General features: G+C 41.0%; 1 protein-coding gene and 1 non-coding gene across 2 annotated transcripts; both read left to right on the forward strand.

Moving 5' to 3' along the window:
- Window positions 1-45,820: 45,820 nt before the first annotated feature.
- TRNAS-AGA (transfer RNA serine (anticodon AGA)) lies at window positions 45,821-45,902 on the forward strand. The gene has a single exon. It is a non-coding gene; the product is annotated as a tRNA-Ser (tRNA).
- Window positions 45,903-46,078: 176 nt separating this feature from the next.
- Window positions 46,079-57,412, forward strand: CFAP418 (cilia and flagella associated protein 418). The gene is made up of 7 exons (XM_040085634.1): window positions 46,079-46,195; window positions 48,062-48,161; window positions 50,508-50,578; window positions 50,945-51,010; window positions 51,819-51,914; window positions 53,904-54,035; window positions 55,453-57,412. The coding sequence occupies exons 1-7, from the start codon at window positions 46,095-46,097 to the stop codon at window positions 55,589-55,591; spliced, it is 705 nt and encodes a 234-aa protein (XP_039941568.1). The 5' UTR covers window positions 46,079-46,094; the 3' UTR covers window positions 55,592-57,412.
- The last annotated feature ends 14,677 nt before the right edge of the window (window positions 57,413-72,089 follow it).

Consider the following 72,089-nt stretch of genomic DNA (forward strand, 5'->3'; position numbering starts at 1 on the left):
CTATGCAAAGTTTTCACACTAGTGGTACCTAGTGTTACTTGTCTGATACCTTCAAATACCTCAAATACCTCACACCTTCAAACCCCGTGACAGAAATATGCAAAGCTTGTGAAGACCTATGGAGGGTATGAGAAATATCTCCATTCATAGCTCGTGAACAGAAGGAAGTGATTTTCATGAAGACCTGTTAATTTCGCCTGGCTGCCAGAATAGGGAATTACACAAAAGAAGACCTGAAATCCTTCTTGACATGGTGAAGTTTGTTCACTGAAAGACAGGGAAGGGATTTCTCACACTGAAGATAGCACCTGCAAGGGCTGCTTGGAATAGGTTACTAACAGTGAATTCATAACTGCTAGTTAAAAACAAAACAAAACAAAACAAATAAAAAACCCAACCAAACAAAACACACCAAACAAACAAACAAACAAAACTCAAAACTGAGCAACCAAACATCCCAAACAAATAACAATGAATAAACAAACAACAAAACCAAATCAAACCAACAAAAAACCCTATAAAAATAAAATTATTCTGAGTGCTTAGAAGGCATCAGGATGGGTTATGAACAACTGGGGTCTTCCAGGGCCTTCAAAAGAAAGAAGCTTACAATGGAAGGACTGAGATTTGTTAGGTCAGAAGGTAGTGTTGGAGATACCAGGCATGGTTTGTAAGACATAAATCCTCAGCACTCATCTACAGAGCAACACAGGGTAATTAAGACAAGCAGATGTCATGGACTCTTCATTCATCTAAAGTGGGGTGGAGGGGCTTCCTCTCCTTTCAACACCAACAAAATCCTGCCATTCCTAAAAAAAATGTCTTTGAGAGGAAATTATCATTAAGACAAAATTCAATAGATTGGTCTCACCTTGTCATGTAAGAATTCTGGAGTTTTGAAAAGAAAAACTAGACCCCTGCATTGCAAAATGCAAGTTTCCTCCCCTGCACCAGGATGTCCCAGACTGCATGATGCAGGAGACTCAAAAGTCAGCATGAAGACATTTTGTTCCCATCTTGTTAGCCTGGGGACAGACCAGTCTAACACAGCCTCTACTGAAGACACAGATATGAGAGCCCTGAGAAAAATCATTCTGCCCTGTTAATTTCCTAGTCCTACAGAGTTTCATTTTTCAAATAATTACACAGCAGAAGCATTCTCTGGAATACTGGTTCATCTGTTAGGGCTTCCTTCACCACTATGATATATAAGTTATATGGAGAGCTATTACAGCTTTCTTTCTGTGAGAGAACAAGGTTTGAGATGTTTAACAGCATGTCCTAAATCTTTAACTCATGACCTCTATTGCTTGTTTGGTTTTTATTCCAAATTGAAAGTATTTGACAGCTATTCTGATCTCAGGCTACTGATAATGTGCTTGCAGTTGAAATGTCACCCATTTTAAGGGGGTTTGGTATAGATATCAAAAGCAAAACAATCACTGTTCTCTTTGACTTGATCTCTGGGGCATCCAACCCAGATTGAACATTATCTGAAATATTCAGTGAGTGCTTTCACAGATGTGCAGCTCCTTTTGAAGAACTGTCTCAAGCATCTTTTAAACCGTGAGTATAAAATAAACTTCAAATCTGTTACAGCTTGAACAAAAAGCAAAGCTGGCAGTCCATCTTTCCTCTGAAGTCTTCTGTTTATTGTACAGAGTTTTAACCATGTTTTAATTTAAGAATTTTTAAAATATGTATTTCTGAGAAATAAACTTAGATGACTTAACTGTAAATCAAACCTGAGTTGCCTGGCTGCTACCCTAGGCATCTACCAAGAAGGCTGACTGTCCTACAAATTCAGCTGCATCTCCCTGGCTGCCCTATAACCAGGACAAACACTGTTTATGTTTCTTTTAAAATATATTTGCTGGCACAGGGATCAGCAAGCCAGAGCTTGCACTGCTGGACTTTCTGCTCCCAAGGAGTCTCACATGACTGCTGTCCAGTGTGGTTACATCCACACAGGTACAGCATAGAAAAACACTTCTGTCAGCGTAGAAAACCTCCTGCATCTGCACTGAGCAAGAGAACTGATGCAGACAGTTAGATGCTGTGCAGTAAACTGCATCCTGGAAAGGCAAAAGAAGAATCCAAAATGCAATCAGGCAGTAAATCTGTGGGAGCGGCTGTAAAGGAAGTGGTGAGGGCGGCATGGGTGACAGGAGAGCAAGTGTGTCAATACTACATTGGATTTGCAGGTAGATTCCACCCTAAAGCATTCTTCCTAGACAGAAACAAACACAATAGCACATTTGTAATTTTAAAGACTTTTTTTGGACAAGAAATAGATGTGGTAGATGAACAACATAAATTTCAGCAGCACATAAAGTAGCCAGGTGAGTCAGCAGAAATTATGCTACTTGTTTAAAATTACATGTCATTCAGAGTATGGCAAATGGGAAGTATCTGAGTGTATTCCCACCTGATCCAGACCTGGCAGAAGTTTTAACCATCACTGATGAGACTAAGTTGGACATAATAAACACGTAAATGATAACCCAGAGTACACTAAGTCAGCAATGGCTTTGTGTGTAATAATGATTAATGGGTAATTACAGTAACACTAGCACACATCTGTAAACTCTTTGGATTACCAACTAGCAGAGGAAAAGACGCAGCCCTCACAAATCCACTGGCACACTGCAAATGATTTGGCTGCTCCAATGAAGAAAGCTCCCTGTGAACCACTACAGAAAAATGGGGCATATGACTAAATTTCAGCAGAAGCTTCTGCCTCCACAACAGGCATCAAAGGTTACTGATCCAACAGAAGTGTTTTGAATGAGCATAGATGCAGCAGCAAGCACATGATGTGGTGCGGTACACAGCTTTGTGGATGCTTCTCTTGTGTCAGGAGGGCTGTCACAGGCAACTGAAAAGAAGCTGGACCATTATCTACAATGTCTATACCATCCCAGTCACTTTATTTGCAATGTGTGGAGCCACCTGAAGAACCAAGTTTGCCTATCACAGATTTGTTTCGGCCTTAGGCAGCCCATTTAAGTGATCCTGAATGCACATTTTCCCAGTGATCTGAAATGTAACAAAGGTGTATTCTCTCTTTGATGCTTTTATGTCCAGTGGCAAATGAACATTCTCTGTGGCAAACCCCAGCCAGGTCAGGAACAATGAGATAGCTAAAGCTATCAAGATATCGTATGTTACACACAGGACTGAGGGTTTACATCACAGCTTGATAAGAAAGGCAATATACAGCAACTCCAAGAGGTCTCTGGAGACCTGAACTCTCAGTGCTGATGAGAAGCCAGAAAGATCTTGAGATGGTTCCAATCTTTTGTATCCGTGTCTATGTGAGCAGGGACTTCCTGAGAATGTGCCACAACAGAGGCCACAATCCTGGACTTGCTAGAGCAGGGGAACCACGTATGTCTTTGTCACTAATAAGTGAAAATCAAATTCCAGACAGAAGAAATTTAAAAACAATGCCAACAAAATCAAGTGTATTTTCTTTTAGCAATAGCACTTTTTCAATCCAGGAGACTATACAGACGCTTTCACCATCAGTGCAGATGGTGAAAAGGGCCTGGTGTTCAGTGGGGCAGTGTGCCAGGAATCTCATTCCTGGCAGCAGGAAGCAGCAGGTGCCCTGGACCCATGGGTAGCTGCAACCTGCAGTGATGGGACTGGCGATATTTTTAGGTGTGCAAGATGTAGGTAAGAGAAGCTGAGGTTGTGGCTAATGCTGTGGGATCGAAGAGATGTGTTCAGCTCTCAGCACTGCCCCTCTCTGTCTTGCATATTGCAATCTTTTTCCTATTCAGCCGCCTCATCTATTTAGTCTAAGCATGGAATTGCCATTGCTAGTCCCATGCCCAGAATTTCACTGTTGCCTAGGGCCTGTAATAACAGAAAATAATAATCATAATCGTAGAAACCAGAACCTTACACACAAATTGATTTCCAGAGTTGTTTTGGTCAGTTTTTTTACTTTCTCTGTGTGTGCAGCTCCCTCAGTGTCAGCATAAATTCTAAATATGCCCTGCTTGGTAGAAGACAAAACTTTGTGTATAGAAAAAGGAGGTTTTTTCCCATAACACTCCATTTTTGCATAAGTGAAGTATAAAAGACTTTTAGAAACATTGGAGGGGGGAAAAAAAATAAGGAAGAACTTAGTCACCAGGATATGAAAAAATTGCTTTTTCTAGACATTCTGGTTGACTTCCAAGCTGCATCTGACAGCTAGAGAAGCACAGTCCATCATGGCTGTTTTTCCATTTCCAGTCCTTTCCCTGAAGCCCTTCATTCTGTAAAACATTCCCTCTCAGTTTCCCCCACACTTCATCCTACTCATGACTGACTTACGTGATGCATCTGAACAATCTGAGCTGTGTAAAACACAGCTTTGTACGAGCCTGACACTAGTGATGGATAGAGGGACTCAACACTTTTTTTTCCTGCAGATGTGGTGATTTGGGAAATGCATAGATGCTGAATATGTGCCACTAGATCCATTAGTCTTTGCAAAGGGTACTGAGTGTGCACATGGTCATTTAGAAACATGCACAAGCAGAAAAAAATCAGGAAAAATTGTAGAGCTTTCCTTTCCATTAACCTGATCTTTCAGCTATACCTTACCAACTGGAGAGGAATGGATATCCTAGAGCTTGGAGAAGGGGGATTACTTTTTAAAAACAACTGACATATTTTTTTATGTATTCAACCTGTATGTCCTAGCTTTAGCAATAACCTGTATCATGTCAGACTTTATTGAAGACCTCCAGCTTATGTTAAAAATTACTATACTCCATGAAGTCACAAACTTTTTCGTCTAATATCTTGCTTTTAAGACTTACCAAGATGTTTCAAAGAAAATTCATGAAAATCCCAGTGGTAATCAAATTATGTAATAATCTGTTTCCAAGATGCCACATCCTTTTTACCTGTTGGCTTATGTCCTCATTATTCCTGCTTTCCATTTTCAGTATTTATGCCAATAATCAAGGTCAGATCTGCACTTATTATCTAAGAGAGCATTGCTCACCTATTTCAGCCAAGATACATAATTTCAGATGAAGATGTGTTATTGTGCCCATTATTGTGCCCATCATTCCTGTGGTATCAAAGCATTTGCTTTTGAAACAGGAAGATTTTTTCAGTTGGTTGGGTTTGGACACTGCTGGTTTACTGAAGGACTTCATAGATCTTTCTGCTGGGCTCATTTGTTAATTATAAAAGTTCAGTTTAAATGCACCATAATTCCTGTAAGTGGTTCATGTACCTTTCCCAAGAGTTGCACGGCATCCAGTGAGCAGTGTAACCCTGCTTGCACCCAAGAACTCCCCTCACTGTTCACCTCTTTCCCAGTGATGATATTCTGCAGCATGGATTGCGCCTGTTTTTCTTTCAGCCTGTCTAAACCTAGTCATTTTTCCCTTTTTCTTATGTTTTCTCTTGTTCCATTTCTAATCACTGACAGCACTTTCTTCTTGTTCTGTGATTGCATAGTTCCTTTAACAGCCTCTTTTGAGGGATTTTGTAAGAGACTTTTAGAAAAGTTTGGTGATCTCCTGAGCAGAGGGTAGGACATAATTTTATGGCTGGCACAGCCTTCTCCATCTGATGGTACTTTCCATGGAAATTGTGGCCGCACTAATTTTGGCTGAATTTTGAGGGCTATTTTTGGAGGGTTTAAAAACCTCAAGGAACGTACTTTTATACATGTAAATGGTCTTGACTTAAATTTATTAGAGAAATAAAAACCTGTCCCCCCTCTGCTTAACTTCAGTGAGCTTTCAGAGTAAAAAGAAGTGGGATGATTGGAGCAGAAGCCAGGATCCCTGATTTGTTGAGTTGGCTTCTCTGAACCAAGACAGGATCAAACAGGCTGACACGAGATGAGTGGGGGATTGTCAGACAACGATGATGGCTTGGGGCAGCGAATAAAAGTCCTTTAGATTTTCCATAATACTTTCTTCCACATTAGGGAAGAGGTCAGGGGAAGAGGTAGGTTTGGGGGAGGGGCAGAGAAAGGACCAACAAAGAGATTTGTGGAGTATTTCCAAGCACACATATGCTGTAATCAGTCACTACAGGGAAGGAAAGTCTCAGGAACCTTTGGACATAGAGTGACTACAATCTGTCAGTACTCTGTAGTACAGACCATAGACTACTGAGCTGCTACTCAGTAACTCTGGGTGGATGGAGTGTCCGGAGTTTTAAGTCTTCTCTACTCAGGTGTACTGGGCTATGTGGACACATGAACAGAGAGAGAAGTACCAGTACAGTAGCGGGGCTGACCCGCAAGAGAGCAGCTCTGCAGAGAACGATCTGGGAGTTTTGGGGGATGACAAGCTGACCATGAGATGGCAGCGCCCTCACAGCCTGGGTGGGCAATGGTATCCTGGGATGCACTGGGAAGAGCGCAGGCAGCAGATTGAGGGAGGTGATCCTGCCCCTCTACTCAGCCCTAGTGAGGCCCCATCTGGAGAGCTGTGTGCAGTTCTGGGCTCCTCAGCACAAGAAAGACAAGGAGCTACTGGAGAGGGTCAGCACAGGGGCACAGAGGTGTTCAGGGGTCTGGAGAACCTGTTACAAGAAGAGACTGGGGGCCTGAGAAGACTGAGAGGGCACCTCATCAATACCTATAAATACCTCATCAATACCTATAAATACCTCAAAGGCAGCTGCCAAGAGTATGGTGCCTTTTCACCATGTCTTTTCAGTGGTGCCCAGTAACAGGACAAGGGCAATGGCCATAAGCTAAAACACAAGAAGTAGAACCTCAACATAAGGAAGAACTTCTTTACACTGAGGGTGGCAAAGCAGTGGCACAGGCTTCCCAGGAGGTTGTGGAATCTCCCTCCTAGGAGACATTCAAAACCCTTATGAATAAGATCCTGCGTAAACTGATCTAAGTGACCCTGCCTGGGTGGGGGGAATTGGACTGGGTGATCTCCAGAGGTGCCTTCCAACCCTAAGAATTCTGTGATTCTGTGAAAGATGTAATTTTGGAGAAAACTAAGCCTTGTTGGCTTTTTGCAAGTGAGCAACCTGGATGTTGAAATAACAGTCATTTGAGATCATGTCAACTTTGATTTGATTCTCTAAAGAGTAAATTCGCCACTGTTTGGATGAGAAGAAATTAATTGTAGTAGTTGCATAAGGTTTTTTACTTTTTTAATGTGGGGCTACCCAAAAATTAACAAATGGCCTTAGAATTTGAAATATTGTAGTATTTAAATAATAAATAGTGAACAGTTTCCAAAACCAGGCACATCTTCTCCAAATCATCCTCTCCTTATCTTATTATGTGAAAATTCACCCACAATCGGAGGTATTTTTTGTGGAGATCCAGGAACTTTCATCTACTGCTCTGTTTTCTGGCAGCAGGAGCCTCTGGTCACAGCTGCTGCTATATCTTTTTCAATAAACTCAAGTGTTGGCATGTAGGAACTGATGCTGCCTTAGGGGGCTTGGGGAGCTTTTGAGGAATTAAAACTAAGTATCCTTTGGCCTTAGGTGAGAAAGCAGTATGCTGTAATTTTCTAGCTAGACAAAGTGGGATTGCCTGATTGTTTTCCAAGGTACACATCTGACCACAGTATTAATAAGACAGTCAAGAATTGCTAATGCCACTGTTTTCCAAATTAACTGGTGGGAGTGGAGAGAAAAACATTAGAAATAAATTAGATCAATGAAACTGAGGAATTAAACTGTCATTTTACGTCTGTAGGTGGTCTTCCTTTAGTAAATCTCAGACATACTAGCAGTGAAGTCATTTTTCATCTGTCCTTGGAATAGCAGATTTCATCCCCATCATTATCAATCAGGTACTTTTCATGAATCATAAAATATTTTGTTTACTTGTTTGTTTGTTGGCTTGTTTTCAACCATACAAGAAAGAGAAATGTTCATTTCAGGAACAACAACTCCGATTTTGTCTCAGAAAATGGATGGTATCTCCCATAATAAATCTTAACTGACACTGTGTTACCAAAACAGATACAGCAAGTCCAAAGTGTTTCCCTTTCCACCTAAATAGCATTTTTTTCTGTGTTGTGGTATTCCCTGACTGCATCCCTTGGCTCAGTTGGCAACTGAAGGGTTTGCCAGACAGATAAACTGCAGACTGTACTTTTATCTGAGGGTATCAACACATACACCAGCCCAAGTATCAGCAAACTTTAAAATTAAGGTAGGAAAAAAAAAATTGAAATGTAAATAGATAGAAGTTTCAAAGAAAATTATTCATTTATTGAATGCAACTTTTTTTTTTTTTTTTTTTTTTTTTTTTTTTTTTTTTTTTTTTTTTTTTCCTTTTGACAGCTGGTAATTTACAACAACCTGCACTAATTTACTCCCCTTTCAAATTCTTATTTCCCTCCTTCTCTCTCCCTTTCTATCCAACAAATTATGCTATCCACAAAATTTCCGGCATTATGACAGAAACTCCCATCACGGAGGTGCAGACCCCACCTCTACTAATGGCTGTAATGCAGACCTGAGAAATATCAGTGTGAGGAATGCAGGAAGTCACTATGAGAATACAGCTATGCCAGCAACTTAAGCACACCTAGGTTTAGAACCTACACTTTTGTTACTGACAGGAACAGCACTCCCTGGCTCATGACACCTTCTGTCCAGGAGCTGTCTGGCAGAATGGTCAAAAGTGTGCACAAAAGCATGCAACAGCATAGGTAAGCACTCAGCACTTGTGCAGGGCAGTGCCATTTCCTTGGATACAGGGAGCCACCAGGCACAGACAAGGCCAGTGCACACCCAAGCAAGGGATGGCTGCAGGGGACTGATAGGGAGAAAAATGGGGGATAAAGGCAGATATGTCAATATTACTTTATCTTTAGAGATAGTAAATGCTGGGGAATACACAAGATGATGAAAAGGTAGAACTAATACAACAATTAATTTTTAGAAAATTAGCCTCAAATACACAGATGAGGGTAATTAAAAGGCTTTAGCTGTCAGATGGTACTGAGGTTCTGGCATGCACTTCTAAAGAGTGAAAACTGCTTTAAAATGGAGCTGATTCAGTTTGAGAAGGTGATTTTTTAATGTGACTGACAACACAAGAGTTGCTGCATTATCTGGGGCTGCAGGTCCAGGAATGGCCCCATCTAAATGCAAGGATATGTGCAGTGGTGTACCTGAGCAAGACCACCTGAAGCCCCTTTGCCAAAGAAGCTGACAGGCATACTTTTCTTACAGGCCAGTTTCTCCTGGCTCAGGAGATCGGCAAACAACATCCATCCGATTCACCCTCTAATGGACTTAAACTATCAGACTGTATTCCGTACATCTACGTATAAGATCAATAAATCTGTGCTTAAGTACAAATGGAAAAAAAAAAAAAAAAAAAGGTATATTTTTAATGTACAAAAATACATTTTGATGTTTTGATTTTATTTGATTGGTCCTTAGCTAAAGACAATGGACTGCCTTGCTCTGTTTGTGTGCAGATGCTATTCCCATGTGTACAACCATGACCTGCTTTGAGCCAGCCAGCTTCATTAAGCCACTCCTCAGTAACTCTAATCCTGGCGTTATATACTCCCTCTGGGACCAGCAGGCAGAACATGTTCTTCTCCCAGAAGACCAGTATTTTCTCTCAACTGTTTTCATTTCCATTTTTTAAAGCCCACATAGGAAAAGGTGAGATTAATGTGGCCTAACTCTGTGGCACTCAACCATTTAGCTTTGCTAAAGCTAATGGGAATTGCTTGGGGCTGCAAATGAAGCAGTGCATGAGCAAACAGGATTGTGGGCTGAAAAACAAGTATCCTATGTCTTCTGCATTTATCTGTTCACAGAAGTTCCACCTGGTCTTAAGGCCTTATCTTCAGGTCAGAATTACACCCAATTAAATCACAGAAGTGAATTCATGAAGTATCTAAAAACCTGCATTAGTATAATTCTGCCATTAATGTCACTGATACTTTTCCCACCCATTAGGCACCTGGTTTACCTCTGCTGTGCCACACTGCAAGTTTATGTGTGCAATGCAGATACAGGACTGGGAAAAAGAATTCTAGAGCTTCTAACAACCAACAACAGAAGACCAAGAGACCTTTGGTGTAACCGAAGCATGCACCAATATTTCAACTCCTGTCATCAGGATACAGGATTCCCTTTTACAAGCTGCTGCTGGATCACCCACTCTCTGGATCCTCAGCACCCACTTTGCCTTAGCAAAATCTCCATTACTATTCTGGAAATTATTCATGCCACACAAGCAGTAATGTTTTTTAATGACTTGGAAATTCTGATGCCCTAACAAAAAGACTTGGTCAATTGGTATGGCATTCTCTGGAGTGAAGGAAAGCTGTGCTTTGCAGTCTCTAATAAACTGCAAACCAAATCAGAAAATTCAACTTTGGCAATGCATTTTGTTAATTTCTTTTCAGATTATTGTCTTGAAAACATCCAAATGAGACTCTTCACTTGACTTTGATTTAGGTAAACAAAGAGATAATCACTTCAAAAATCTTGGAAGCCTGTCAGTATTTTTGACCAAGTCATCAACAACTGGAGAACTCTTTCCAGAAAGTCAAGCCTGAGTGTGTGCTGTGGACAGTAAAAAACCAAAGCATCCTCTTGAGAGTGTAGCGAATAGAGTAAATTCATGCTGTATTAAAGCCCCAAATTCGACTTTGCACTGTCTACAAAAATGACTGAGTATAGCTGTTGAAAGGGAAACCCGGAGAGGAGGAAGTGCTGCAGAAACAGGCAGCAGGAACATGGATGCCTCAGCATTATCTTTCCAGACTGATCCAAAACTCACCCCTTGGGTGTACTGCTGTCTTCCAAAATCTCCCATCCAGCTGCGGAAAGGATGTGAATAGGTCCCAGAAAAATACAGCACAGGGACAAACTCCCAGATGACCAAGAATGTCAGAAAGGGGAGGAGGCAGTTGCAGTGTCCTGCAGATTTTTCCTTCAAACCATTGCAAAATTAGTATTAGTCCACATGAGATACATGTCTTGGTATGTTTTTGTTTTCTTAACATGTCCCAGATAGCTGTAGTGCTCTGTGAACATGAGGCGTATGGTTGTCAAGGCAAATGCTGAGGTTTTGGGATTGAAAATGGTTAAATTAGTGCCAAATGTGCCTTTCACTTTCTTCATGGCAATGCTACACTGTACCCCCATCTCTTGAGCCACTTTCAACTGTGCATTAAGGAACAACTTACATTCCTTCAGCACAACAAGCCATTATTGAGGCCAGACTGAGCATATACAGCACTTCTAGCCTTTTCTGACGGGAGGTTAGGCTTTGCAACAACAAAGTAGAGCTTACCTTTTTAAAAAATTTACCTTTCAGCAAAGATTCCTGAGAAGGAGGCTTCCTAAAGGTGCCATACTTGCTGCAAATTATGCAAAATGTTTAATTTCCTCCAAATATTCTGCAGTGCTTTTGTCTCTGTAATTAAGTTCTCCACAGCAGGTAGATGCTTGATCTTGCTGCTTTTAACCGCAATTTTATTCTGGTTGAATAAAATATTTGAGCAGCCATCAGAAATCTGGATTTCAGCGAATTGGTAATTCCATGCAAAACCCAGCCTTGTTGTTTGACCTGCTCCACATTGCACCCACTGATGGTCTGGCCCATTTTTTGTGCAAGAAAGTTGAAGTTGCAAAAGAAGAGACTAAACCATTTCCTTCAAGTACCACGTTCACATACTCCATTTTAGAGACAAGGAAATGGAGCACAAAAAAGAAAAAAATATTTGTCCCAATACAAGAAGACAGGCTCAGACGGAAATTTTTTAAACATTATTTTGTTTGTTTTTCACAAGGGGTTGCTTTGTCAGCTTGACACTCATATGGTAAAGACTTCTATAGCCAAGATTTCGGGGAGCTGGAAGATGGAAATATTGAAGATGGAAGGTGTAGGTGAAAGATTTGAGGACATATTTCCTCCAAAAATACAAAGACAGACATCCTCTAACTGCTAAAGTCAGGCCTGTAATTCCTGAGACTGTAGGTGCTCATAAATTCCCTGATCATATTTCAGAACTTTTGAGAAGACATACACAATAATTTCAAGTTTAAATTACCTTTCTCATATCAAGTGGAATTAATTGAGACATGTAATGACAGTGGTTTTTTTTCTCAGAAAATTCCAGTTTGCCAGAAGTAAAGCGTTATACAGGAAAACATATATTCCAAGACCTTATTTTCAAGAGCATTTTATAAAGTCCTGAAATTAGCAAAACAAAATGTCTCAGGACTTTTGATAGTCAAAATTCTGTTTCTCCAGCTGAGTGCTACTTTATTTAAAAATATAACAAAATTAAATTCAAAAACTTTACTCGGGGTGGAAAAAAATGCAGCCATATCTGAAAACCCATTCTACATAATTTTTGTGAGCAACAATTACACCATGAAGCAAAGAAAAAAAAAAAAAAAAACAAAACCAGATCCTGTAAGCAAAATTCATCACTTCTCTGTGTCTTGGGTAGTCAGTTAAAATAATGCAAAATGCGTCTGAGCATTATTACTTGTTTATGAGTACCACTGTTCAGCAAAACACCATTACTTAAGTAAAAATATGTTTTAAGGAACAGCTGTAGAAAGCTGGTTTTCTGCCATCTGGAAAAAATGAAGCAGGTGGATTCTAAGACGTTTGTGACATTTGTAATGTAGATATGATGTTGTAAGCATGCAGAAAATGTGCAGGTAATGGTTTTTCCTTGTAAGCGTATGAGGCATTTCTTGGTGATTTATTAAATTCCTTTTCTGCAAAGGTAAGGAAAAAAAATTATGAGGGTCTAAGTAGGGGAATAAATCTCCCAAAGGTGCTCTCTGCCCCTCAATGCAGCACAGCCTCAGTGTCCCACCAAGGTGACTTTTAGTGCTGGAGTGCATTCAGACACCATTAATCCCCTACTCGTGGCAGTCTCACTGCGCTGGACATCCCACCCTTGTTTTCTGGCCATGCTGCTATGAGTCAAAATGGAAGATGGTTAGTAAAATAAAGATAAGCATACCACGGGATATGTAAAGTCACGGTGCATGACAAGCTGGGGTAAGATGTGAGCAAGTCTGGGAAACATGATTTTGTCCTGAATAACCCCATATTCTTCCCATCCACCCTGCTGGTATATTCACCTATTTACAGAAGTAAACTCTGACAGAATGGAGGCTGCTGACTAAAGTGATGGCCCTGCCCTCCCTGACCCTCCTTCTTCTCACGGATGTGTCTGCAGTGAAACAACCAGCTGCAAGCAGGGCACCCGGGGTATGTGTGTGTGCATGCATGCACACACAAGTGCATGCTTTCAGAAGTGCAGGTCACCGTGATGTTTGCCCAGCATCTCCACCCAGTGCAAGCAAAGCTTCAAGAACAGGCAGCCTGCGATGGAGGCTGTGTCCAAAACTGACCAATTCTTATATTTTCTCTGGCTTCACTTAGGGTAAAGAATCAAGCCAGAGTCTCTCTCTCCTTTTCCCCTCTGCAGACTAAACCTGAAGCAGAGAGATGAGGGAAACTTATGTGCTGTGCTTATCAGAGGCAGTGTGCACCCAGAGGTGAGGAGGGACTAGTGGGAATGGGACGTGCTGTGATTCCTACCATTTCTTCTACCCATCCATGTTCTTTGCCTGTGGCACTTGCCTGACCTCTGCCAGGCTGCAGACACTAGAGGTGCTCACAGCATCTCTAAAGCACCATGCTGGTCATCTTAGTGTCTGGCTGCCAGGATAGATGCAGACACCCTTGGCTAATGCATTACCTGACATGTCGAGCATGTTTAGTGTAAAAACTCATTTCTACTCCTCATCAGCAATAAATTTTGCCAGAAGTATGTTCAAGTCAAGGGTCTATCACCCACCCTAAGGGCTGAACATGGGCTTCATCATCCCTATACATCTGTGGGAATATTTTCAAGTGCTTACAGACATACATGCGATACAGCATTGTAAAATGACACTAAAACATTGACACGTTCTGTGAGTGTAGGCAGACATGGGCATTATCAAATAATCCGCCTGCAGTTACAAATATATAATAATATTTAAATTTACAAATCTGTCTGCTTATATCTAAAAGCCATTATTTACTTCGTACATAAAAGCACTTTACATCATACACACATAATAAAGAAATGGAAAGTCTGAAATACTCTACAAGCATGGGACCTCATCACCTTCTAAGATTTAAGAAAAGAAAAAGTTCGTATGAAAAATTTAAACTTGGGCTATCAGGATGGATTAGAAGATCTAAAACATATCAGAAAACTGAGCGCTTTTTTACACAGTACTCTTTGTGTAATATGCTGTAATTCAACAGAGTTATACTTATCACAGTACTTTTTCTAGTGTAATTTTGAAGCATTTTGCAATGGCTATTCTCAGAGTGAACAGATTTCATCTGGTTTACCACGGTATTTATGTTTCAGAGATACAACATAGAAATGATACAATTCAAAATGTGATGCACAATCCACTTCTACACATCCTGATTAGTACTTTTGAACCTCAAGCTTCATTAGTTATTTTTGAAGTGAATTATTTAGTATTTTTAGTATTTGCTGTAATGTTTTTCTCATCTTCAAGGTGGATTTTATTAAGTTAATTTTTTTTAAATGAGCAGCTATTAAGAACACACCCTCATGTAACAGTAATCAGTTAAGTGACACGGTGAGCAAAAGAAAGGTCAGAGAAAAAATTATTTCTGTATCCATTGACAATTTGGCCTCCTGTGGATTCCTTCCTCATGGTCACCTGAGTTTGTGAAATATACATGGGCATTCCTAGCTTGAAGATTTCATTTCTGTCCTATTTGATTGCTCTGCATTCCTGAGGGCTCACAGATAAAGCACTGAATTCCACTCAATGCTTAAAGAAACTAGATTAAAACTGAGATGAATGGGGGAGGGTGGAGAAACCGAACAAGCAAATCCTGTTCATCACTGTTTCTGTACATTTTGTCTCCTGTGTTTAATAATTACTTCTTCTTCTCTGCAGGAAAAGCTAGTCTTTTAGTTAAAGTACACAACAAGCAAATTAGGGCACTTAGCTTCTGGTTTCAGCTTTGGCAGACTGCTTTTTTGGCTGTGGGGAAATTACTTCTGTGCTGGTTTTGGCTGAGGTAATTTTCTTCACAGTGGCTATTATGGGGCTATGTTTTGGATTTGTGCTGAGGACAGTGTTGATAATACTGGGATGTTTTTGTTATTGCTGAGCAAGGCTTGCATGGCAAGCCTTTTCTGCTTTTCATACTGCCATGCTGCTGAGGAAACTGGGAGTCCATGGGACCCAAATGACCAAAGGTTTATTCCATACCATGTGACATCATGCTCAGTATATAAAGTGGTGGAAAGAAGGAGGAAGAGGGGACATTTGGAGTGATGGCATTTGTCTTCCCAGGTAGTCATTACACATGATGCAACCCTGCTCTTCTGGGAATGGGTAAGCACAATTGCCTACCCAGGGGAAGTAATTCAGTAATTCCTTGCTTTGCTTTGCTTTGCTTTGGTTGCATGTGTGGCTTTTGCTTGCCCTATTAAACTTCCTTATGTCAACCCATAAGTTTTCTACCTTTTGCCCTTCTGATTTTCTCACCCATCCCACTGGTGGGGGAGTGAGTGAGGAATCGTGGGGCTTGGTTGATGGGTGGAATTAAACTACAACAATGCCCTTCCTACTTTCCCTGATTTTCACAAATGTCAGGGGAGTTAATAACCTTGGCAGGGAGCATGAATATTCACCTCCCCACTCCAGGTGAGCAGCACAGGTCCCCTACAGCTTGTCAATCAGAGGGATGATCCATCCTCCTTACAAGTAAACTGTGAGCAGAAGCTCATCTTCAGAGTCACTTATTACCCTCACTTCTCTCTCTCGCATGACCCCAGAGAAACTGCAGGCCCTTTCATAGGTACATTGCTTTAGATGCCCAAGGAGAAGAGTGTGCCCATCCTCCCATGTCCACGGGCAGAAAAATGTGTTTTCATATGTAACTGGGAAGATGTTTTTACCTTGAGATTAATCACAGATACTTATTTTGACATTTTTCATTTATATAAGCTAATATTCTTGTGGTGGTGCAAGAATTGTTTTATTAAGTTATTAAGTTATTTTTGTATGTTTTATAAGTTTTTTGTAATGGTTTATTCCACTGTGCCCCGCCCCCCCCCGCCCCCCCGTGTTCTGTAATGGTTTCCCCCCTGTGAGTTAGTTATATAACCAGACATTTTGTGTCAATCACCCCCTTACTGCACTCATCCCTGTCAATCCCCCCTCTCTCTTTTTGGTCGCCCTGTCTGTCACTTCAAGACCCTTCCCTGGCTTCTGGAAAGATCCAGGAGAGGTGTTGAGTGATAGGCTGGTGCCTGGGGAATCCCCTCCTCCCTTCTTGTGATGCGTTCCTTGTTCAGAAGTTGACACCCCCTGTTACAGCCCCGTGTTCCCTGGTTGGCTGACCCATTGTCACCACTCCTGGATCCTCCCCCGTTTATAAGTTGCCGCAGGGCTTTGATCTGGGCTCTCTCTGGGCAGCAGTGGTCTGAGGCGGAGCTCCTTGCCGGACTCCCCATAATAAACTACCTTTCACCCTGCTCAAAGAGAGTCTACCCTTTTTCCGTCACTGCAGTCGTGACGCCATCAGGTCCAGCCACCAGTGTGGGGAACCAAAAACCCACCGGGAGGAGGTTACTTGGCTCTGTCTGTAACCCCGACCGATCCACGCTGTGGCAGTGCAGAACTGAGCTAGCCTGTGGTCAACGCCTGCTAGGTGTGAGGGACACTGCGACATATTCTAGCAAGTAATTGTAATCACACCAACAATAACTGCTTTTTCCTCATCAATAAATCAATTTTACATTTTTATTTGCTTTAGTGCCAAGCTGTGAATAATTTAAGTGCATCTTGGAAGTATTATGTAAGGATATGGTTTGATTTCCATAGTTCACTTTTGTTGCAGTTTTGTACTCGGGTGTATACAGTGCCCAGTCCCTTTACGGAACTTTCACCCAGAAGTGAAAATCAGCACTTAGAAAATCCACTGAATTTGGTCTTTTTACTTCTAAAAATTGACCTTAAGCTTACCACTTGCTTAGAAAGTCCTGTATGTCTCAACAGCAATCTTCTGGTGTCTCAAATGTTAGGTGAAAGATCCATTGTATTACACACTGTTAGCCAAGGGCAAAGGAATGAGATATCACTCCTTTGGACACAATGAAGACTGTCAGTCTCGTTATTTCCACTTTGCAAGCTTGTATGCTCTGTGGTTGCTGGTGGATTGACCTGGTCTTCAACAAGTCATATGTTTATACATTTTTTGAAAGAGATGAGAAGACTAAATCATGAAAAATTGTGGGGACAAGTGCAACAACATGGATTTCAACTTGTAATTGCATTGTTTAACTTTTCACAGTCCTGCAACTTGTCTCTGATACTCAAAAACATGATGCATTTTCTCCTATCTATTATTTGCAGTAGGCTCCTGAAGAAAAAATCCAGTGAGGTATGCCTCTGAGTCAAAATGGTCTTTGCCAGGAATAACAGCAGAGCTCTTGCACCAGTGCCTCATTAGTTTATGGAAAAGAGGTCCCTAAGGAAACGATGGGGTGTAAATAAATTTTAAACAGTTTAGTCTTACTACTAAAGGGGATGCCAGATTTTTAAAACAGTGGAGGCTCAATGATGCCTTAACACTGTGTTTCATGTATCATAAATTTTAGCTAGGTTCTCCAAAACATTTGTAAGTACCATAGAATGACACAATTATAGACATGTGCTTTTAACCTGCAAAGTGCATGTATGTTCTTTGTCATCTCTAAGGGGTATTTTTACTAGTGACAGAAATCCCTGTTAGGTATATTTAATAGAGACACAGAAGGATTGCTCTGCCCCTTGACACTCAAACCCCACTCTGTTCTGCCCAACAAACTGACTCGCTTTTTGCTCATGGGACATACACAGACATCACAAGGCCAGTGCAGAGCATGCTGAATAAAATTTTCTCTGGATGACCAGGGAATTCAAACTGCTGGACAAAATCCTACTGCCAACACAGACTCACATGTAGATAGCTCACACAGGTTTCTGAAGGTCCCATACCTGGAATCAGCCTAGTAACCACATCCAATTTCTCCATGCCAGCTCCATGGATCTCAACTGCTGATCCCAGCTTGTGATGAGTTTTCCTGTCTGGAAAGATCCCAGACTTTCACATCTCCCTGGGAAAGGGTACCGAGATGTCCAAAAAACAGGTGCTGACTACAACCTAGGAAGTGAGACTTATCCACATATATCCAGGGGTCCTTATACAACTTGAGAATCTTTCAGACAACAGATGTCTGAAGACAGATAGAAAGGATTCCTGAGTCAGGCTTTAAGATGGAGCTATATAAAATATTGTGTTAAATCAAGTCGAGGTCATGTGAAATATTTGTTTAGGAAAGTAGTTTAACAAAAGATAAGCAAAACCATTGCCCAGAGATTTATATGAGAAAATTTCCAACAGTACAAAAAGATTAAATATATCACCAACACAAAATCTTTCAAAGCTTTTATCTGCAGTGGCGAATAAATGTCCTTTGTGGCAAACCCCAGGCAGGTCAGAGACAGTAAGAGAGAATACACCTTTGTTATGTTTCAGATCACTGGAAAAAGGTGCATCACTTGAATGAGTTACCTAAGGGCAAACAATTCTGTGATATCCAAAACCCACATGCCACCACTACAGCAACTCCTCTCACGTATTCTGGTGAAGCAATAATCCTGTCTTGTGTTATAAAATAAAGGCAGGAGGCAGTACCTTATTCAAAGGTGATATTCATGCACATTTTAAATTCTAAGTCTCAAAATTCATGGCAACTGTACTTCTGTGTCCTTTAATAAGATATCCCTTATTGCTCAAGGCTTCAGTGTAGCGATCTGACAGCAACAGGCCCTGTTTCCACTTAACACATAGGAGCAGGATTACATCCATCCTGAATTGCCAAACATTTATGAAGCAAAAATTCTCTAGAGAAAGCCATAACTTTATATAACATTACTGGGTATTTACATTTACAGTGGGACATGGGACTTCTCCATTAGCAGATACGTGTGAGAAAATATGTGAACCCAGCCATCCTCCTTGTGCCTGTACATCTGGGAAAGCTACTGCGTATCAGAGATTTCATCTGAAGGCTGCAATAACAGTTTTTACTGGCTCTGGTCTTCCTCTAAGCCAATATCAGCTCTGAAAATTTGTTTTTACAGTGTATTTCCCTGTTTTGGAGATATGAATGGGGTTTTTCCCCATCACCACCACCACCAGAAATAAACTCAGTTACAGGCATGTGACTATCGGGAGAAAGCAGCCATTCAGAGATTCACTCAGATCACCCATGCTTCATTTTTGATGTGCTGAAGAGGTTCAGCACAAAGAATTCCCCAAGAGAGTATGTGGAGCTGTAAAAATTAAGCACCTTTGGAAAAGCACATATTTTTATGTGCCAATTTGAGCAGGACAGTTTCATTCTGACATTTTTGATTGTGACTATGGACAAGTCTCCCCCACCTTTGCTTCACGGGATGCAGAGCAGAAAGACAGCATGCTCCCACCATCCCCCAGGAGGAACAATGCAGGTTGTCCTACACCACCTTCAGCCCAGGCATGACAAGGAGGACAGCTGGAAAAGCTGTGACAGACCTGACAAGGTGGGACTTCTTACAAGTGAGATTTTGAGATATTGCAGGAAAAAAAAATTCTGCAGGAATGGACACTGGTATCTTGAGTGTTGCTGAATAAAATATATGAGCATTTGGGAATCCTGTCATTTGTCCATAGACAGGATAAGAATTTTTCTTTTCTCATTAGGATACTTTAGTTCAGACAGACTGTATTAATGAACATGCCCAGAAACCTCTGTGAAGGACTCCAGACATCCTCAGAGATGGACAGAAGGGTCTGGCTGTGTCAGTGCTGCTCTCCAGAACAGCACTCCGAGCCTGGGCATTGCAATAAAATTGTATCTGCTCAACTAAACCAACCAAGGTGAAAGGAGTATCCTCCCAGGTCTGTGAGTGTCCTTGTAATCCAGTTTTATCTTCTCTCTCCAGCCTCACATTCAAGAGAAGCACCATCACATTCTGGGCTATATATTTCACTAGCACAAATGCAGCTCCCCAGTGAGTAAATGTTGTGCCCATTCTCTCTGATTTACTGGTCCAGGTGAAGAACTGGTTGCCACTGGCATAGGCAGAAGCACTGCCCTGGCATGCCCCAGGCTCAGAGCCTAGGCAGAACTTCCCTGCAGAGCCAGCCCTAAGGCCAAACACCCCTTCCTATGCAGCACTTTTAGGCAGGCTGGCTGCTGCAACACATCTACAGCACACTAGCTAACATTTCTGAGGTCTTCACAGCTCCTTGCGCACCCTCCTGATTCCTCCAGTGCTGTTTGAGGGGACAGAGAGGGCAGGGGGTGCCTGCCCTGCCTCTGGCAAGGCAGCAGCAGCAGAGCAGGGCAGTGTGGGTCACCATGGTTTCTGACACACTCTACTGTGGGATTTCTTATTACTCCATCTCTCAGGTCTAGTGAAGAGGGTGCACAGCCTAGTGAGAGATAAATCCACCATGTACACACAGAGGAATAAACCTAATGCTAAGTTACCAGCAGGAGCCTGATTCACTCCCCCTGAGAGCTTAGACACTAATTGATCCCATAAAAGGTGTCAGGGGTCTCCTGTTACAGCTGAATAGGGTGACACACCACAACAGCAAGCCATCGATCCCTTCCAGTGTTCTCAGGTATTCAAACAAACTTGACCTGGATTCAAGTTTGAAGGTAAGAAGAAGACTTTCAGTCAACTGAAGTAGCTATACAGTACAGGGCAAATACAGTAACTGGTGCAGCATTATCCAGACATTGCAACCAGAAAATTGAAAACTAGAAAACCAGAAAACATGTCTGATTCCAAACTCCAGACCCAAAAGCCTGAGAGAGCAGGTGATCCTTAAAATTGTAAAGGACATATAATTCAACACCACTATAGTTAGTATACCTGAACTATAGTTTGAACCATCATTTAATATTTAACTAGAGTTTTCTAACATATTCCAATCCTCAGTGGGTTTCCAGTGACTAAATTGTACGATAAAATTGAATTAAAAGCCTTAAAGAGGTGAATTCAAGGCACTATTTATTCCTCTCCATTTGCCTTTGTGTGTTACTTGGTTTTAGCTGTAACAACATTACATAAAACACTGGTACATGTCCAGTAATGCCTCTGGAACAAAAAAAGATGATGATAGGAGATCTCACTACAGCTTCTACTATTAAGTCTTTGGGAGAGGTGAAAAGAGATTGCTCATTAAATAAGTGTTATAAAGCATTCAGCACTGACAGACTAGTTCAGAAGTAGGAAGTCAAAGGTCAGCTGTTCCCACTAGAAAAGTATCTATCGCAGCCAAGCAGTTATTATTGCCTACTGTCACAGCACCCTTCTCAGAAACCAGGGAGAAGTCTTGGAGAAGCTAGAGAAACAAAAACAACAGTGATTAATCAGTACAGGAGTACATCAAAGAGTCAAGATGACAAGGTAATTCAGAGAGCAGTCCTGTGCACAAAGAGAAAAGTATCTGGAAGCTGCTTTTACTGTATCCTTGTGCCATTCACTAATGAGCATACATATGTAGACTGAGTCAAAAAACAGGCTTTGGGTCTGTGTCAGTTGATGAAACAGTTCATAGAAAAAATAAGAGTAATTTTAATTGATTCTTAAAGGAATAAAAAAACCCCCACACTTTTCCTACGTTTTTTTCTGAACTTCGAGTACCTAATGAGCTCTACAACAGAGCACACCGTAAATACTACCAAAAAGCAGAATCTGACTCATAAATTATTGGCATTTTGTGCCAGACAAGCTTGTACTAATGTTTAAAGAAGCAGATCACATGGGAGAAATGTGTTCTACAACTTGCAGGAGAAAATAAAGAGACAATTAATGGGCATTGGCTGTGCAGCACATATTGTTCCCGTGTTGTTCAGGCCAAAGTTGACTGCCTGCCAACAGATATAGAAGTAATTGTCAGCAAGATTTACAGTTACTTTTTCATTTGCGCAGAAAAGTAGAAAGGTTGAAAGAGTTATGTGTTTTGTTGAATGTCTCTGCTAACAACTGATCGACCATAGCATCCTGCACCGGAGAACAGTAAATACACAGAACACAGATTTCACATTTTTCTTGATTCTAGAAGTTGTTCTTCATGGCAGAAAGCTGAATTGCCTTCTGATCATCAGCAACAGTTTCTTTTATTTTACACATCCATTCATAAAGCCATCCTTTCTGTTGCCAAATTAGGCACCAGGAAAGTTCTAATTCTCCAAGTGGTGGGAAAAAAGAGTATTTTTTAGCAAGCTGAACTTTAATGTAATGAAGTGAATGGCATGGTCTTTCAGCTTGTCGCAGAACTAGCAGCTCCTGAGTTGGCCACTCTTGTATGTGAATGGGGTTATTTAATTAGATGTGTTTGACTACAGTCTGATATGTATCTCCACTCTGCAAAAATATTGAATGGGAAATAAAGCACTCTCTGAATATCCAGGAAGTTGGCAAAAATCACATGAAGGCAAAAGGTTAGAAGTATCTTTGCAGTCTTCAGGAAACCCTGCTGCCAATATTACATGGGCTGACTGCATTTATCATTCAAACACAAAAAAACCCAGAAGGTAAAAATTACTCTGAAGGAACAAAAATCCAGAAATCTTGCAACTTTCTTCCAGGCTGCAAAAGGGATAAACAACAATTCAGGATCAATATGAAGACCCAGGCAGTCAATCTGCAGATGTGTCTAGGAGGTAGTTGATTGAAGAAGGATTCATAAGGTCTTCTCTTTGATGGCTTTCTGTAATATCTCCAGAACCTTGAGGAAATTTCCTCCTGCATTAGTATATGGAAGGCAGTGAGATGCATCATCCAATCAAGGTCAAGGATATCCATTACTAAACTACCTTTGGCAAAAATGTCAGTACATCCTTATTGGTTCCTTCACAGATCCTCCCAGATCGTCCCACAGCCTTCTCCTCTTGGCAAATCCTCCCACTGAGGGTGACAGGAGGGCAATGCTTCTGCCTCCTTATTCCCAGCTAACACAGCATGCAACAAGCTTTGGCTGGTTTGGTAGCTGCACCCTGCTGGCCACACCCCGCTGGCCAGTGCTTGCTTCGTGCTCTGACAGTGCAAACTGTGACACAAGTGGCTCTTTCAGCCTCCTCTGAACAGGGTCTACAGCTCTTGAAGGAGAGTGAGTTTTGTAAATGCAACTCTAGTCTGGTGCTATCCACACACATTTGTGAAAACATTTCATAAGCCATCTCAGCTGAAAGTAGGCTTAACTCTGTCCTCTAGCAGAGGTGAAGTTCTTAGTCATGACCAGTGTAAGCAGAGCTTAATTTCAGCAGAGCTAATTTAGGGACAACACTAAATTTGTAGGATGAATCCATAAGGATTTGCATTCCCACCAGCATTTAATACTGTGGCAAATATTACTCATTAGAGTAATTGCTGTGGTTTTGTCACAGACATACCGCAGGCCAGAATCAATAGGCTTCAGTTCCTCAGCTGTGCCAGACTCAAAAATGATGGCAAATTTTATGGATCAAAGTAAGGGCAATAAGTGATGGTGACATTCAATAAGGATGAAAATTGATTTGGAGCTATTTGACAATATTTTTCAGTCTTCCACCCCCATGGAAAGGAAATGTGAAAATTCTAATATAACCTCACACATTTTTTTGACTGTTTATGGGACTAAGGGATGCCAGGGCTGATCGTGGACTCTGAGAGACTTTTCATATCATCTTTGCATTTTCTGGTGCATTTTATTAAAAGGAGGAAGAGAAGAGGGAGTAGTTCAAGCTTTAGGTACAAAAGTCAGTATAACATAAAATTCCTATATGTTTTGGGTAGAAAAGAGCAAAGTCTGGACTCTTGAGACAAGCCTTATCAGTTCTTCCTCCAGAAATGCCATTGTCAGGGGTGAGGGAGAAAAAGCCAGAGGCAGAAAATACATTTCTTTTCCACAGCAGAGAAAACTTCCCCACTAGCAATGCAAACATCCGTTCTTAGTTCAAATCATCAGCACTGGTGCTCCATGAATCCACTGCATCCATCTTCCAGAATCTTCCAAGAAGGGTACCTACTAACTTCCCTCTTTAAGGAGGGATTTCTAAAGATGGACTTCTTGGAAACCATGAAATGTGTGACTTTTCAATCAGTTATATGTATGATAAATCTGTATGATAAATCTGTACAGCTTAGCACACATTAGCATACATTACCCCTACTCAGTAATACTTCCTCACCTTTCTACTTTCATTTTCCACATCACACAGTGACCACAGAGATTGACAATAGATAACATGATAATGTTAGTCTGAGACCTTCAGGCTAACATTAACTCAAAGATGGGTAACACACTCTCTAGCAAGGAAAAAATAGTCTCACAGCAGGGACTCACTATGGCCAAACGCTGGGGAAATAATTTTCCCAGAATAATTATCTTCAAAAAAAGAAAAAAGAAAAAAGAAAAAAGAAAGAAAAAAGAAAAAAAATATAAAAAGAAACAACTAAGAATATTAAGATGTTTAGAAAACATGACTTATGAAGAAAAAGCTGAAGGATCTAGGTCTGTTTTTCCTAGAAAAGAGGAGACTGAAGAGGTACATCATAACAGTTTTCCAGTATGAAAAAGCCTGTTGGAGACAGATACAATGAACTATTCCCTGTGGCCATGGAGAAAAGGATGAAAAATTAATTTGGAGTAAAGATTTCAGAGTAATGCAGGAAGGGAGAGGAAGAGTTTTCAGTCTAGGAGGTCAGAGTGAGCAGTGGACCAAAGCTCCAGTCTATTGGGGAAGATAGTGCAGATTGTTAAGAATAAACTCAACATGTCATGGAACCCTGCTGTGATACAGATGATGGGACATTTTGTGAGCCCTTCCAGTCCTACAGGTTTGTGACTGAGCTGATACAGATTAGCCTCACATTCAATCCAATGGGTTTCTCTGTCAAATCACTACTTCAGAATCAAAATAGAAGGTTGCAAATCAGATCATGATCAGATTAGCTAGTTAGAACTAAATTTTTGTTCCTAACCTTGACCAAATATAGAATAATCACTAAAAGAAGTAGGAATTGGATGTGCTAAATTGTCATACTTTACTTTCAGAAGATAGACCACTTGCTGTATGACAACATAGAGAAGTCTCCTGGGTGTGCCTGAGTGATAAAATACAATTCTTTGGCAGCAGCAGACCCTGCAAGACTGTAAGACTGGTTACAATGTTGTAAATCCAAGGTAGCACAGAAGAAATCAGGAGATTTATAACAGCATAATTGTCACCAACATAGAAGCCATTGTATTTTCACTTGGGAAACAGTAGTTAAGCATTCAGCAAAGGTTCTGTTTTCTCCCCTCAAGCTTTTCACAGGATCCTCTGACACATTGCTGGTTTTTTTCCATGCTCAGACTTCACTTTTTTTTACTCAGAGATTTCAGCCAACTTTTAGGATGTTGGGGTAAACCATACATCTGGTTGTTCAAATGTTTTCAGATTTTATTGTGATGTGGTGTGTTGTGTCTCAAACCCACTTCCACAAGTGATCTCTTCTCAAAAACCCTAGCAGTGCCAGCATACCTTAAGAAAGCCTGGAGTGCCTATAAGAGAGGCAAACACGCTGACCACTAGTTCATCTGTATTATTCTACACATGTTCCTAAATTATAGCTGCCTCCAGGTCTGTTTTAATCTTGGCTGCTGAAATATTCCTACAGAGCATGTCCAATTGGCTGTTGTTTGAACACTGCATGGGCCCTCTCTTTGAAAAGACCCTTTCCAACTTATCTGTAGTGTTTACCACAAAGTGTTGCCATTCCCTTGAACACACCTATGACATGAATTAATGCAAAAGACAGAAACTCTTGGGGACATGGTTTAATAGCGAACATGGCAGTGCTGGATTAATGGTTGGACTCAATGATCTTAGAGGTCTTTTCAAACCTAAATGGTTCTATGATTCTAAACAAAAAGGACCCTGATTTCCTGATGTCTATCATGGCTCTAATGCTCCCCTATCCTCAGATATTCTCCAAAGAAGAGTCAGTAGGCTTAGGACAAGACTGGTGAAAAGGCTGTTGAAAACAGGAGTCTAGACCTCAAGGAAATCTGCAGTTGGATGAACCCTAGGTCGTATTTCCGCTGTTAACCTTTGACAGCACTTACCTTGAGCTGTGCTTGTTCCATCTTGCCTTTCCCTTTGTCCTATTCACAGACCTCAGCTGAATGACTTACTTGTTTTACACATAAGAAGGTATTTTTCTGGCCATCTGTGATCTTCCTGCTCTTCACCGAAATGAATAGTCAAGACCTTCTTTCAGTGTAACTCTGGAAAGTTATAAACAATTTCCAAGTCTTTTTGCATCACCAGCATGCTGCATCTGGAGGTTTCTACACAGATAAATCTAAGCAGGCAGAACCTGCTTGTCACCAGCACAGCTGGGGTAAGTTGCCCACACACTCAAATGCTGCTAACCTTGAAGTCATAAAACTGGCAAGGAAGCAGAACCTGCAGCATATCATAGGCCCTAGTTCAGATACAAGTATTTCCAACCAGTACACAAAACTATGCAGGACCTAGAAACTCAGACGAGGGTCTTGAAAATTCAAAGCTATCTCAGAGATAAAGAATTGCATTGATTTTTTAGAGTATTTTTCTCCTTTTTTAAGATAAAAATAGTGTGTTCCAACTTGTGCACATGGCCACTGTAAATTGAATACATAACCTTCAAAACATGCAAAAACTGGGATTTCCATATGTACTTAGTGCTCAGTTTATCATGTTCTCACTGAAGTCATGGGAGATACCCATTTCAACAAGGCAGAGGTAACAGCAGCTAGGATAAGAGTTATGGAAAACAACATGGAATGGTAGCTTGATTGCTTGGAGAGAATTCCATTACTTGCTCAATACAGATTCTCTGTCTGTCATGTCTTTCCATCCCAGACCTGTCTTACTGCTCTTAATCTGCCCTCATTTTACTTTTCTACCCCCTTGCCAGTCATTTTCCTGTTGCACTTAGCCACAGGAGAGTCCCAAATTCCCCTAATAATCCCTAGAGGAACTCAGATACCGGAATAAACAAGGAAAGCAAAACTTGCACAATGATGCCAATAGCAATTTTCAATATGTCAATAACAATGTTGAAACTGTGTTTAGGAGGAGACTTGGTAATATATTAACTCTACTGGCAGGCCATGCATTAAATTTTTAATAATACTTTAATTTTACATTTATTACTTTAATCACGCTAAATCAGAGAGAGTTAATCTTATTTTAGTTGCAAATGAGATATTCAGCAATTTAAAAGATTGCTAATTTTTCATACACATAAATACTAGTAACACTTAGCTCCTTAATCACCAAGAAACGTATTTCACTTGTCACCACTGATCCATCACATAATGGTAGCTGTGCTGAAAGAGGTGATAAATTTTGTGTGTTCTGCATACATACTGGTGAACAGTAGAGTTGAGAGTTAGTTAATTTCTTTTCAGATTCATTACATCCAGGTCCAATTAATTTGCAAGGTGCATGGCTTTTGCAAAGAGACAGAGCACTGTAGAGCTGTTATAAAAATAATCTATTTGCAAAGGGTTGAGGTAATGTGTAGACCAGCACATGACATTTCACATTCATATAGGAAAGAGTAAAAACATGTTATTTCCAGTCATTGATGATATGATCATTCCCAGATGGTGTCAGACAATATCTGTGCAGTGATGCCAAACAAAAAACTGATCACTCTTCCTTATGTTGAAAAAACAATAAGGTGTGCACTGAATTAATATTGAATTAATCTCAAATTTCTCCATGTTTGTGCAGTCAGATACATATCCTTTGTGCATGAACACATAAAAGTATATATTGAGAAAATATTGGAAAGAAGGAATTTCTTCCATTTATGAAGCTTTACATGAAAAAATCACAGCCAGCTCTGTGGATGTGTCAATGAAAAAGTGGGCACGCTCCAAGGAAATGAAAATTTGAATGGACATTCAATGTGGTCTATTCTGGAAGGACCAAGAGGAGAAAAAGAATTTTAAGTTACTTTAGGTATTATAAAACTTTTTGTCAGGAAAACACCCTTGTGCCTGTCAGCTTTGCTCATGTAGCAAACCTGGTACCATTTAGACAATTTTTAAACAAGCATTAAATGTATTGAACAACTGAACTTTGTAAGGAGCATAAATTTAGGAGATTTTCTCATGTTTGGAAACATTTTATGGCTGGGATTAAAAAATGGAAAAACATTTTTTTTATGTTAAAACTTTTCATTTAGCAAAAGGAATACTTGTTTTCATAAATGTTGAAACAGCATTTTTAATATTCTCTAACAGAGACCCATCAGCTCTTGGTTTTGAACTCATGTTTCTCTTTTTAAAAATTGACTTGTAAATCTGCATGGGTGACAAAATGGTGTGGAGGTAAAGACCACCTGACTCACATCCACCAGGAAAAGAACTATGGTATGAAGACACAGCTGGGGAACTGTAAGTTGGGATCTGCCATGTAAAGGAGAAAATGCATTAATTTGGGCCAAAGAGCTCTGCAGAGCCCTTCTTTTTGTATGCATACACATCCTGAAATTCAGCCTAGATTCCAAAGGCTCCTTAATTTTTGAATAGGCTCAAATGTGTGTTAAAAGTTTTACAAAGAAGACAAATATCACCTTTAAGGTTTTACAGGCCTTTAGCACACAATCTGTTAACACAGAAATGGGCTTTTCTATGCTTCTCAGAAGTAGTTCTATTCATACAGTACTAAGTATAGAAGTGTCTTCAATAACTTCATACATATTGGTGAGTATGGGTAAAATTCTTTATCTCTAGAAATGCAGAAGTACATATCAATTTATCATAACTGGGTTTTGACATCTGACAATTTCAGATATTTTCCCAGCTATTCCATTTCTGAGTCACATATTTTTCACTAAATTATTCTTCATACACCTTTTTATTATGCATAGAAGCACGTAAGGGTAAGAGTGGTCCCAGAGAATGCCACGAAGCACTTAGAAGGTTAAGTCCCAGTCCTGTAGTCTCCTTGTATTTCCAAGAGAGCTCTGTGGCATTTCTCATGTCCGCTAACCTACTCCAGTGTTCTTCAAACTACAGGATCAACACCTTGGTCAAAGGAAAGGGTCATGAGCTTTTAATGGATCTGCACTAAAAATTTTATCATATATTTTATGTCTGTAATGTAAGCAAGTTAAATAACCCATGGCTCTGAACATTTCACTCAGCTATACAGGGGTGAATATCACCATTTATTTGGGGACTTGTCAAAGTATTATTTTCATTACACTAATAAATACTGTAAAAGTCAAAATAAAAAATGTTATAAGTTCTGGAACATGTCTTATCTAAATCTATATGATCTGGAAATATTTAGCAGGGGAGTTCAGTAATACAAAACAGAAACAGAAAGGGTCCTGGGTAAAGCCTTAGGGAAATGCCAAACTATTAATTACACATTAAGTGAATGGTTTTTATTTTTATATTGAAACAGCAACTATTTAAAGTCTATGGTACAGTACAACAAAAATTATTCTCTGGTATAACTTAGTGCAGAAGTCCGAGTTATTTGGATCCCTAGAGTCAAAGTGCTTTAAAAGATTAAAAAGATTGCATTGGGATTTTTTTAAATTAGGAAATAGAAGAGACAAATTCTGACCCATTAACACAGAACTTGGCAAACACTAATTATAAATCAAAGCTATGCTCTGCAAATATTCTTGCAAGTTTAACAGTATACTTGCAATTTATTTTCCTCACCTAATTTTTCCCCCAAATTGAATTTAATATCAGTAAATATCACCAATACACTTAACTGCTCTGATGAAGTCAAAAGTACTGCCCTCATGAAAAAGGAGAATGGCTGCCCAATCAAGCCCAACAGGCGTTACATGTTGTTAGCTGCACTGCTGGCCATCCCTCTAAATTAATAATAAATAATGAAAATTATCTTAAAAAGAATCCCCAAATACTTCCCTTTCCAGGGGAACATGCCTTCCCAAGGCATGACCATAAGCCTTTCACACTCTGCACAAACATGGGAAATTTGCTTTTGTGTGCAAAGCCCTCTTCAATACCCAAGTCCTGCTGCATACACTTGTGTGTGTGCTTACACAAAGCCACAAGCTGCATCACAAAAATGCAGACACTTCAGGACAGAGAAGAGACTCTAATCAGAGTATGAATGCTCCTTTGCCCTGGGGAAAAGGTTATGTTTTGGTCAGAACATGAGGGTAAATCCTCCCCTAGTATGTAAAGCACCATGGGATCTTTAATGTCTAGGCTGAGCAGACATGACCTCAGTTTTCTGAGGTTTCCTTAATTCCTCAACTCCCACCTGTGAAAGGTCACAGAGCAGTTCCAGTGTTACTGAAATTGTGTTTTGCTTTGGATTTTTGGGAGGACCATTTTGGGGTTTAGCATGTTTGGGTTTTTTTCTTCTTTCATTTGACCAGCCTGTTTTCTCCTCAAATTTGCCTGGTCCTCAGTACCCTGAGGTACTTTCTGTGAAAGCCTTGGATGCAGAGTCAGGGAGATGTAATCTGACAGAATGCATCGTTCTGTGAATCTGTGCTCATCTTGGTCTTTTTCATCCTTCAAAGGCTGAAAGCAGACCGGTAGCTGCGAAAGTACAATAAGTAAGCATGGATAATTTGGACAGTATGAAGAAGAACTGGAGAAGCTAATGTTCAAGTTAGCCACAAAAATTAAGTGAAAATAAAGATACAAATCTGGCTTTGAGAAAAAAAACCCTTGTCCACTAACTACAGTCCTTAGGTATCCTGGTCTGCATGAAACCCTGTGTGTTGAACTCACCATCCAGAATTAAAGGGAACTCAGGAACCCCTGAATTAAAGAAGAAAGTGGAAGAGAACTGAGGAGAAATTTATAAAAGAAATCCTCAAAGATTAATGTTTAGTGGAAACCTTTCTCCTTCTTCTTATGATGGTTCCCCCCCAATAAAAATGTACCTGTCCCATTGTTGACAGTGATTTCTGCCAGCTGTTACATGTGAGCAACTGCCCTCCCTTAGGTAAGATTAGCAATCTACCTAAGCGTATAGGACTCTTTGCACTGTCCACAGACAGCTCCACAGAGGATGCCTAAGATTTGCAAAGGTGTATGACATTTACGTGACTAAAAATTAATAAAGCTTCCTTTTCAAAGGACTGCAATTTTCAGGATAATCTTACAATCCCTTCCCAGTTACATTTTGTAATTCTTAAAATTGCTGTATATGAAAGAACTGGAAAGCATGAAGTCCTGCTTAGCAGAGAATGTGCTGTAATTCATTGACATGGGCTTGGATGCAAGCTACAGTGACTCTAATGCCCTGCACATCTTCCATCAGAAATTAACACAGCAGTGATGAACACTCCCTCCAAATGCACATTCTTATTTGCGTGCATGTGATAGCATTCTTCTTTGTAGTCTCCCAGGAAACCTGAGAGAGGACTTATGTTACCCAGCCTCTCTTAGTCTTCCCCTCCCACTAGGATATTATCCACTTGAGTCACTGGTTAAGGTCAGGATAACCTTGAGGAAGTTATCACAGTAAAGCCACATGCATTTGTCTGCAGCAGGAGGAAAAGCACAGCACTCTGCAGAAACAGGGATTTGCTTTGATGAAACTCATAGACCTGAATCAGGTGAGATCCCACATAATGTGCCAGGGCCATTTAAAACCCAGAGCTAATAGGTGTCTACTGATACAAAGGGCTACCAATGGAAAATGGGGTGGAAGTCATTGCATAATGGTGGAAAGGAGGGACTGTCCATAGTAGTTCATTGTTCCAGTTTAAAAAGTCAAAATAAACTTGCCAAAAGATGTTTTATCTTTTTGCACTCTGTCTTACATTTATTTTTCTCTGTCTGCTTCCTCCCTCAAGTTCCACTGGTTACATCCTTTGCTTATTACTCTAGAGTCATAAAGCTATAAAAATACCTATATTTCAACTACTGACCACTCTTAGATCTCCTAGTCCACAGCTCCTTTAATTAAATCCTCAGGCAGCATTTCCCGGTATCGTTATCTGAGTTTGGTAATAAAGCATATCTTAAGCCAACAACATACTTTTACAATACATGAACTAGAGCTGGGCAAGCTTTTCATAGCAAATGTTTTATTTAGTAGACTAAGCCTTTTGTTCTCTTTCTGAATTATTATGGATTAACTCTGACTTCGATTCATCTGGTTGTTATTCATAACTGTTCAAATAACAGTTTCATTGAACATATTTCAGCTGTTTAGATGTTCTCAAATGACTCATTTCAGTTCTTTCTTTCACTATTTGTTATATGCTATTTACTCTTCAAGGGCTTTACTTGGTTTTACCCCACCTGGTGACAATATTATCTAATTCTCACATTACTAGAGGGTTTATGGAGAGAAGCAAAATCAAGGAGATTTCATTATGCCCTCTTTTCTACTCTAGTCTGTTCCCAACATGTATTTCTTACAAAATTTTGTAAAAATATATAATAAGTATCTGTGATGAGGCCTATTTTCCATTAATAGCCTTTCAATAAAAGTAATTAGGTATCACCATATTAAGGGAAATCATTAAAAGATCTGAGAATTCCTTCTAATTGAAATACAGCTTCAGTCAAATATCCAAGGTTCCACCTAAAAGTTACAAGGCAATGGAATACGAGACTTCATTAGTTCTGTACCTCACTGAGCTCCTTCTTTTGTTGAAATTAGCATTTCTAAATACTTTTGTACAATATTCACCTGACTTTAATGTAACCTAAGTAGCATACACATCTTCGGATTAACTAGTATAATACATTATATGTTTCTGCAAATATAAATCAGAGACGGAATACATGCCACTTAATGTATTTCAAATTATTTTGATCATTATACTTCATAAAATAGTACATCTTGTCCATAATAATTGATCATGCATCTCCTTTTTTGCATTTTAAGAGATTCCCAGAAAACTTTTATCTAAACCTCTATCTGCAGTGCAGCAAAACTAGAATGTACCAAATCAGGATTTAGCTCTGCTCTGTATTGTATGTCTCATGGCTCTGAAAATAGAGTTTTTGCAATGGTTTTCTCCACCCATGCAGAAATAAACAAAAGCAATACAAATTTGCTAACAAGAAAATAGACTAAAAGAATTACAATAGACCAAATTCTATCCTGAAGTCAACAATGGAGCCACAACCACTTTTTTAAAGGCAGTTTTTAGCATCTCACATTTGAACATAATATCTGGTAAACTTTTTCTAGAAATCAATACTTTTGTATTGAACACTAATGAACTGTGATTCAGGGGAACCAGGTAAAAAATACTTCGAAACCTCTTCAGGTGTAGCAAATATTTGAACCTGTATCCTCTATCACAAGCTTTCTTGTGCTAGATTATTATGTGATCATGTGTTTTCCTTTCAGTCTGTTAAAGTTATCACCATGAGAGCAATTTCTTCAGATTTCTGTTTAAAATTGTAGCTTTAACATTTACTGCATTTTTGCAATTTATCACTCTTTCTACCCTAGTATAGTATGAGCTCTTCAAATTGCTTAAGCAAATATTGGCAGCAAATCAAAGAAAATACTGTAAGTCCATGGAACACAATTTTAAACTACGGAAAGCATGGCAGGAATAGCCATGATGTGAAATATGTTAGGCATACTAATTTTCCTATGTGGTATATTCTTCCCTGACTATATGCACACAAAAGAGAAAACATAACCTATGAAATGTTCTATTTACTAGTTCCTGCAATGTTTTCAGAAACTCTATTTTTTTCCAAGGGTCATTACAGCACTACTTAGACAGAGCTGGCAACCTGACTAATGACATTTATTAATCTTAGTATCATGTTTCTTCAGCATTTTCATTAGTGACATTTTTCTCTTACATCTACATTTTCTAGAGCTGTATAACAGCTTTTTATTAAGCTTACTTGTTACTAGGAACTCCAGCAGGACACCAGAAAACAGTACTATAAAAGACAATTGGGATACTGCCTGTGAACTTGCCTGGACCTGCATACAGCCACTAAAGGATATTTCCACCAAAGGATGGCTTGCAACATGTTAAGCACAAGCTGTGTTTAATTCAGCAGCAGTGTGGTCAGGACTTCATTAAGCTCCCTGTGGAGTTACCCTGGATTTATACCAGTACAATTGTGATTAGGATTTAACTGTGACATCTAGCTGTAAAAATTTCTCTCCTTCCAATTTCCAGTGGCTGTAGAGCTCAATCTTCTCAAACACTTATCTTCTTCTCCATTTAAATTGCATGCAGGTACCCCAGAGCATATGAACACATTTAACACTCAAGACTCCAGTGCTGTCCTAAAGGAATTGTCATAAATAATGGAAAACCCATGACCTTAAAAAAAAAACAAAACAAAACCAAAACACCCAAAAAACACCACCCAAACTGTAATAATCCATTATACACATTTTTCATCAACACTATGCAGCCTTGCTGCAGGTGCAGTTTTGCAAATACTGTAATTTTTTTTTTTTTTTTCAGTCTGGAAACCAGTCACAATTCATAATGATTATAAAATACATGATTTTATAAAACTCCATTTTACATTCATAGGAAAACTTTGCTTTTGCAGCTCAGTTTTCATTGGCTAGTCTTGGTTTTCCCATGATGGACATACCATGGACATTTGTAAAAATAAATAATTGAAGCAAACTTAAAAATATATTAACAACCTCTCTTCATAATCATAGAGCAGCTTCATGCTTGGGTAGTAGCCATAGACAACTGCTCACACATTGGTATCCAACAAAAAGCAAATCATCTCAGGTTTCCTATAAGAGGAAACTCCCCTCCCACCCCTCTCCTGGATTTCTGGATAAATGTAGCCTGTGGTGAAGTCAGTAAGCACCAGTCAAATCCAGGCTCCTCCTCCACCCTTTCGTGAATCTGCTTCCCCTCATCAAGGTACCTGTTGGCCTCCACCACCCTTGTTCCTTCCCTATTCCTCCCTCCTCTCTGCCTCTTATCCTTTTGCCAAAGCACCAAACAAAAGGCCACTGCCCATTATGTGATCCACACAGAAGAGCTGCAGCTAAAAATACTTGATTAAGGTACTGATCTAATGCCATTCTTTACCTCAGTCATGGACTACACTGCATTTATCCGATTGCCAATTCCAGTCAAGATTTCTACCATACACTGTGTCAGAGACAACTGGAAAGGCCTCAGAGAAGCCTTGAGTGAAGAAGATGAATGGCTGTCTCAGGGCTGACTTAGGCAATACCCATCAAATAAGTACCTGGTTATGCCTTGCATGGAATTAATATTTAAAACTTGGATTACCTACAAATAAAAATACTATGGCACTGGATCTCCTCCCAAGTGTATTCCTCAGATAAATGGTAGAAAGAAAAGAGATTAATTAATCCCAACTCATTGAGATATGAACAGCTGAGTAGCTAGACTCCAATCTCGAGCAACCAAGATTCACACCACCAGGCAACTGTGTGGTTCTGACAATGGAAGAAGAAAGGACCGAATGCCAAAAGCCACACTACTTGAATCATTGGTAGTGAAATAGAAATAAGCCTCTCCCCACATGTGCTAGGCTTCCCACATGTGCAATTCGAGTCAGTAATCCCAGGAATGGGGCCCAATACCCTCAGCACCAAGAGGACATATATCTAGAGCTAGCTAACATGAAACATGGGCAGCAATAGGGTATTAGCAGCCCCCTTCCACTCCACAGCCAAAGCTCCTTTCCTTGTGCTGCAGAACACACTTCTGCTTGAGGTCAAGAGCTCCAGAGTAACTCTTGAAGCCCTTTCCAAAATGAGCTATAGATATTTATGGTGTTTGAAAAGCTGTAGGACAGATTCTACCATCAGTGTCTTATGCAGAAGCCTACTGGATAGAGCACTTGAGCAGTTCACTTCTCTATCCGAAAGGTTCAAGCTCCCTGCCCTAACCACAAGACACCACTCCAGGCTCTCAGGTGAAAATCACGTAACCACGGCTGAGTATCCTGCTGGGAGACTCACCTTGAAAAAGTGGGACTCATGTTCCAGTCTCTGCTCTGAGGCCTACGGAGATGTTTTCCTATACACTAAATTCTTCAATGCAAAAAAAAAAAAAAACCCTACTCTTAACATTCTGGAAACACACTACAGAAGTCTCTAAGAGCACATCAAAGGCAATTTCATTGATGTAACAACTAAAAGGCATTAAATGGTAGTCATTGAGTCTTGTGAGTCTTGGGTTTTTTTCTGCACTACAAGAGAGAACTGAGAACTCTTGTGGTGTTCTTCAAAAAAGAGAAAATCCTTTTCCCAAAATGGGTTAAAATGGGTAAAAATAGTTCTGGATTATTTTTTTTTCTTTTTTTCTTTTTTTCTTTTGGAGCAGGGGAGTGAACTGAGCATGGATTTTTCATATCTTCAGTAAGAGCACTAATCTCTAGATTTTGAGAATGGAGGATCATAAAAGAAGAGACAACCACAACCCGTGAAAGAAACAATGCTCTGATGCATTCCTTTGAGATTTTAGGGATCTTGTCCTGAGAGCTGGGACTGTGCTGTTCCTCGAAGAACATGAAGATCTTTCACATTTGGAGACATAAAGCTAATTGAAGTGTGAGCCTCAGCTGCAGACATCCTGATTTGTTTATGTTATTAAGACATGCTGACATTTAGCTGACTGAAGGTGATGAGCTATGTAATGCTCACAGTAAGATAATTCATGTCAGTGCTCACAGGCAGCCATTGTGTAAAGACTGGGTGGGTGACTTTACTCAACAACAGGAAAATACATAATACCTCATCCTAGCTACCAGCAAGTGTTTAGGAGGCCTGTCTAGTCGCCATGTTTCAAACAATTATCCTTGAGATTGCCACTACAGAGACACGTATTTTTTTTGCAATTCCCTTTAATCAGAAGAGTTGAGATTAGTTCCAAAATGGTTATTACTATTTATTTCTCCACTTGCAGCTTTTCTGGGTTATGATTTAGATGAAATTTCAGGAAATTTGTGTTCTTTTTTGTCCGGCAGGCAGACTTTTCCAGACTACTTGCAAAACCACAGATGTCAAGAAGCAAGAAGGAAGGCCATAAAAATCGATACTCTAGAGAAAATAGAACTATCATCAATAAATAACTGAACAAGAGAAAAATATTAATTCATTTGGAACCTGAATATTTTATGTAAAGTGTTTCAAAAGAACAGCTTTCTCTCTCCCAGACACAAGCAATTTCCAAACTGTAAAACAGGTTTGGAATTGTCATTCATTTTTGGTAGCATTAGACACAGAGCGCAAGAAGCAGGGAGGTAAAAGCAGAATTGACAGAGATCAGGAGGACTCAGAACTTGCCATCTAGAGAAATGTCTGCTTTACTTCCATCACAGATTAATGAAACACCTCACTAACGTTGTGCATTTGTGGAGAGCATGAAGGTCTGTAGGCAGCACACGTATTATATAGAGCTCACTACTCCTGTGCGTTGCTTTTGAGCATCACCACCAGAGGCTTTTCTGCAGCCATGGAATTAGCTGTGGTATTACCAGCCAGCTGTGTATCCTCCATGGACTTTGGAACAAGCTATAAAAGTAAAAAGAAAAACATACTTTGCCAACTCTTCGCAAAACAGAGCCAGCACTTTAAAACCAAGTGGGTCCTTTTCCTCCTGGCAAATCTTGAGGTCAGGCTCACAGGTCACCACTCGGGATTACGTCAGGAACCAACTGGTGGGGTTCAGGCAGGCTCGGGTTGGTCTGGCAGGCTGCATGAAGTGAACAAAAGCCAGACCAAGACAAGAAGTTAAGGGAGTGGGATAGGAGGAAATTAAGAAGACTGTTCCAAAGGCTTTTAAATTATGATGCCCATGTTGTTGCAATACTATTGGAAAACTAAATTAATTGCTCTTTTCCTTAGCCCCCTACTGCTGTGGCTGCATTTCTTTTAGCTAAAGGGCTGAGCCACTAAAGATGCATCCAATTTCCATGCTGTCCAAATGCTTGTAACCACAGATTTACAGTAAACTGAGCTATCATGAAAAACAAGGCTGTTCATTAGGTGGCTCTTGGCCTTCAAAATTTCCAAGACAAGCAAAGTAGTGGGAGGTAACAAGTCTGCCCTAGAGAGGGCTAATTTCCAAAAAATTCTGACCACCTGTTTTCTTAAAAGCAGTAGATTTAAAGAATTTCTTTTCAGGAACTCAGAAGCTGAGTTACCTTGACTCTATGGTCAGTCTACTATCACTATTAGAAAAAGAAAAGCTAACTATAAGATTTTAGTTTACAATTACATTACTGGAAAGCCAAAGGTTTTCTAGGCACTGTAAAACCACATAATAAAAGCAGAGCCCATTTTCTGTAGAAAATCAGTGGTTCCGTAACTTCACAATCAATCTGTAACATAAATTGCAAGGATACTGCTAAATGGAAACAAATTTTATCTAGTACATCACAGTAAAAATCATCTAAATTTTGCTCATCAGAGCTTCACTTGGCACAGGTTATCAGAATCGCATTGGTAGCACTCCAAGGAAACACTACTTTTTTTTAAGATCTATCACCTTTTCTTGAGTTACTCTGTAGCCATTAAACAGCGCATGTACACTAGCAAGTTCACTGTGCAGCACAAAGAACTATCTTAAATTGAAATGGTAAAGCATGAGAAGTTCCTTTTGTTTGCCTTTCTCCCCTTAAATGTGTCTTTTTAAAGAGTGAGGGTTGTTTTCTGTTTCTTCTTACTCTTCTGAGTTTTGCTCCTTCTTAGTTTATTCATGTAATTCACTGCAGACATCAGGACAGTAACCTCTGTAGAAATTGCTAGTGGCCCACAGAGCTAGCATAAAATAAAAAGTTACAAGTCTACATAACCTTAATTTTATGGTTATAAGCTATATTTACTGCTATATCATAAGTTTGAAAAGACTGCTAAGTGTTCAGTGTGGGAATGCAGGGAATTTCTCTTAAGTTAGTTTTATGGAGAAATGTGTTGTTAAACTGTAGGAAAGGTTACAGTCCTTTCAAGTCCTCCAGAGCTGAATGCCTATTAGGCATTTTTAGGGTATGTATAAAATCCCCCAACCACTCCCTCAATATCACTCACTGAAATTCAGATTCAGGACCTTTGCTCTGTTCAAGTCCCTTTGGTTTTAACACTGTAAACTAACCTGAGTGAGAACGTTATCAAGAATCAAAGTGGTAGAATTTGCTCTTTAACTCTTGCCCACCTGGACTTCTTTGACTTGGAAGCATTTCTCACTATAGTACATAGACAGGGCACAGCTCAGTAAGTGTACAGCAAAGCTGAGATTTTATCAACATGAAAGATGGGAGTGCTCTTAGTACTTCTGTCCTCTTGTGACCTGCCAAAGAACAAATGCTAAACAAGAAAATGTACTGTTGCTCCACACATTTCTCAGCCTCTCCTGCCCTCAATCCCTTGCTCTCCTCTGCCAAGGTATGTGCCCACTCAGCTTGATGGGTGACCACACAATAAGCTGGACTGAACACTGCCTGTAGACAAAGACTTAATAGAATGCCTGTATCGTGGAGTCAACCTGCTCTTGTACATTAAATCCACGTACACTGCCACCAGAAAGTGGATTGGCACAACTGTTACGTGACAGAACTCGCCAGAATGTGGAGACAAGGTCAGAAGACCTGTCTGCATGAGAGGTACTGCCCTGTCTACCCCTGAATATGCTCCTGATGTGTCATGTGTTTGGGGGACGCAGAGCTCAGGAAAGATGGCAGGGAAGAGAGAAGCCTGCATTGAAGGCTATGCACTACTCAGGCTACCTTGGAGCTTCTTGGTTTAATACACAGCATGCCCCAGTCATTTGAATAATCTCCTTTCTTATCTCCATTATTTTAAATCATGCCTGTTATCCACACCTATTGCAAATGTCGAAGTTTCTCTCTTCTCCTTGTTGCTTGCATCATTATCATTTTAATTCTGCATTTATTTTTCATAGGAAACAGTTTATTATTTTTTACAGAATGTCAAGACGATCTGAACCTGAAACAAGTCTTTGGAATTCAGCCTACAGTGTCATCTAAAACATGAAAATAAATTGTGTGATAGAGAAACTGAGGAACAAATGCTTTCTGGCATTTGCTTTCTCTTTCAGGCATTAGGGATTTTTAGAATGCAAGGAAAAATTCCTTTTGTCTTCCAGCTACAGTTTGCTAGTAGCATCTTTTGGTTTTAAACAACTGATGACCTATTCTTCCAGTGGAAGTCACGAAAATAAATTTTAGACCAGTCAAATAACCCCTTGAAGTTCAGTTTACCTTCTGCCAGATTTCTGAAAAACAGTAATGTCATTCTGCAATGCCCTCTGCTGGGAGATGCATCCTGGAGCTGAAAGGAGAGCTACCACTTCCCATCCTCCAGCAAGGAACAGATATCTGAAATGAGATGGACTGGATTTTCACATTCTTTATGAAATCCTGACCCTGCTGAAATCAGTGAGGTCCTCTCTTTTAATTTTCACTTTGCCCTTAAACGTTCTTCCGTTTGAAAATTGCACTGGAAACTATTTATTTCAAGTCCAAATGAAAACCTCATTACTCACTTACAGACACGAAGATTTCTTTTTAGCATTTGAGCTTCTAGAGGGAGGTTTTATGAAGAAATTTTCATCTGAAAAAGACTTTGTTCTTCTTGCCATTATTTTAAGTCTTTTAACTGTAAAAGCCTGTACAAAGTCACACATGCAAATGGCATTAATCTTACACAGGTGTGATTCTGCCTAACATATATTTTCACTAACCAGGATTCTTGTACGGAGAAAACAAAGCTATGCAGTGAAACAAAGTGCACTGCTATGCAGTGAAAACCACGGAGTGTATCTGGAACCTAATGTGTGACACCATCACCCCTGTCAGCTGCAACATCTGTCTCCCTCTCAGATGCAGTATCCTGGGGTGTCAGGAAGAAAAACCTGAATCAGCCACAGTGAGGAGCAGAATATTAGTGTGAAGTTCACAAACACGGCACCGTCACCCCCACATGCACACTCACACCATGCCCCTGTGGCTTACAGGGTAGTTTTTCCTAGCTCACAACTCTTCTGGAGAATCATCCCTGAAAAATATTTTCCAGCCTTGGCAAGGGTGATGGAACACTATCTCTGCCTTGGTTTCAGCTGCCTTAGCTAGGCTGGTTCTACATGGTGTTTGTCTCTCACCACAGCTGTGCAATGGGCAGCAAGTAGGAAGAATTTTTCCACTGCAGTCCCCAGTCCTCTGTGCTTGATGCTTTCTCCTTCCTACGCACCTTCTCACAGGCTAGGCCCTTCCTGGCAGGCCAATTATCTTATATTTATTACTACTTATTATTTCTATCTATTAAATGGAAACATTTTTACCTTGTGATATGTTCTCTGCACTGACCTGCTTTATCACCATGTGCCTCCCTCTGCTCTACTTTACAGGCACTGACACCCTTGGTGCCAGAGAATGCAGGTGCAGTAAAGCTGCACAGTGCCTGGCAACACCATTTTTATTCAAAGTTACACATAATTATCATTGATTTGGAAGTGTGACTTCCTTGTTACGCGGCCTTACAAGCTGACAGTTTCTTCCAGAAATGGCTTTCCAATGTTTGTTATGCCCTCATGGAGATCAAAATGTCATGGTTATAAGAAGCTTTGAGGATTATGCCATATTCATTAAAAAGCCCCCAGACAATTTTTTTGTTTTGTTTTGTATACTGTCCTGAAAAATTTGCTTTTCTTGGTAAGTGCCGCGTCACATTCATTTGAAAATGAGCATGTATGTTTACAAGCATCCAAAAGTAAGTTTACCCCTCACAGCAAGGGCTAAGATTGTCATTCTGAACACTTACCTGTTCTTCTCAGGAGCAGTCTCCTTTACAAGAGAACGGTGTAGCCCAGGCAACAGGGGGTGGCTGCTCACATACTCTAATCTTGAAATTATTAATTGAGAGGAAGGTTGGAAGTAACTGGAAATTGTTCCAGTCCATATGCCCCCCATGGGTAAGGCAGCTGTGCCAGCAAACTGAACTGAAAATCCACTCTGAGCTGGCACCTTTGATGGAAGCATTGACAGTGAAGTCCAAGACTAGGATAGCCTCCAGCTTAAACTGTCCTTTGATCCAAGGCTGTCTCTCAACATCACAAAACAGGGTTACATGAGAAATCCTGCACACACTGTTAGGTTTACTGCCAAGAGGTCTTTTAAGAACTTGTCTCCCAATCTGTTGTCTTTAGTAGAAAAATTGCATTCACAGGAATTCTTGCTAGTGGTTAAAATTATGGCCAAAAATCTAGATTTAGCCCTGAATTTTCTCATGCTGATGCACTGTACTACTAATAAGAAATAAGTGGTGTCACTCAAAATTATGTTATACTGGATTGTGATGAAGAACAGGATTAGAATAATATCCTGTAACAGGGAGCAAGGAGTTGTACAGTTCTACATATGCTGGAGGTGGCAGAACACCTTGGGGAGAAGCAGTCACTGCATTACCTCCATCCCAACTTTTGGAGCAGGAGACTGCAAGGCAGAAAGGCTTGCAACCTGTCTTGGGCTGCAATGCAAGGTGTAACCAAAAGTATGTATTCTACTGCCATCTGTTGAAACCAGTTAGGGAGGTGTTTTCTTTATCTCTTCTAGACCCATTCCTCATAACTCTGGGTCGGGGGGAAAGGGGGTGGGTGTCTTCTGATAATGGGCCAGCTGTTAAAACTAGGTGGGGCAGTGTTCTTATCTCTTTCAAGATCCATCCTCCCTCTGGGGGATATCTTCTGTTAATGGGCCATTAAGGCTCACAGCATGACTGATAAAATTACATCATCTCATTGTGAGATGCTCCACCCACTGGGAGGAGCCAACCATTCTTACCTGGATAAAACCTGAGATTCAGAACACCAGGATAGCCTTTTGCCACTGGATTCCCAGAGGGAGACTGGACCCATCTCACCACCACTAGACTTTCAGAGGAAAAGTATACCCTTCTACAGGATCATCTCTGCTTCAACAGAACCACATCTGTCACTCCTGGAGAGCTTAACTGGACTGCTACCAACACCCTGACCAACAAGGTGTCAGGTTGTATCACTGGACACTCTGTCAGTGGGGTTTTTTTGCTTTTGTTTGTTTGCTGTTTTAGTATTACTACATATTTACTTTTAATATTAATAGTAAAGAACTGTTATTCCTATTCTCATATCTTTGCCTGAAAGCCCCTTAATTTCAAAATTATAATAATTTGGAGAGAGGGGGTTTACCTTCTCCATTCCAAGGGAGTCTCTGGCTTTCTCCTGGCAGACACCTGTCTTTCCAAACCAAGATATCACCATATCAAAAAGAAGAGTGCCTCCCTGCAATCATTTCCCTTTTGTCGGGCAATGGGTAGCACTCAGAAACAACTTTGGTATTACCTGTCTCTGCTGACCTCTTATCATTACTGTGCCCTGGAGAGTTCATTGTTTAGAGAAGAGGGCTGAGAAGAGTTCTAGTCAACCTCAATTTAGGCTTACTTTGGTTCCCAGAGAAAACAGAAGAGGGAAATTAACAACCTGCCCTAGAAAGTTTTTTTGTTTTGGTGTTTTTTGGTGGGTTTTGGGGGGGGGGGGGTGTTGGTGGTGGTGGTGTTGTTTTTTTGTTTTGGTGGGGTTTTTTTGGGAGGGAGGTTTGGGGTTGTTTTTGGTTTTGGGTTTTTTTTGTTTGGTTGGTTGGGTTTTTTTTTTTTTTTCTTTTTTTTTTTGTCTTCATGACTGTTGTGGTAAAATCCAGTTTTATCAGCACTACTGAGAAAGCTTTCAGTAGCTTGAGGATTAGAGAACACTATGGCTTCCCAGGACAGCCTTCCAGCTTTCTGTCCTCTCTTCCTAAGCATATATTGAGATAAAATATTAAAAAAAAAAAAAAAAAAAAAAAAAAAAATCATTATCAATGTGGTCATTCTGTACTTTTCCAGCCCTCAGCAATCAGTAACCTTTCCATTTGCACCCATTCAGTAGGAGACATGATTTGAACAAGACAATTCACTGATTTCCTAAGAGAGGAAGAATTTCAGGGCAGGACCTCAACTCCTTTCTCCTGGCCACAGCTTAGCTGAAGGCCCAGTATGTCAGATTCACCTCAGTGTGATTCCAGGGACTAGTCTGGAATCAATTTGACCCAGTAAGTCTCTTTGATTGCATCAGGCCTTTCAGAAGTTTTGAACAACAAGGATCTAAACAGCAGGCAGCAATCTGCACAAAGCCAATCTTTTAAGCTCAACAATTTTTAAAGGTCTGTGCCTTTTTTTCTTTTTGGTTTCAAATGCTTTCCAACTGAGCAAATGCTCCTACGAGTTCATGGGAGAAGGCCTCGAGGCACCCCTGACTTTGGCACCGTTATCCCATAGACACTCCATACATTTTTGGCACCTTGCAACAGACACACTGACAGCCACAGGATTGATGGAAAGGGAAAGAAGCTGTTTTGCAGTCAAAAGAGAATGTACTCAGATTTCTAAGGCCATTTGAAAGAATGCCAGAATGATACTGGATTTCGGCATTCTTAAGCTCCTTTAAGATGATGCAGCAAGTGGTCTTTTCCACATGTGATGATGTATTTCAGGACAAGAGTTTCTTCAAGATTTTCCAAGCCTGTGGGCTCCTGATCCTTTTTCAAATTACAGAGATGATAGCATACTGGAGAGAATTGTGATTAGTTTAAACTCTCCACAGCTGCAAGAGATGAATGTAAAAATTCCACTCAAAAATCCACTTCTTCTGGATTGAATTTACCTACATGACACAGAGTCCTGGCCAAGGGACCACTTAAAAGAGCTGGAGCAGCATCAACACTATTTAGTTTCTTCCATCACATCAACCCAGCAAAGGCTCACAACTCTTCTACCCAACACATTTCCCCAGCAGCACTGTCATGGATCGGGCGGGGGTTATTAACAGTGACCTGAGATATGTGGGGAGGAAAATGGAACAATGAAATAAAAGCTTAAGTACAAGGGAATTCAGACAGGGCTTGCAACTCATTAATTGAAATACCCAGTGAATCATAAAATATCTTGTTACCGAGAGGCTTTGCTTGGATCTCTTAAGGACAGGAGACCCCACTTCATCACAGGCTGACAAATTTTGAGCGATCTTGGCAACAGGAAGGTACAAGCCCTGTGCTTTCCATTTCAGCTGACCTAAGGAGATGGCAATGCTCTGTTTAACTTAACAGGACCTCTCTCTCTAAATTGCTTCATTATATTTCTAAGAAAATATAATAATATACAGCATTCATTGACACTAAGGGCAGTGTGCCCACCTTGGGACATCTCATCTCTCATGTGTCTCTGACAAGAGGAGAAATGGAGCTGGCATTGAAAGACTGTGACTGACACCTCCTACATTTGTCTGGATTTATTAACAGGGAGATAGGTGAGAGTCACCTTTATAGGACTTTCCTCAAAAATGCCTGCCCTGACTTCCCGGGCGCTACTGGGGATGCCAGCTGCGTAGTCTTCCTGGTTTTAAGGGGACTGAGGCCACTCTCTGCACAAGTGTTCCTAATCTACACCAAAAACAAAACAAAAAATAAAAATTAAATAAAAAAATAAATCAAACAAACAAAAAAACGCCCCACAGACTTCTCCCGTGGGACTTAGCAAAGCCTTTAAACAGACCAGTATCCAGCCCCGTTAAATATATGACAGATGCACTAAGTCTAACCTCTATTTTAAACCTTTCACTGCGCCCCGTGAAGAGACTGACCTAAGCACCAAACCATGCTCCTTCTCGGGTAACCAGTCATCTAAAGGTGGGAAGGCCTATTACAGCATGCGTAGTCGTGGCCGAGTGGTTAAGGCGATGGACTAGAAATCCATTGGGGTCTCCCCGCGCAGGTTCGAATCCTGCCGACTACGGCCGCGGTCCCGTGGCTTTGCGTTTTGTTTTTTTCCTCTTCCCCGTGGTTCCCGACCGAATCCCGGGAGCGGCGCGGCCTCGGCCCGAGCCCGCCGGAGCCCCACAGGCGCCCCGGCCCCGGCCGGGCGGGCAGACCCCGCCCCCGCCCCCGCCTGCGCCGCGGAGCCGCCTTGGCAACCGCGGGCGGCAAGATGGCGGACGAGCTGGACCGGCTGCTGGACGAGGTGGAGAGGCGGCTGTGGCACCGGCACGGCGGCGAGGAGGAGGAGGCCGCGGCGGCCAAGGAGGGCAGGTTAGCGGTCCCGCCGCGGTCCCGCCGCCCTCACAACCCTCCCCGCCGAGCGAGGGGCCGCCTGCGCGGCGCGCAGCCCGTCCCCGCCTGCCCCGTGCGGCCAGACCTCTCAGGAACCCAAAATACTCGAGTTCAGGGGCCGGAACAGGCCGACGGTCGGCGAGTGTCACCTGCAGCCCCTGTTCTTTAAAGATCCAAATCGTGTGCCAGCGAGTTTAGTGATTTCAGACAGTCTTTGTCTCCTGCGTGTACGCAGCCTTGGATTAAATATGGCGTTAAAAGCTGCACTAATTTGCCTCTGAATTAGGGTTGAGGATTATTTGGCTCTGTAGCTGACCTCGTGATAGCTCTCTGTATATAACTGGCCTCAAATATTTATAAATCTCGCGATTTAGAGCAGGAAGAACTTTAGGAATAGCATTATCAAACTTTTTATTCTCCTGATACTTCCGTCATTTCGCTGAAATCACAGAATATTCTGGGTCAGAAGGGACCCACAAGGATCATCGACGTCCCAACTCCTTGCCCTGCCCAGGGCAACCCAGGAGTCACACAATGTTCTTGAGAGCATTGTCCAAACACTTACTGAGCTCTGTCAGGCTGATGCTGTGACCGCTTCCCTGGGGAGCCTGTTCCAGTGCCCAACCACCCCTGGGGGAGGAACCTCTTCCTGACATCCAGCCTAAACCTCCCCTGACACAGCTTCATGCTCTTCCCTTAGGTCTGTTTTTTTAATTCATCATTTTTCTGTTCATACTTCATTAAACATATCTGCCACAGTATGCACTTAACTTGCTTGCTACACTTCGAGGTTAACTGCCTCAAATTCCACAATTTTCAAAATGGTGATTTTGCAAGTTTGGTCCTGACAGGGTCATTGCTGACACTGCTGCCAAGCATTCAGTGTCCAACATCCCAGCCTGCCCTCAGGCTTCCATCCCAAACATCAGGTTTCCATCCTGGCCCTGAGGTTTCCGTCCTGGCCCCAACAGGCATCTTTCTTTGCCTGCGCTTGGGTTTCCATCCTGACCATCAGGTTTACATCCCAGGCCTCACAGGCATTTCAGACTCCCTTTGGAATATCTGTGGACCAGAGAGGTTCTCTACAGATGGGCTGCTGAGTGCTTACCCAACACGCATTCAGAGTCTCAGGAAAGGATTTTGAGGGCTCCAATTACTAATGCAAGGCCTGCAAGACCACTGCCTTTGACTACAGTACTGGACTTCCACATTGTTTGCATAATGGTTAGATGAGCGCTTAATTTTAGTCAATCTAATTACAATGTTGAAAAAAAAATGACACTGTTTTCTTCTTTCTCAGGAGTAGATTTGTTCTTGATTGGTTAATGCAGCAGTACTATAGGCCTCTCTTTCTTTGACAAAGAGCTAGCAAACAGTAGACTTGAGTGTTACTTGAGCAAAAGCAAAGTGCAGGTGATCTTTCTAAATGCATCCAGTTCGGCAGGAATTCTCTTCAGGACCCCTGCGATTGTGTTACTTGAGTAGAGACCTTCCTCTGACCTTACCATATTCCTGCTGCTGAAGCTAAAAGGGAAAAATCAGGGTTGTCCAGTTGATTGCCCAGTAAGTGTAGCAGGGGTTATACTGTTATGGTTTTATTCATGGTTGGGAGTGGTCAGAAATAAAAGAAGCAAGCAAAAGACCTGTGATAGGACAACTCAACAGCGAGTGAAAGGTGTTATCCTGCAGTTTACATCTGTTCAGTCATGATTTGGATGGCATACCTCAGATCCTACAAAAATAAAAGGGGGAAAAGGCTATGACCGTTTACATTTTTTAACTCACAGTTCTTAGAATTGCTGTAGTCTTGCTGCAAAAATGAGGGCTGATTTATTTATTTTTCAGATCAGCTAAAGTGTTAATGAGTGTCGGCAGCAGCGAAGAAGATCTAGACGACATTATTGATGAAATCTGTAATGACAGCAGCTTTACCAAAACACCTCTGGTGAGTAGGGGTTTGGAGAAATTCAGAACAAGTCAGGTTCAGCAATGGAAGTAAAAGCACCATAAGCTAAAACTTGTAAAGCAAAACATGAATGAAAACAAGCTGTAGAATAAGCTTGGAAAATAAAGCAGAAAGAAAAATGCAGTAACCCTGTAGTGAAGAACAGGAGAGATATAAAGAGATGTTCTTACCTAGGCAATAACAGGCAATTAAAGGAAATTCTGGTTCAAAATCAAGCATAGTGTCAATGCTCAGAATCACAGAATGGTCACAGTTGGAAGGGGGACCTCTGGAGATCATCTGGTCCAACCACATCCTTAAGCAGGACTGCCTAGAGCCAGTTGCTCAGGACCGTGTCTAAATGGCTTTCAATTATCCCTGAGGATGTGGACTGCAGCCTAAGTAGTCTGTTCCAGTGTTTGACCACTCTCAGAAGTTGTAAAGATTTTTCTGTTTGAGTGGAAATTCTTGCACTTCAGTTTGCACCCGTTGCCTCTCATGTCAGTGATGCCCACTGAGAGAAGTCTGGCTACGTCTTCTTTATTTTTTCTGACATATCTTCATAAGGTTCTCCTGGCCCTTTTTTTCCTCCAGGCTAAACAATTCCAACTCTCTTAGTTTGTACCTGGATGGTCCAAATCTTTAATGACCTTCAAGGTCTTTTCCTGGGCCCACTCCATTATGTCCATGCCTCTTTTGTACTGGACACAGTGTTCCAGACATGGCTGTGAGGTCGGATCTGGAGTAATGTGACCTGTTCTGGTCTCTCAAATTGAAGAGAGAGATGGAGCTACTGGAGAACCTCCAGCAAAGGCCCATGGAGATGGTTAAGAGACTGAAATGCCTGTCACATGAGGAGCAGCTGGGAGAGCTGGGACTGTTCAGTCTGGAGAAGAGAAGGCTCCAGGGGATCTTATCAATGAGTGTAGATAGCTATGGGTGTAGTAGAGAAGGGGTCAGACTTTCCTCCATAGTGCCCAGTGACAGGACAAGAGGCAATGGATATACACTGAAACACACAAAATACCATCTGTAGACAAGAAAACACTTTTCTTACTGTGAGGTTGGTCAACCACAGGGACAATCTTCACTGAGAGGTTGTGAGGTCTCAATCTGTGGAGATTTTCAACGTTCAGCTGGACACAGTCCTTGGCAAGCTGCTGAAACTGACCCTGTTTTGAGCAGGGGAAGGTCCCTTCCAGCTGAAATGATTCTTTGATTCTATCTCATCACTGCGGAGTAGAGAGGAGGGATCACCTCCCTGCACATGTAGGCTACATCCCTCCTAATGCATCCCAAGATACTGTTGGCCCTCTGTGCTGCAAGGGCACATTGCTGGCTTGTGGTGAACTTGTTAACCAGTGAATTTCCCACAGCCTTCTCTGCAAAGCTGCTTTCTGGCTGGTCAGCCCACGTGGTGCTCTGTGCATAAGGATTATTCCTCCCCTGGGGCGGGAGTTTGCATTTCACCTTAGCTGAACTTGAAGAGACTCTCCTCACCCCATTTGTGGAAGTCATTGAGGTCCCTCTTGATGGCAGCTCGGTCATCTGATACACCAACAACTGCTCCCTGTTTTGTATCCTCTGCAAATGTCTTCTCGTTTCACAGCAGCAGATGGAGATGAAGCTGCAAATTTACATTCTCAAGACTGTTACAATGATAGAAGGCATTGAAAATAGATACTCATTTGGGTATCAGCTTCATAACCTCCTGCAGATTCCCTTATTTTCAAAAGTGACATTGCTTTTGTTTTGTTTGTCTTTGATTTTTTACAGTGGCTAAAACTGTAAACCAACAACAACAACAACAAAACTTCTGTACATCTGAGGAAGAGAGAATTATGCCAGTAAATTTGTATAATTTTATCATTTTATATCCCTAGAACTTTTAGGATCTGGAGTTCTCATATTCTGTAATTCAAATAAGCTCTTCTGTGTGCAGCAAATAAAAAACCTTTCAAAGACTCTATCTTTTTTGTATAATCTAAGTTCTTGATGGATTTTAATGAAAAAAAAGCTAAAAAACATCAAGGGAGAGGGTTCCAAATTATAACTGTTTTTAAAAGCAAAATTATTAAAAGGAGGGCATGAAATACTAAGTCTTCATTGTAAAGTCTAAGTGCTCATGTGGTGTGGAATTCCTTCAGCCAGAGCTAGAAATTCAGTGTGTGAAGTGAAGTTCCTCACTTAACTTCAGAGCCTCAGAAAGTTGAACAAGAAGATTCCCAAAGTCTTAGTCCCCTTCTTCTGTGACTGAGATTTTCTGGCTCCTACTTATAAAGTGAAACTGAATATTGTGACTTTGCTGTAATGCTGCATTTCTATTTTTTGGTTGTTTTTAAACAGAGATTGAAGTCTAATTCTGCAAGTCTCACACCTGAAAGAAATAGTGTTGTTCCACAGGCATATGGGAAAAGGTAGGTGAAAAATGTTCAGGACTGTTAATGTGTTTTCATGTGATCAAAATAATTTATTATAGATTTATTAAATATTTAAGCAGTTGAACAACATCTTCCTTTGCCTTATGGACATATGCATTTATCAGATGTTGCAATATGTAGACCCTTGTATATTTGGCACAGAGAGTGATTTTCATCAAGTTTTTCTTTGAACACTTTGATAATGGAAATTTTAAAATTCTGTAGTTTACAAGCATTTGAATGCTTTGCCTATGTTTAAATTTATTTTTTTTTATAAATACCATGCTGTTAAACTTGGAGAAATATACTGCTTTCTCCAACCTATCTTGCTATAATTTAATATTTTTTAATGAATCCATATAGATGCTGTCCAGTGTACCTGGGTGGAAGCCTTTCACCATCTGGGATAGGAACAAATATTTCAAAAAGGTAGGAAACCTGAAAAAATATGTGCTACTTGCTTTATCATTATTTTTATTCACAGCTATGTTTCTGTGGTTGTACAAAATTCTGCATTTGAACTGGGCAGGTTAGCTTTACAATCATCTAAAGAAGTGCCTACCTGTAACTGCAGTTGAAGTCAGCTGCTCCTTTCCAGTCCTCCGTTGTTGACCATTTGACCTTTTGCTTGTTTGAGATGTTGAAAGATGCTTGCAATTGAGACATGAAACCAAAATTCAGTAACAAGTAGTTAAGGAAATTGCTGCTGCATTGTTATTTTTCCCTGCCTCCCTTCGTCTTTCTATGTCATGCCAAATATGTGACTTAAATCAGTGGGCTGGTTGAAATCATCCTAGAACCTGATCTTAAAATGGTCAGAGTGTTTTGCATTTGCAGCTGAATTTAGCAGAAGAGGTACTTTGATGATTTATCCACAACATCCTGTAGAGCATTACTGCATTTCCATGTGGCATTTTTTGTAGTAAGTAATTGCATGCTCAACACATATTTGGGTGTTCCCCAGGTGCTGTACCAGTGAGGAAGACAAAAGAGACTATATCAAGTGAATATCAGTTTATTTTATGTGTTCAGTAAGGATAGGAACCTGTAAAAATAATACATGACCATATAATTAAACCACATACCATAATTCTGAACATGCCAGAGATGTAAAAGCATTAAGATTAGGTGACGTTGCTTCTGAGTATTTCTGAGTGAGTGCTGTACTTTGTCCCATTTATGATGGATGTAGATTGTCTCAGTCAGCTTCTCTGATTGCTTGTTCTTCTTTGTCCAGGACGTGTGATCAGCTACGTTGTACTGCTTGTGACTTCCGTGTGTCACTTTTCAATGACTACGTCTGGGATCAGTCCTGTGATTATCTTTTCTTCAGGTGTGTCTGGGGTGGGTATTAGTGTTGTGCTACTGCACTTTGGGGCTCAATAAGAACAGGAAAGGTGAAAAGCCCTTAGCACTGCTGTGTCACCTAAAAAGAAGCATGCATGCTACCTGTTTGGGATCAGGTGGGACGGTCTTTGGGGAGGGGGAAGCAACATCTCCTTGTTGAAAAAAAATCTGCTTTCATCCATTTCTGTCTCTTCTCCCATGATTCTCCACCTGCTTTTAAAAAGAATTCAAGTTTTATGGATGAAAAGACCAGCTTATTGCTGAAACAAGCAGGTAATCTGTGTGATGGGTTAGAATCTGCCAACCAGTGCAGGGTATCTACAGTGTCAACAACATGAATGCAGACTGTTCAGCATGTGCTCTGCACCTCACCTTCAGTCATATGGACTGTGATGGTTTCAAGTCTGATGTCTTTTTTTCCACTATCAGGTGTGCTGTCATGTTCAGTGAAAATCAAATAGCTTTATTTCTTAACAGGTTTCTTTCTTGGAGCAAGGTTTGGTTAAATGGAGAGGCAAGATTTTTGTTCTTTGCTTATATTGTAATGTCTTTAATTCTTTAAATAGTTTTTGAAGACTTAAAAGTGAGGAATTCTTATTTCCAGTTTCTCTAAAGCTAATGCCAAGACTTAGTGAAAGGTAGTGCAGTAGGCGCCTTCCTAATAGACATCAAATTTGGATTCCTCTTATTTTAGTATAGTTTCTGTGTGTGCATGTTAACTGATGGAAGAGGTGGATGTGTTCAAGAGTATGTGCTTGGACAGTGATGTGACAGTCAGAGGAGAACATTAATGGAGATATCAGCTCCTTTTCCATTATTTTTCCTGTTTCCTAAATACATCTTTATTCCTGTATTTTTATTCCAGTTTCAAAATTCATGTTTCATACTTCTTATTGAATGCCATTATTTTCCCATTATTTAAAGCAGCTTTAAAAATACCATGCTGCACTAGTCTCCTAAGATTATTTTGGTAGTGGAAAAGGTTTAAACAAAAGTGGGATTCTTTTATTTACCCAAAGTTAAAATTATTTTGCTTCTCCGATCCCAAAATTAATAAATGAAACAAAAGGAAAAAACACTTGAGCAGCATTACTATCAGATATTTGTAACATCGATTATAATCTGTAATCTTTTGCAAGATATTTAGCTGTTTATTTTGACAAACCTGAATTTTAGAAAGCAAACTTTAAGGTTAAACATTTTCCTTCTATGAATAGGTGTCTCTTTTTCTAAAAATTCTTCCTTGATACTTGTTTTGGGTTTTCTTTATTTAACTGGGCTTGTTAATGTTGTTTTTGAACAGTTCAGTGGTCAGTGGCCAGGAGGAGGTCATGAGAGCAGAGAAAGCTAAAATGCTACATTTTGACTTGGTTGGTTTTTTTGAAACAACTTGTTTTTGTCATAGCATGCTGATTTTTCATTTGTTATGGTTAATGGCTGCACCAGTATTATTTCTGGTTTGATGTACAGTCTACTCTCTTATGGCCGTTTCATTTCAGTCACTTTAACCATCACCTTGAGTGGCAGTTCCTGATGAAAAGTTTAACTCTCTAATTGTACCCATTATGCATAGTAATTTTTACAGTAAGTTTGATAAGATAAATACATTTTTGGGTAATTTTTTTAACACAGGAATTAGCTCTGCTTGATTTTCTTCCCAGTTCTTTCTCTGGAGGCTGAGTGGAAGTCTCTAAACCCAACAGGTAACATTGTTTACAAAAACATCAGTCTGCAGTTGATTGAGAACACAGAAACTACACACTGAGACTGCTCTCAGGAAAGGATTGTGTTCAAAACAGAATTCAAATATATCCATAAATTCATCTGTGACACTGGTACTCAGAATTGTCCTTAAGATGTCTTCTGATTTGAAATGGCCTCATGAATATTTTTTCTTTAAAAAAAAACAAAAAAAACCCAAAAAAAACCCAAACCAAGCCAGCATGATCCTAAGATGAATTCACTTCTTTGGCAGGAATAACATGCCTGAGCTCAGTAAACTAAGAGCAAAGATGATAAAGAAAAAAGGAGCACGTGCATATGCTTGTCAGTGCAGCTGGAGATCCATTGATGAATTAACTGACCTCCAAACAGAGCAGCAGCTTCGGTGGGTTTGTGGTAAACATGGAGAATGAAGACTTCTTGTGTGGGATACCTACTTGTGTGGAAATGGCTCTTAAAATCTATTTGTTTCCTATCCAGTGTTCTGAGAACAGATGGAAAATTGAATACTTAGATCTAGAAATAGATTATAACATCCTGATTTCAACCTGATTTTTTTATTTAACTGTCTTGCAAGCGGTGTTGGGAGTTGAATTATTAGGAGAAATAACTAACTTGGAAGCTTTCTGGAAGCTAAGTGAGGTTAAAGTTCATACTCAGTAGTGTTAAAGAAGAGGAAATAACAGACTTGGGCATGGGCAAAGCACCTTGAGACTGTCCCTCACATCTAGCAAAGAGACTTATTTCCCATATCTGCAGAATCTTGGACTCAAAATGATGCGTTGGGAAACAACCATGACACACAAGCATATGAATTTCTGCACAGAAGTGAATCCTGCTCTTCTGCTTTGCTCGTAGTTGCTAATGAGCAAGTGGTCGTTCATCTCTTAAAAAATTACTGTGGGATCATCTTAAAGGTTTCAGCACACCCCAAAACTTTACTTCCTTTTACCCACCAGTAGCAAAAACTGCAGGTGCTGAAAATTTTCTTCCAGTTCCTACTGCTTTCATCAGAACACTCTCTGCTGACTAAGGGCTTCTACCACAATGAATTTCTGGAGTTCTCTTCAGCCCTCACTGCACAAGAGATGAACAAGTTATTGTGCAATTATTAAATATGCAATTTTAAAAATATTCTGAAGGGTATGCTACTCTTGTATCAATATTTTCAAGGGAAAAAGGCTCAGATTTTAAGAGTAAGAAAATATGTATCACAGCTGATGTTAAAATTCAGATCTTTTCTTTGGTTTCACTTAGTTTTCACTTTAGATTCTCTTTAAAAAAATTTGTATTCAGAAAGTGTAACTGTCCTGTTTCAACACACTCCCTTCCCTCAGTAACATTGTTACTTGGTGAATTGTTTTGCTTACAGTCACTGTAGTTTATGAGCGTTTCTTTTCATTATGTAAAAATAACACAGAAGATAGATTTGAGTTTTATGCAGAGGGAGAGGGAGGAAAGAATAATCAGTCCTGTCATTTACTACACTGAAAAGTGTCTCAATGAGGGAAGTCTGTCAGTGTTTCTGTTGTGCAGTATGTGTATCTGTACAGATACATTCAGAATTACTTACTTTGGGCAATTCTAGCTATACAGAGCCATTTCTCTTTCTCTGAAGTTTTGCTCATGGTTCTAATCTGTACATTTGTTCTGTTTCTGGGCTTTTCCGAAACAATTGCATGGTCTTATAGAGGTGATTCCTGTGTTTGTTGCCCTCTGAAAGAGCAGATCTCAGTAGTGATCAGAGGCATCATGCACTCTGCACCCTGCTTACCTTGTCTTTCCATGAGTGCTTGTTCCAGAACCTGCGGAGGCCCAGCAGTGTGCCTGGGAAATCTGGCAGTGCTTCTTCAGTGCTCCAGACTGCACCTTCCAGTGCCCATGCAGCCTTGCTGTAGAGTCAGAGGTGAGTTGGCTTTGGAGAGGTACTTCTTGGCATGATGGTAGGGACATATTTAGGGGCATGTATAGTTTTCAGTGAATTTAGTATTTCAGGCTGAAGTTTCCACCGCTAGAGTCCAAAACTGCAGGTTCAGGACCAGAGACCAGTTGACTAATGCTCAGTCAGCTCTTAGAAGAGCTCTCCTTGCCTTTTTGTCCTCTATGAAGATGTAGCCCTGGTCTGGGCTGTATGCAGTGAGTGTCTCTGGGTGTTCTTCAGGTGGGCCCCAGCAACTTTCATCCCTAGAGAGCATCAGTGCTAGAATAAGAACCCAGCAGTCGGTAACAAGCTCTGGGGAAGAGGAAACCTACTTTCTGTTCTTCTTGGAGAATGCATTTGAAAAAGTGCTGAGTTACCTTGGCTTTTCTGTTCCAGGGCTATTTGGAACTCAAGACCAAGTAGTTCCACAGGGTGTCTTTTGGCCAGAATGGAAGTGGAACTTGTGCCACAGTGTAGAAACAAGCTGGGCTTGCAACCTGTGAGCAGGAAGTGGGGAAAATCCTAATTCCCACCTCAGTTCATGAGACTGAGTCTTATGTGACTTGGAAAGGAAGTACCTAAAAATTCCCCTGAAATAATCAGGTTTATTCGAGTGTTGTTAGCTCATTTCTGGCCTTGGTCAGAGTAGTGGGATGTGATAGCTTTTGTCCAGGGAAGTTGTGAAAAGGTACAGAAATAGTGCTTTTTATACAGGTTTTCAGAATTTATCATATTTCTAGATTCAAGAATGATTGCTCTGTCATGAGATAGAAATATTTTGTTGAAAGGAGGAGCAGTATTAAATTAGATTTCCTTTCCTTTGCTTTCTTCAGTTACATGTTATAAACCACTCCAAAATCCTCGGATGAAAAGAATGTAAAGAAAGATAAAACTAGAGCTTGAATGTTCATTTGATGAAGGTATTGTCAGATTGTACAAGGTTTTCAATATGTAGTCCAGACCCTAAGTGATATTTCTGTGTTGGTTATCTGAGATAGCAGGGATTATGTAGAGAATTCTGTTTAAGAATATGTAAAGATTCCTGTTTAAGAATGGAATTCAGCTGTTGTCAAATGGAAGTACCAGAGAACAGTGTTGCTAAGTATAAATGTGACCATTGTTTTCCTCCATTTTTTTGCTTTGTAAAATGGGCAAGGTGAAAATTTTAGGCTTTTATTTTGCTTACTGATAAGCTTGGAGATTTTCTAACCAGTCCCATTAGTCTGCAGCAGATCCCTCAAAAAACAGAAGTAATGAAGGATGACAAAATGAGATTCCATTAAATTTTAATATACTGCTCTGACTTACCTTTCACTTGTTTTACCTGCAAACTATGGAGGATGAATATGGTTCAGAAGAGTCATTATTAAGAATCAATTGAAGTTAACTTACAGAAGCATAATAACATTACATATTGCAAGCTCTGCACCGTATTATATCAAATAAAGATTTTTTTTTTTCCAAACACCTATTGTTGTTTTGTACTGAAGATATTCTGCAAATGCTGCCACTTGCTGAAAGACTGCCACTTCTCTTGTTTCATGTGAGTCATTGGGTCACATAACCAGCACATGTGGTAGTCACATAATACAAGAAGTGCTATGTTGAGAGCTGTGTACGTAAATTTTTTCTTCCTGCCAGGCTCTTTTTTTGGAAGATCTGACGTTCTGTCTGTGGTGTTACACCTGCTAACTGCAGGCAGGTGGAGTAAAGGAGTGTCAGGTGCAGGTCCCGCTTGTTTATGAGGGCCCCATCTGATGCCTAGGGTTTGGCATGTGTGCTTTGAGAAAGTTTTTCAAATGTCAGCACTTAATAAAATGAAAAGTTGGAACTAGTCTGAATCGTGTGTCGTGTGAATTCTATCATAATGTTCCTATTCAAGAGAAGCCTTATAAAAATGATGTTTTCTGTCAGAAGGGTTATGACATGTCCTTAGCTCAAAAGCATTGTCCAGCTCATAAAAAGCACTAAGTACTGTTGTGTGTGTTTTCTCCCATCAGTGGGGGTGCAGCAAATAGAGGAGAATTCAATAAGCTTTAACATTCTTTACCAGCTAACATGAGGGAGAGCACATGAAATTATAGAGAGCTCATAAAGGTGGATGCATTTGCCACATTTCTTGGATGCTTACTGAGGACAAAAGGTGGAGGCAGGGTGGCATATGGCTAAACAACTTACAGAGTGGGGTGCTGGTAGCTTGGTGTATCAGTCAAGCATTTGCTGTGGTCCATGTGTCCTGGGTCTTGCTGTAGAAAAACGATCTCAGTACCAGGGAGGAGGTGCTCTGCATATGGGAATTGGAACTTTTTTCTCCATCATCCAGAAATGCCGTGTGGCTCACGTTACAGCAACACACATAAATACTTCCTGTAGCTCATTCTGAATTTGGATTCCAGGCATCGGTGCTATTCAGGCAATAATTATTTCCCCAACTTGATTAGCACTGTGAGGATACTCAGCAACCAGGTGCTGCCTCAGGAGTACTCCTGACTTATTTAGGACTTGCAGTGTCACAGTGATGTTCATGTGTGTTTCATTCACTTCAATAACTTCTTTTTCTGTTGAGTTAGATGTGTTTTAGAAGTGATTAAGTTAATATGTGATTATTCAATCCAGTCTGCAGAGGGCAGAGCAGCACCGCTGAGAGTGACAGTTCAGGCTTCTGCTTCACTTAATAGAACCTTATACTCCAATTTTTTTCTGTAATAGTGGTTTACATTCAACAGACAATGCTTCTTGCATTTGTCTCCTACTAGTGTCTGTCATTGTAAGTGGGGTAGCCAGATCTGTAGCAATTCCAATTGATTTTTGTTTTAAATCATCGAAGTTGTCTTCAAGTGGTCTTTGACCAAAACTGAAGTATATTAAATTTTTAACTGTCATGTAAAGAAGCATAAAAACTGTGTGTCCATACGCAGGTATATTTGTATATGTTTATCCTCTAATAACATCAGTAGAAAATCCCTCACAGTTTTTTTCATCCCGCCCAAGTTAATTTTCCCTGAAAATGTTAAATAGTTTTGGCTATAAGTAGCAGTTGCTTATGCTAGTATCTTCTAATGTTCAATACAAAATTTATATAACACATGGTGATGGCTCTTTAAAAGGAAATAGTGAAAGTCCAAAATTTAGAAATGCAAAAAAACACATTGTTCCTGTCTATGTAAGAAAGCAGTGTAGACCAGAAATGCTGCAGAGCAGTCTGAGATACAGCCTGAGAATCATCCAAACACCTACATCCTGCAGTCCACCATCCATGAGCCACGGCCAAGGTTAGTGAAGTCTCACTCTCTGAACTCTCTTCTGGTTCTTTGGGAATCCAGAAAGTTTGAGTGTACAAAGCAGATTTAAAGTGGATGGAAATATTATTTCCAATAACCAGTGAAGTTGTGTCTGTTTCTGCAGAAGTGGCAAGGTGCTTTTAACTAGAAACACAAACATGCCTAAACTATGAAAGTAAAGTTGACTTACTTTATTCATAAAATAGGGAATATGGTCTAAATTTATCCTAGTTACACCATGGGTGACTGATCTCTGTAACACTTTATTTGTTTTTTTTCTAATAAGAGAAACAATTGAATTAATGTTTAAGAGAGCAGAAAGGAACAAGTAAGGCTGAGTACCACACTGTGAGAGGTTTCTTATATGTTTTGATAAATTATTTTTTCAGATAAGAAATAAGCCATTGGGTTTTGTTTGCTTCTAAACTAAAGACACATGTAATTGAAAGAAATAAAAGTACCATGCTGCAAGGAGAAGTTCAAATGTCCACCATTGCCAAAAGCAAGGACAAAGCTTCACATGGGAAGTGTCCTTTCTAGGAATGTTTTATGCAATTCCACAGGCTGGCCCAGAGGATGGGGGTGAATCCATCTCCCCCATTCCCTTTTTCAGGATTTCCTGTAGTATTTTGAAACCTGTTTCCTGTTGATAGGTTATAGAGATAATAGCTAACGTAGATATTATATTTAGATAGAAGAGCTAAGATATTAATGGCTTGTAAAATCCTCTTAGACAGTGGTTTATAACTGTTACTCAAATACAAGCAAAAGGTATTGAAGTTTTTTAAGAGAATTTAGTGAAACTGAAACCCTTGCAGCTTCATAACTTTTTGCTAAAGAAGTGGGAGGCAGAGAGGAGGAAAGGCATTTTCACAGCAGTCAAACCAGCACATAATATTCTAGCTCCTTAGTACCTTAAATTCCTCTGCTTAGAAAATGCAATTGCCTGCTGAGGGGAAAAAATGTTCAGTCTTGAATGGCGATAGTATAAAGCATCCATAGAAATTTTCTCTATTTAAATAGAAATTCTCTATTTAAAGGCAATCCATATGGCCTTACTCTAACACATTGCAGTAGATGTGATAGTGAGCATACATCTTTCAGCTAGGAGCTTTGGGATAGTCAGCAGTCCGAGTGTGCTTGGAATTCCGTGTCCTGACTGCCCTGATGTAAACAGCATTCACAGGAAGAGGGAAGCAGCTACCAGAGACAGGAAGGTTGAATTTAGCATCAAACTCCTTATCTAGGCAGAGCGGGCTGCTCAGGATGCCGATAAGAAAAAGTGTATAAATTGTTACAGCAGCCTGTGATAGCTGCCTGGCCCTTCCTGTGAAGACCATTCTCATCAGTGTAATCAGAGTACAATCTTACACGTGCAGATGGGTTTAGGAAGGGATTATATCTGGGGGCCACTTATCCAAAATAATGCTTTGTGTATTACAGTCTCATTCAGTCGGGGTTACTGGCACTTGCAGGAAGAGATTAATCTGCACGCTGAAGTAGGAGGATGTGTGTCTTTAAGAATAAAAACTTTGTCATAGTAAGAGTTATTATTAGTCTTATTAGCCATAAAGGAATATAAGCCTTTCCTGAATCTGAATACACACTGCAATATCTGGTTTAATTTTTAGATTACAGATTTTATATCAGTGCTGGCACAGCTCTGGTTCCACTTCTTCAGAGATAAAAGCTGTTGCTTTGGATCAGTGAGATGTCTTGTTTACAAGTGGCAGATACATGGCTTCAAAACACTATTTACAGTTTAATCAATTGCTCATTAACATACAATGTAATTTTCCTTTTGATTTATGTGTGTGTACATTTTGGGAAATCCATCTGCCCTGAATCTACAGCACAGCAAAGGGCTATTCCATCAATATGTGCTCCTCAGTGGCTGAAGTGACACAAAATGCTAGGCTCCTCCATGCAGATTTTTTTATGATGATGACTCTCATTTCTCATGTCTTCCCCAAAGTATACTGAGAAATTATTTTGGCTAAGATTGAGACCTAGAGGCAGTTTAAAGCAGTCTTTTAGTTGCATCTTCACACATCTGAAACATCTTTCCCTTTCCCCACCTCTATGCTAGATTTATATTTAGTTCCATTCCAGTGAGGAAGGCTAGAAACAAACTATGAAAAAGGAGAGTGATATAAAAGAGTCTACCCATGTCCTGAACAGCAATAAAGCAATCTGTCCTGGGTCATTGCAAAGATAACATTCTGGATTTGAACAGCTAAAATAATTCAAGTCAGGAGGATATTGGGGGTCTGTCTGTTCTGCTCACTGAACATGGGTACCACACATCTCCTGAGCACAGGAGGACATGGTGACAGAGCTGTCAGCAGTCTTAGCACCAGAATATCCAGCCAGGTGCCCCACCAGGGTTGCTAGGGTGAGCTAAAATCTTTAATCATTCTAGTTTTGCAAAAGAGTTTTTCCTCTGTGGTATATTGCAAGTCCTTCTTAAACCCTGGAAACATTACTTCTTTATAAAGTATATGTTTGTAAACTGGATAATTTCCAGATGTCAAATCATTTGGCAGACATTGCAATAACTCCAGATTCTCAGACAGTGCTGGGCATGTGGTTACCTTGGGTATTTTCAGGATCCGTCATAAGGCAAATGATACCTTTAAACGGGGGAAAAACAAACAGCCTAATGGGCACCTGGTGGCAGAGAGCTCCTCATCCGGTTTGTCCCAACACATTCTCATGTCATTGTTCAATAGGCTAACAGGCCATAAAAGAATGAACCAGCTACTTTCCTTTTCTGTCAGATGTTGCAAGTTACTCATATTTCCTGTCATGCTATTTAAAGGACTAAGGGCTAAAAATGAGAGTTCATTAACTTGTCTGGAATTAATTTATTTTTTTTCTTCAGCCATGCTCAAATGAATGATAGTAACATAAGGGCTGGAAGGCATCGCCTTCTGCCTTGAGACAGGACTACCCCTAGAGGAAGCTCAGGCTAAACCCAGGTGCGGGCTGCCACCAGAAACGCCCCTCCAGTCTGCAGGGGAGCTGGCTACAGTGTACATCAAAGCAAGTGACACCGCGTGTTCTGTGCCAGCTGCCCAGTGAGTCCCAGGAGGAACGAGGGAACACCCTTCTCTCCCTGCAGGCTGATGGGTTGGGCTGTGTCTTAGCCAAGAACAGAAATATGTGGGAGAAGGCAGGAGAACGTGGGAGAGTTGCAATAAGCTAACATCACAGTGGGCTTTAGGTGCTTGGTGGTATTTTTGACAGTCTTACTTTAACTGAACACATTCACACTTCAGGCATTTTAAAATAAAACATTGCTTCCTACACTTATTTTTGGCTCCTGTTGGCTGTTGTTTTCTTTACGGACTTGAAACTATGCTTGTTCATCCTCCAGAAAAATCCTTATCTCTGTCTGAATGGCCTGGGAAAAGCTCAGGGCATGCTTGCAATGCAAACTTTGAGGAAGTAAATTTAGTTTCTCAATAAATCTACCCAATTCAACTGTCTCGTTTGACAGCCATCCTTCTAAATTTTGATGGAGACTGAGCTCTTCTCTGGGTCGTGCAGTTTAGAGTTGTGAGTCCTTCGGCCTTGGGCCCCAGGAGGTCACAGGCCACATCTAATAGGTCCAAGAAGAGTAACTAAGAAAAGCAATTCTATTGTCAGCGGCCTTAAATTTTCTGTGCTGGAAACTGTACTGCTGGGGAAAAAATAAAAAGTGTGGGTTTGCCGATTGAAAGAAAGGTCTGAGAGTGCAGCCACAAGTGGGGCAGCCACAGCTGTTGTGATTTTCAAAATGCAGAGGCAAATGCTTCTTGAAATGCAGAGATGTCTTCAAGAAAATCTTTCCACTGTTTAGCATATTCTGATCCAGCATTTGTGTGTAAACTATAGTCCATGAACATATTTGTGTACAAACATCATCATGTAAATTGCTGCCATCCAGGTAAGTGTGAGTGAGCACTGAGGAGCCTGCTCACTGGGAAGGCACACCTGAGGAGCTCCCCTTGCTCTGCTAATTGTACTCTAGAGGAGGTTGTAATATATGGCACCGACCCACCCTGCCAGCTATGGGGCTCCATTTCTCTTCCATGCACCTTAAATGCAAAGGAGGCAGATCCCAGCAGGAGCTGCTCAGCGGTTGCTGTCAAAAAGAGTAGCAGTAAGCTTGAAAGGGGAAGGAGATGGAGAATGCTTCCTGTGAGATGAAGGCCCTTCCACACCTCCCCCTCTCCTAAATCCCACACCACCTAGTAGGGATTTGGGGCTTTACCGTGAAAAAAGAAGGCGTCTGTGAAGCCACAAGTGCACTGTGCTTGAGGAAGGCTTGTCAATAGCCAGAAAGCAGAAGATGAGATGAAGGAGGGAGGCTGCACTGTTTTAGAAGTTTGGGCAGTTCAGACGATGAGTACTCACGTGTATTGCTTACTTTTAAAAATTTCTCCATAAACTGCTAGTCAAAATAAAATTTTTTAAAAAAATTAATCACCGCTTAGCAAGGAAAGCAAAAAAAAAAAAAAAAAAAAAAAAAGGGAAGAGAATAAGCTACAGCCACAGTCTTACGACACAGATTTTTACACTGTACAGCACTGAGAAATTATCTTTCTTTGAGTCATAAAATAAATCAACATGATGCAAACAGCATCAGAAACTTAATAGTTTTAAGAGGAGTTGATGCTAAAATAAGGTATGCCAGCCCTGAAATGCCTCCAGACTGTGGTTGTGTAATGGGGATAAGTACAGTACTTCTTTGGAGCATTAACCTGAATTAAAGGATAAAACGACTGGGCGGCTGGGCAGGGATCAAGCACAACCCCTGGTCACTGCTGAGGCCTTGGCAGAGGGATTAGATAAATTGCAAGATGGTCTTTTAAATACCAAAATTCCCACTGAGGAGCGCAGCAGTTTTCTTCAAGGGACCAAACTGGCTCTCAGGGCAGCCGTGGCTGTGAAGGAAGGCATTCAAGAAGGGGTTTAGCATCCACTCTCCACCACATCCACACCCAGTGCTTGGAGGGGACAGCTCCAGACTGGCCCTGCTCACCCCACAGGTTGCAGTGGCTCTCCACAGAGCTGAACATTGCTTTCCAGGGAAGGCAGATGGATAAAGTATAAGGGACGGATGCAAAACCAGTTTATTGTGTGTATTATGCAGCTGCGTCAGGAGTTACATGAATCCCTCGGCATCACGGCAATGCTCCCCACGCAACGCTGTTTGTTGACAGCGATCCTTTCAACTCACTCTTCAAAATCCAGCACACAGCAGTTGCTGCTGTGCCATGGAGAAAACCGTGGTGTGCTCCCTAGTCACGTAGAGCCTGATCTTCAGCTGGGGTCAGGCCGTGTAAACCAGGGCGATGCCTGCCGCAGCTGGTTCATCCCGCTGGAGGCATTCCTTCCTGTGAGAGCACGGGCAAGGCCACACACCAGCGGGAGGCTCCACTTCAGATACACCGCCCTTCAACTGGATTGTTCCAGATTTTCCTTGGGGATCTTGAGTCTGGATTTAGGCAAGAGCACAGAGCAAATGCCATTTGCTTGAACTAAATCCACTGGGTTTGTTTCAGTTTGAGAGGTACCTCAGAGGAACATACCTCTCTGTGTTCTTCACAGCCTGAGAATGGATTTTAAGGTGCTGTTGCCTGTATAGGGCCTGTTATAAATGAAATTGACCAAATTCGATAAATCAAAATTTGGAATTTTATTGAGAGACAAAATAACAGTCTCGGACAGCCACAATTAAAAGGACAGCGTCGAGCCCGGGGTCGGCGCCGGGTGAACAATGATAACACACTCTGCCAGTCTGTTATCCCCCAATTTCACACCTGTGGTTTGCAGCAGTCTCTTTTTATACACTGGATCGCGGAGAGAGGCTCGGGATGTCGACGGTCCTCCCTCTGAGGCATCTTCATTAAACATGCAGGTTTCAGTTCTAAGAGTCTGAATGGATCAGCGGAGAAGGACAATGCTGTTAATGGTCGGTTCCAGGTGTGGTGTGGAGATGTTAATTCCAGCTGGAGACCATCTAGATACGGATCTGATACAATCATCGGGTTCTCCGGGCTATCATCCCCATTTTCCGTTGCCTTTTGTTTCTTTTCAACGATTCCTGGCAGTGACAGTTTTCTGTCCTCCTTTCTGGTAATTCCAATCAAGCTCTCCTCGTGTCCCTCCCATGCCTTTTCAGGCGAGAGAAATTCTTGTATTTTATTAAGCCACCTTCCCCTGAGTTAACTCACAAAATGCTATTTTAAACAAAACTTAACTTCCAACATGCTAGTTTATACAGAACTTATATAGTTTGTATTACATTTTATATTCTATTAACACGAATTAACTTTAGGACATATATTACATTCCTTTTTAATGATTCCCAGCAGAGGCATGTTTGTGTCTCCCTTTCTGGTAATTCTAATCATGTTTTGTCTCGTGTCCCTCCCCTGTCTTTTCAGGCAAGAGAAATTTCTGTACTTTTACTGAGCTACTTTCTTCTGAGTTAACTCATAGCATATTGGATTAAAACAAAACTTATACTTATAGGGATGGTATTACATTTTATATGTTTTAACACGAATTAACTTTAGAACATATATCACAGGGCCCTTGCAGAGCTGCCTTGTATGTGGCACACAGGACAACCTTAACCTTCCCATCTCCATGATAACACTGTAATAAATATGATTCACCAAAATCGATAAATCAAAATTTGAAATTTTATTGAGAGACAAAATAACAGTCTCGGACAGCCACAATTAAAAGGACAGCGTCGAGCCCGGGGTTGGCGCCGGGTGAACAATGATAACACACTCTGCCAGTCTGTTATCCCCAAGTTCACATTTTCGGTTCGCAGCAGTCTCTTTTTATACACTGGATCACGGAGAGAGGCTCGGGATTTCGACGGTCTTTCCTCTGAGGCATCTTCATTAATCATGCAGGTCTCAGTTCCGAGAGTCTGAATGGATCAGCGGAGAAGGACAATGCTGTTAATGGTTGGGTCCAGGTGTGGTGTGGAGATGTTAATTTCTGACGGAGACGATCTAGATATCGATCTAAGGTAATAATCTGGTTCTCTGGGCTATCATCTCCGTTTTCCGTCGCCTTTTGTTCCCTTTCAACGATTCCCGGCAGCGGCATTTTTCTCGTTCCCCTTTCTGGTAATTCCAATCATGTTTTCCTCGTGTCCTTCCCATGCCTTTTTGGGCTAGAGAAATTCCTGTATTTTGTTTAGCCACCTTCCCCTGAGTTAACTTACAATATGCTAGTTTAAACAAAACTTAACTTATAACATGCTAATTTATACAAAACTTATACTTATATGGTTTGTATTACATTTTATATCCTATTAACACAAATTAACTTTAGGACATATATCACAACACACTAGACAGGTTTTCTGCAGGGGAGGCCCACTAGGCTAGTATTAGCCTTCAGTGAAGGGAAGACTGGTCCCCGTGTATTTTGCATATAGGTAGAAATCTGATAAAAGAAAGGCCTTATAAAGTCAGGGCTTAGGCCTGTTACTTTGGCTAAGTGCAGCTATCAGCTACTGATAAGTTCCCAGGTGAAAGAATCAAGAGAATAAGAATCAGTCAGCAGAACAATCTGTTCTGGTAAGAGAGCCGTTCAAACCTGTAAAAATAAAAAATAAAAAGTCTGTCCCATGAGAATCTGCAAAGAAAATACATAAACACCTGGATAAAGAGAGAGTCTTTACACATACACACACAAGCACCTTCTAACCAATTAATTGAGTGTCAAGAAAGTTACTAACCAATTAGACTTAAGCACGATGTCTTTGAAAACTGTATAAAAATGGGATGTAACATTAAAGATTGGCTTTTCTGCATGAAGAAACCAGTTGCATGCGTTTATACTGCAACGTGTAAGTGTGTTATATTCTCAAAAGAGGAATGAATGATACTCAAAGGCCTTGCCCACTAGATGAAGATTTTGAGGCTCCCAAGTGCTGGCACACTCTTTTTCCTTTACTGCACTGCCAGCTTTCCCCTGCTGCTGACATTAATGCAGCTCCGTGGTTTTGTTGCGGTGATTTTCACACTTACAGCACCTTGATGGGATGAGCAGGGTTGGCACATACATATTCCCTCAGCCATGACCAATACTCACTTCTGGGGCTTCTTTTCTCAAAACTAGCTCCCAGAATTGGAACAGAATAAGATGAGTCAAATTGCGCACTGGACAAAGTCTTCCTTTGCCGCTGATTAAAGGCAACGTGAAGATGTTTGTCTGGTGTGTTCCCCTAAACTGATCATGTGTCTGAGCACAAAACATGCTATAACTAGGCAAGGCAAGCTGGCTCTAGGACAGCTTCCCACTAAGACTGGTTTAACATGTGCTGGGGAACAAGTGACAGTGCCTTTGCTTGGTTTAGACTGTGGTGGTTACATCAAACCAGATGAGATGATTTTGCATCATCCCTTTCAGCACTGCCTAGAGTTAGAAATCCAGAAATTAGAACAGTCAGCCAGACTTTGATACTCTCTTAAGAAAAATAGTTTAAGAGTCATACCTCAGGAGCTTATCTAAATGTAAGATTGCATTAATTCAACAGGAACAATTGAACTAATTGAAGCTTTTGCAAAACACTGCACTTGCATTTTAACCAAATGTCTTTCATATCTGCCTCCACCATTGCTTGTTCCAGTAGTTTTTGGTGTGTGTTTCCTCCACATTCATACCCATCACAAAAAACAGCTGAGAAAAGCAGTCTGGCAACAGGTTTGAATTCCTCTTGGATAAGCACAGGAAAGTGTCTGGGCAAATGACAAATTTTAAAAGTTAGAAAAACTACCAGCTTCTTTAGTGAGCTAAATAAGCTGATAGCTAAAGCCTGGGGATAAAACCCACATCTCCCTCAGACAACAATTCCTTGGGAGTGACCTGACTGACTGACTATCCTGGAGCATGGAGCAGAGGTGCCATGGCAGGTCACTCAGGAGTGTAGCTGCAAAGTGGGATCCCATCCCACCACTTATTTTTTCCGTGCCACAGGCTTCAAAAATAATAATAAAAAAAAAAATCTCAGCCTCTCACCACCTCACCTCTGTCAAACCCAGGTGATCAGGTCTGCTGTGATTTCCAGAGCATTGCTGTCCAGCTGCAAACTTGGGTGACCAACCCCCAGCACACACAAGGCACCTATGGCACTGCCCTTCCACTGTCCCTGGCGAATAGGTGTGGTCCTACACACAGGGGTGTCCCCACGTGGCTGAGATTTGGCTTTACAAAGAACCCTCAGCCTTGCTGGCAGGTGGGAGTTGAACCAAGCTGGCTCCTCAGGGAAAATTTTGCCTGTGTGATTTCTAGTTCAGTAGTTCCCATAGTTAAAATACAAAGCATTGAGGCTGAAGGGTTTAAAATCGGCATCCACACTAAAATAACTGATTATTTTATAGAATTGTCATTACTGTATAAAAATGTACGCTTCAGATCCCCTCAGAAGCAAATGCTGGGGTAGTGACACATGGTGGGAAGGAGAAAGGCTCACAGAAGTTTCACCCCTTTTCATCTTTAAACCGCATTTTTAAATTATAGTAATTACAGTATCTGATCATATTTCAGACTGGCAGAACCATTCCCAACAGAGCTGTCCTCCTTAAAGTGTTTAATCTTTAAGTGTAAATGGATTTCTTTTTGATAGCTCCTATAATTACAGATGACTTTAGCCCACTGAAATGTCTGTTCATTTCCTGTGCTCTCACCACTTTTTCAGTTTGGCTTTTTTTAAGGAACTGTTTTTGCAGAAGTAAGAAAGTAGCAATCAGGTACAATTTCATTGTCTTTACCTGCTTTTAAATTAGTGATTTAACAACATGTTAACAACCATCACTCCAAATACTTCAGTTATAGCTGAATCAATTATGTGCTTAATTGTAGGTAAGGAATTTGGGAAATATAGAGAGAAAAATCTATCAAGAAGGAAAATCTTTGGAATGCTTGTGTATGTATATGTCCTTTTATCAAAACAGTATTTAGCTATCTCATAAAAGATAGAACCTGGAGCAGGGAGCTCAGCTATTTCTGCAATTCTTTTACATTAATTTAAAGCATCATGCATTTGAAACGGAAGAGGATATCTATAATAGCAGATACCAGTGTGCAGATGTTTCTTCTGCACAGTGAGAGTGCCTGAAGCTCACAACCTTTCCCTTGCTGTCAGAGCAGACTGGCATTAAGGCAGATGAGGGACTGCTTATTTAACACAGAAATAATCTGTCAGGAGTTGTGCTGTCACTGCCAGTCCCATTTCAACCACAGGCACTTGGTGGGGGGAATCAAGAGATGCTGTGATGAGGAAGGGTGACACTGAGGACCACTGGTCACAACTGGCAGTGAGTACTCAACAGGAGCTTGAGTATAACTGGTGATGAAGCTGGAAGAGGCAGCACACAGCAGAGAAGAAGAGTTTAAGTGTGCTTGGGAAGTGCAGGACCCATTCGTGTTTTTAGAGGAAACACAGGGAGTGATGGGGACAGATATTTGTGCCAAGGAGCCCACAAGGAACAATGAGAGATACAGCATGTCAAAGGGTGACATTAATGCTCTTGGAAGGCACCACTATGCCAACAGCACTGGCCAGAGGAGGAGCTGCTTCGTGTCCACAGCAGCAGCTTTGGAGAGGCGTGTGGAACGCTTGGGATGAGCAAGGGCTGTCTGTCCCACAGCTCCTCCTCACCACACTGAGGTCTCTCAGCCCTCCTCCCATCCCAGGCAGGGCTCTCCATTTGTAGGGGCAGACTTTGATTCTCTTATTCCCCTTCCTGTCATTTTTCAACTGCCACACTACATGGCATCAACAGTAAGATCTGGAGGATTATCCAGCCCTCACTCAGGAGGGAAGAGACAAAAGCTCATGCTGTTTCCTCCTGCATTAGTTGATATATTTCTATCTCAATGGCTATCAGAAACTGGGAAGGGCTCTGGGCAACTAATAGCATGGTTGCTTTTCTCTAGCTCCCTGAAAGAACTTAGGTACGGGAAAGGAAATCAGGCAAAATAAGGAATCTGTTTCCACTGTCCTCTGTGCACTCCCTTCCCTCATTCCAGCAGCTGGAGACACATTGCAAGCAAAGAACATTACCCCAGCATACGCAGGGTTATGCTGTACCAGAGCATTGCACAAGTCCAGAGGTGCCTCCCTTCCATACCCAGACATCTAGAAGCTTCAGCTACCTCCATTTGCTTGTGGAGCTGCAGAAGGGCAAAGTACAAGCTCTTTCTGTCCCACCAAACAGGGTAAAAAAGATACTTTTAAACACTGCAGTTTTAAATTTGTGGAAGTTTCTTTTCCTTGTGAAAAAGTAAGGAGGGTGCATTTTTGCTGACCACAGTGAGTGCCAGCTAAGTGCCACCCTTGTTCTTTTCTCCTCTCTGTGACCCCAGAAGTGATGTTGCTCCCCTTGGCACTTGTGTGTACCTCTCCTGCTCTTCATGCTTGGCTCAAATGCTGTTTCCAAACAGTGAATCTTCCGTGAACCCTGTAGCCACATGGCCTGGACAGGAGGGCCCTCACTAAATTTTACAGTAAGCAAACAGGCACTCAGAGCTGAAAGCCTCTTTAGGGCACAGCAGGGTGTGTGGCCCATGGAATGTTCTGTCCACCACTGCTTGCTTAGATGTGGACACTGCAGCAACTTTGGAAACAGAAACTTTACAAACATCCTAGAAGACTTATGGGCAGGTTTGAGCTATTTCCGATTCCCACTAGGAATATTCAGCTTGCAGAAGAAAAGCTCATGTACTGCAGAAGTCAGAAAAGCCAAAAACCCTGAGAAGCTATGAATCATAGACTGTTAGAATCATTGATCACAGAATATGCTGAGTTGGAAGGGACCCACAAAGATCATCGAGTCCAATTCCTGGCCACACACAGGACACTCCTAAAGTCACACCAAGTGCCTGAGACAGTTGTCCAAACACTTGAATTCTGGTGCTGTGATCACTTCTCTGGGAAACCTGTTCCAGTGTTCAATGATCCTTGGGGTAAAAACCTTTTTTTTTTGCCTTGTGGGTTTGTTTTCTTTTGTTTGTTTTGTTTTTTTAACTTATTAAAAAACAAAGCTCTGTTCTGAGACATCATCCTGCTGAAAAAACACCTTCAAGTCCCACAGAGTGTTCACAACAAGGCAGGTGGGTGTAAAATGACACTGTGGGGCCTGAAATGCCCTTCTTTGGTAGATGCTGCCTGCCTTGCCAGACCTAAATCCTCTGTGGATGAGGTGTCATGGAACTGGGGAAAACCACCTGCTGGGCTGGATCAGACCCCACTTGTGGCTGGGGCTGCTCATCAATGCCTCTTTCAGAGTAGCAAGTTTAGCAGGGACACCTGAGCAAACATCCCCACATTCCCAGATATTTTCATATCCCAGGGTTCCAGATGTTGTTCCTGTGCCCCTGTGGATGCCTCCAGCTTGGCAGCTTCCCCTTGTGCAGCCTGCAGAAGGAGGACCCACACCTTTACCCAAACCTATGTGCTTTAGAGTAGTTTTGGAGCAGGCTTAGCCCCACAGGTACTGACTGTGCCAGACCTTGACATTTCAGGTGCTCTGCTCAGAGACATAAGCCCTGCTTTTATTCATCAGGGAAATGGCTGTAGCAAAAGAAAAAATAGTATTTATTTTGTTTTCTTGTCTCAGGAAGACTTTCAAAAAGCCCCATTTCTGTGGCTTCAGCCTCAAACCCGTCTGAGGTCTCTTATGGCCTCAGCTTCTGCAGTGTTTTGCTTGAGCCACAGGCACGTGGCAGGGTGGAGCTGGGTGCAAGAGGAATGCAAGGTGCTGGCTAAGTAAAGACCTGGTGAACAAGGGACATTCCTCTGCTTGCAGGACCTGCCCTTCATCCCCACCACTGGCCACTCACACTGAGCCACTGCCCCACTGCTTTTATAAGGCTCGTGCCTTTGCTGGTGAGGGGCATTGAGGTGTAAATATTAGAAAAGCTACTTTGGCACGCTCAGAAGTTCTGCAAAGCATCTGTAGAGCAGAGCTGCCATGGGTGTGCTGTCCTTTGGGAGCTACAGAACTGATTTTTGTCGTGCTAATGTGACTTGGAGAGGTCTGCTGGGGAAAAAAGTCTGCGTGATTGGAAACAAAGGTAAAATTAGATGAGCCTTTGACATTTGTCCGAAGTGAATTCAGCCCAGAGAGGCCTGAGCATCCCTACAGACCAAGATGGGGAACCTTATTGCCCTTACTAAAGGGGAACTCTCACCCCAAAGTGCTTAGACAAGGGT

The sequence above is a fragment of the Hirundo rustica genome, chromosome 1 (genome assembly GCF_015227805.2).
Source record: "Hirundo rustica isolate bHirRus1 chromosome 1, bHirRus1.pri.v3, whole genome shotgun sequence".
In the NCBI taxonomy this organism is placed as follows: domain Eukaryota; kingdom Metazoa; phylum Chordata; class Aves; order Passeriformes; family Hirundinidae; genus Hirundo; species Hirundo rustica.

Bases quoted from the DNA above. Each gene is read 5' to 3' on its own strand.
- CFAP418 (XM_040085634.1), top strand. From the start codon at position 46,095: ATGGCGGACGAGCTGGACCGGCTGCTGGACGAGGTGGAGAGGCGGCTG. The intron at 46,196-48,061 runs GTTAGCGGTCCC...TTTATTTTTCAG, and splicing joins GCGGCGGCCAAGGAGGGCAG to ATCAGCTAAAGTGTTAATGA. The intron at 51,011-51,818 runs GTAGGAAACCTG...TTCTTTGTCCAG, and splicing joins GGAACAAATATTTCAAAAAG to GACGTGTGATCAGCTACGTT.